General features: G+C 39.0%; 1 pseudogene; it reads right to left on the reverse strand.

Annotated features, from left to right (window-relative positions):
• Positions 1-21423: 21423 nt before the first annotated feature.
• LOC118675722 lies at positions 21424-41646 on the reverse strand (annotated as a pseudogene).
• Positions 41647-72089: the final 30443 nt, after the last annotated feature.

The following is a 72089-nucleotide window of genomic DNA, read 5'->3' on the forward strand; positions in this document are numbered from 1 at the left end:
CCCTTACCCCCACCCTCCCCCACCTTCCCTCTGAGGTTTGACAGTCTGATCGATGCTTCTCTGTCTTTGGATCTGTTTTTGTTCATGAGTTTATGTTGTTCATTGTTTTCCATAAATGAGATCATGTGATATTTATCTTTCTATGACTGGCTTATTTCGCTTAGTATAATGCTCTCCAGTTCCATCCATGCTGTTGCAAATGGTAAGAATTCCTTCTTTTTTACTGCAGCATAGTATTCCATTGTGTAGATGTACCAAAGTTTTTTTAATCCATTCATCTGCTGATGGGCACTTACGCTGTTTCCAAGTCTTAGCTATGGTAAATTGTGCTGCTATGAACATGGGGGTACATATATCCTTTCTGATTGGGGTTTCTAGTTACTTGGGATATATTCCTAGAAGTGGGGTCACTGGGTCAAATGGGAGTGCCATTTTTAACTTTTTGAGGAAACTCCATACTGTCTTCCATAGTGGCTGCACCAGTCTGCATTCCCACCAGCAGTGCATGAGGGTTCCTTTTTCTCTGCATCCTCTCCAGCACTTGTCATTTGTTGATTTGTTGATGATAGCCATTTTGACAGGTGTGAGATGGTACTTCATTGTTGTTTTGATTTGCATCTCTTGGATGATTAGTAATTTTGAGCATGTTTTCACATGTCTCTTGGCCTTCTTATGTCTTCTTTTGAAAAGCATCTATTTAAGTCTGTTGCCCATTTTTTGATTGGATTGTTTATCTTCCTTTTGTTAAGTTATATGAGTTCCCTATAAATGTTGGAGATTAAACCTTTATCAGTGGTAACATTGGCAAATATGTTTTCCCATGCAGTGGGCTTTCTTGTTGTTTTGTTGATGGTTTCTTTTCCTGTACAAAAGCTTTTTATTTTGATGTAGTCCCATTTATTTATTTTCTCTTTAGTTTCCACTGCCCTAGGAGCTGTATCAGTGAAGAAATTGCTTTAGCATATGTCTGAGATTTTGCTGCTTGTGGATTCCTCTAACATTTTTATGGTTTCCTATCTTACATTTAAGTCCTTTATCCTTTTTGAGTTTATTTTTGTGTATGGTGTAAGCTGCTGGTCTAGTTTCATTTTTTTGCATGTATCTGTTTAATTTTCCCATCACCATTTATTGAAGAGACTGTCTTGACTCCATTGTATGTTCTTGCCTTCTTTGTCGAATATTAATTCTGCAAAGTGGTTTGAGTCAATTTCGGGGCTCTCTATTCTATTCTATATGCCTGTTCTTGTGCCAGTACCAGGCAGTTTTGAGAGCAGTGGCTTTGTAATACAGCTTCATATCTGGTATTGAGATCCCACCTACTTTGTTCTTTCTCAGGTTTGCTCTAGCTATTTGGGGTCTTTTTTTATTCCAGATGAATTTTTGGAGAGTTCATTTTAGGTCTGTGAAATATGCCATTGATATTTTAATGGGGAGTGCATTGAATTTATAGATTGCTTTGGGTAGTATGGACATTTTAATGATATTGATTCTACCAATACATGAACACGGTATATTCTTCCATATGTTTATGTTTTCCTCTATCACTTTTTTTTGGTGTCCTGTAGTTTCCTGAGTACAGGTCTTCTACTTCCTTAGTTAAGTTTATTCCTAAGTATCTGAATTTTTTTTGGTATGATGGTGAATGGGATTGCTTTTTTAGTCTCTCTTTCTGTAAGTTCACTATTTGTGTATAGAAATGCCATAGATTGATACACCTTCCTTCCTCCCTACATTGGTCCATGTGGAAGAACATCCACACATCATACAGCCTGCCTTTTTTTTTTTTTGCACCAGTTAAAGCACAAGCCTCTCTTCCCTCTTTCCTATTTCTGGGAGCAATGTGCTACCAGTTCGGCCTTGTTGAGGGAAGAGGCAAGAGAAGATAAAAATTTGTTTATAGCACTTTTTTAAAAATAAAAAAGGAAAACCTTTTATGTAGGTTTGCTCAGAAGATTCCACCTTACACCCAGTATACTATTTTATCTTGTGTTAGGATAATACATTAAAAGAAAAATACCTAAATTACTTGAGTAAACTTATATATAGTACTAATATTATTGGTAGTATCTGCTCTTTAGCCTGATGTGATTTAGTCATTATTGTAATGTTGTTTTAGTCCTTTATACTTTTTGAAACTCATCTTCATTTTTCCTTGCAAAAAAGTGTATACAAAATAAACCTTGAAAGGACAATGTATATAAGTAGGATGAAACTACTTACAAAATACAATGAAATTGAAAAAAAAATAAAGCAGTTGTCTGTTTAAGATAAGTGCATTTAACTATATTTAAGATAATGAAATTGACTAAATTGCATTATTCTACAACAATATATGTCAATAAATATTCAATATATATAAAATTATTGTGCAATAACACATATCTAATATGTACATATACTCTAATAATAGATATACAACAAAATATAAACATACAATTAAAATTAAATTTACAATTTTATCATCAGAAACTTCAGTGAATGTTCTAGTAAAGTATTTCAGCAGGCTGGGAAAACCCAGTGTGTGTGTGTGTGTGTGTATGTGTGTGTGTGTGTGTGTATTTTTCTAGGTTGTATAAATAGTTATAAAATGCAAAGTACATTAATAATATAGACAGAGCAATGAAGTCCTTGGTTGATAGACATATCAACTCATGGATTATTAATTTCCAAATATATATTGAGAATTAGAACTTGAAATCATCAGATTTGTATGGAACCACAAAAGATCCAGCATAACCAAAGCAATCCTGAAAAAAAAAAAGAACAATGCTGGAGGTATCACACTACCTGACTTCAGAATATACTACAGAGCTATGATAATCAAAACAACATGGTATTGGCAGAGAAACAGATACACAGATCAATGGAACAGAATAGAGAGCCCATCTAAAAATCCACACATATATGGACAGATAATATTCATCAAAGGAGCCAGAAATGCACATTGGAGTAAAGATAGTCTCTTCAATAAATGGTGCTGGAAAAACTGGAAAGCCACATGCAAATGAATGAAACTGGGTTGCAGTTTGTCCCCATGTACAAAAATTAATTCAAAATGGATCAAAGACTTAAACATAAGACCCAAAACTATAAGTCACATAGAAAAAAATATAGGTACCAAACCTATGAACCTTGGTGATAAAGAACATTTTATGGACTTGACCCCAAAGGCAAAGGTGGTAAAGCCAAAAATAAATGAATGGGACTATATCAAACTGAAGAGCTCCTACACAGCAAAAGAAACAGACAACAAAACAAACAGGCAGCCCACTAGATGGGAGATGATATTTTCAAACAGTAGCTCTGACAAAGCTTTAATTTCCAAAATTTATAAAGATCTCATAAAAAACTCAACACCAAACAAATAAACAATCCAATCAAAAAGTGGGAAGAGGACCTGAAAATATACCTCTCCCAAGAAGACATACAAACAGCCAATAGATATATTAAAAGATGTTCTACCTCACTGGCAATCAGGGAAATGCAAATTAAAACTACAATGAGATACCACCTTACACCAGTTAGAGTGGCCATTATCAACAAGATAAGCAACAGTAAGTGTTGGAGAGGTTGTGGAAAAAGGGAACCCTCATTTACTGCTGGTGGGAATGTAGACTGGTACAACCACTATGGAAAGCAGTTTGGCGATGCCTCAAAAAATTAAAAATAGAGCTACCGTATGACCCAACACCCCACTCCTAGGTATAGATCCAAAAGAGTTGAAATCACGTATACACAAAGATATGTGCACCCCTATGTTCATTGCAGCATTATTCATAGTGGTCAAGAGTTGGAAACAGCTAAAGTGACCTATGATAGAGGGCTGGATAAAGAAGATATGATATATATACACAGTGGAGTACTACACGCCCATAAGAAAGGATGAAATAGCGTCATTTACAACAACATGGATGGACCTTGAGAACATTATGTGAAGTGAAATAAGTCAAACAGAAAAAGCTAAGAACTATATGATTTAACTCATATGTGGAATATAAAACTGAAACCTATGAACACAAACAGCAGTGTGGTGGTTGCCAGAGGGAGAGGTGTTGGGGGAAGGGATCCTAATATGAGGTGACAGGAGGAGATTTGACTTTGGGTGGTGGGCACATGGTCCTATATACAGATTTTGTAAATTAGTAATCCACACATGAAACCTATACATTCATGTTGACTAATGTCACTCCAATAAAATTAAATAAATAAACTAATTGATTAAAAAATGTATATTGAGGAATGTCCTTAACACATATTGCATAGAAATTTAATAAAACTTACTTTGGGTAAGAATCTACTTATTTTCCTCATATTCATCAATTAGTCAATGAATTTGCTCATTTTCTTTCATTTGTACACAAATAGGATCTATTCCATGCACTGCAATGTAGATGTAGAGATACAGACAAAAGAAGTGACTTCATGAAGCTGATATTCTAGTGGGAGACATAATCAGTAAACAAATTAACAAGCATTAATACTTTCAGTCAGTATATTTTGATCAAGAAAAACAAAGCAGGGTGAATAAGTAGAACATAAGGAAGGAGTTTACTTTTTTCGGAAGGACGTCATGGAAAGTCTATGTGAGGGAGTAATATTTGAGCAATGACCTGAATAAAGAGAGAGAGCAAGCCAGGGACGTACTGGAAGAAAAGAGTTCAAGATAGAGGCTGGAATGGAACAAATAATGACAGAGTGATTGAGAGGTAAATTCATAGAGATAAGCAGTAATCAAATCACAGGGGACCTGTAGGCCACGCTACAGATTTTGGAATTTATTCTGATTATGATGGAAAGCCATTAGAGAATTTTGAGTAGGAGAATGATATAATTCTGCTTACATTTTGAAATTGTCAATCTGGTAGCACAGGGGGAACAGAAGGCAGGGGGATAAACATAAATATAAGGAAATGAGTTATGAAGCTAGTAAAGTAATTCAGACAAGTGATATGAAAGGCTTGAGCCAAGTTGGAATTGATGAGTAATGGAAAATGGTAATACTGGCAGAAATTGTTCATGATCTGGATGTGGGTATGAGGAAAAGAGAGGAAATAAAAGGCGAACCCTGTGTTTTTGCCTTGAGCACCTGAGTGAATGTCAAGACTATTTGCCAAGATAAGAAAAATTAGGGGAATAGCAGTTAAGGGAGAGAATAAGAAATTCTGATTTGGATAGGTTATGTGCCATGTGAGTATTAGATTTCCAAGTGGAGATGTTAAGTAGACAGCTGGAAATATGATTTGAGAATTAAATGTGAGATTCAGGCTAAAGGTATAAATTTGGGAATCATAAGCATATAGATGATTTTTAAAGCTATTGGACTGGATGAGATCACCAAAGGAGGAAGTCTGGGTAGGGAAAAGGTCCAAGAGCTGAGCTTGGAGGTACTGCAACATTTAACAGTCAGATATAGCAATGAGGACCAAGAAGACCAACAAGTATAAGGGAAAGGAGATGGATTGTCCTGAACCTGAGGTTGGCAAACTAAAGCTCTTATGGCAAATCGAGGCTATTTGTTTTGTATGTCTCTCAAGCAGAGTGCGTTTTACATTTTTAAATGATTGAAAAATCATTGAAAGAAGAATACTGTTGTGTGACACATGAAATTGTATATAATTCATATTTCAGTATCGATGAATAAAGTTTTGTTGGAACACAGCCATACTTGTTCATTTACCTATTGTCTAAGGCTGCTTTTATGCTAAAACAACAGAGTTGTGTTGTTGCAACAGAAACTGTACAGTCCATAAAACCTAACATATTTTCTGTGTGGCTTTTTATAAAGTATTCCAGTCCTTCTCTTAGTGATTAAGAGAAGGATATGCTTCAATAAGAAGGAGGTGATCAAATGTATTGAATTCTGCTAGAAGGTCAAGTTAAAAGGGGGTAGAATTTTTTTTAATTTTTTTTATTGATTAAGTTATTACATATGTGTCCTAATCCCCCATTTCCCCCCACTCATGCCCTCACCCAAAGAGGGTAGAATTGATCCCCAATTTTGGCAAGATAGAGTTACTTGATGGCCATGTCAAGAATGGGTTCAGTAGACTGGTGGGGAAAAAGCCTAATTGAAGTGGATTGATGAGAGAATGGAAATACAGCATGTAAAAACAGAAAAGTAACAAAGCAAAACAAAACAATAACTAACACTCTTTCAAGGATTTTCTGATAGAAATCAAGAAAAATGTTGTAGTAAATAGAAGGACACAGATTCAGGAAAGATATACTACAATATAATATATATTCTTTATATTACAGCCTGTTCTTTATATTATAGCCTTTTACTCTATTATTATAAAAATCTATTATAGAAGGAAAATGTGTCTTGAAAAATATATAAAAAACTTGTGGAAATCCAGATAATTGTCCAAGTTTATTGTGATATGTATTACAGATATCTAAAAATATTAGCTAAAGCATAAACAAAACAAAAAAATTGTGGTTGCAATTAAATTGCAGATCTTCTTTATATTGTTAAATAATAAATTTTATATAAAATTATCTTGGGGGAAATTTTCATTGACCTAGAAATTACCTTTTAATTATTGTTTTATGGATATATTCATATTGATACAGGTAGAGAACCGCGCATATGTGATATATGGTTACATATATTTTCTCTGTTATCATCACAAACGAGGCATGGTAAATCTTATCCAATTAAATAAAGGGTAATTGTCAAGCATAGAGAAAAACAAATGCCACTTACAAAATTAAATTTGTTGGGGCAACATTGGTTAATAACATTATATAAATTTCAGGTGTACAACTTTATACTACAACATCTGTGTATTATATTGTGTACTCAACCCTTCTTCCCCCAAAGCTTAGTGTTCATTTTTATTTATTATGGAACTTTCTTGCCAATAGTAAAATTGTTTCACTTCATTTATTCATAAATCATAGACAAGGTAGTGGAATATGGATTTATGCATATGAGCTCTCACTCCTGAGGATCAATGGAAAGAAAAGGAACATAATCATTCAGATACAAGCACAGGTATAGGAATTCTGCCCAAGAACTTGCAAAGGCTTTAATAATAACAAATACCCAGTATTCTTGGAATTTTACTAGGAGTCTAATAAGAAGTGAAGTCATGAAGTTGGACCTCTACGATGTATAGAGATATCTAGACTTTAAATACCGCCTTTGGGGATTGAAGCTGTCAGAGGAGATCAAGCACTGTCTAATGAAGAAAAAAATTTCTACTAAAGCTGTCAGATTAAGTATTTAGGAATAATTGTCTCTTCCACAATAACTTGAGCCAAAAAAAGAGTTAGCAGAAGTAGGCAATATAAAGAAGTTAAATGTAAAATGAAATTGGCTTATAGCAACTAGAACTTTTTCATTATCACCAAATATTTATTGAATAGCTACTTGAATAAGTCACATGGGTTACAAAACATGAAATTGCACTGACCTTTTGTAGGTGATGTGACAACCCAGTTAGGCTGCTAACATTCTGAAATTTGTTGACACAAAGAATCAAGGCCCATACTAAAGGCCAAAAGACAACGATCGTATATCTTGTTGTGAGGGTAAACCTTGAATACAGGCTCCGGTACTTATACCTATTTTTCTCAGTGTAGTATTCTTCTCTATTCTCTGGGAAGAGTAACACCACTCTTCTTCACATGTAAGATTCAAGGTGAGGCTGCGCTTAGTGAACTGTGCTCTTTCTTATCACCCTCCAACTCATAGGGCAGTGAATTTAACTCAGTTATAACAGTGACTGAGAGAGTTAGAGTCTTCCTGGGATTTCATATGTAAAAGTTGGGTGAGAGAAATCTCTCCTTCTCTGGGTTATAATTTAGGATGATATAATGTTGGAGTTACTTCTGATCATACACCACCCATCATCTCTCATGTTGGAAGCTGCCTGAAGTAAGACAAAACAATCAAACCCCAGAAAGTAGCCAGGAGAAGGGAGTGAAAGATTAGAGAGCATCACTTCAGTCCTTGGACCTATACTACCTTCCCAATGCTCCTCCCACTCCCCCTCCTTTTTTTTTTTTTTTTGTAAGCTAGTTTGGGTTGATTTCTGACTAACATATAGGCAGCGAGCCATTATAGCTTACTAGTAACTGCAATTATCATGAGTAATACCGAAATAAAAAGAGGTAGCATACTACAATTTGATATTGTGTATGATCCTATAAAAGCTACATATAACTTTCTCCAAAAAGAAAATGTTCTGTCTTAAGACCTGAAAGGAATTTTTAAAATATCTATTTTTAAATGCTTTATTATTTAAATGAGTGAAGTCACAGAGGACAAGAATACATCCTATTACCAAACAGCAAGTCACTGGAAGACCTGAAACCCAAGTCTTTCGCTTATTGTTTAAGGACCTTTCTCCTTTACTGCTGTGCCAGTGATGAATGTCAGCGTTGTCTGGGAAACTTGGTATTGCAGTCTACAGTTATGTCTGGATAAAATAAATCACTATGACAATAAATTCAATATCTAGATTACAGAAAGGAAAAACCAGAAAATCCTTTTTGAGTGGACTTGTCTCATAAATACAGGACAACAGGAGGGTAAGGAAAAAGTGGTTTGATAGAAAGAATACCACCTTGGACATAAATATTTGTCAGTTGTAAAACAATGATGTTAACTTTTTTGGGGGCATTTAGCTCATCATTAGTCCTATTGTTTCTATTAACAGCTACAATGACAAACAGACAATGTTATCCATAAAATGTTCTGCCAGTTTTTGGATCACTGAATCTCAGTATCCTTCAGTCAGTCCAATTAAGGGAGAGGGAGTTCCTTAATAAGACTGATCCAGTATAACACATTTATTAAGGTAATTTGAAAACTCACTTTGGTTCTCTGGAGATAGTTGAAACATGAGAGATGTAATGCAAAAATTGATCATACACAGTGGGAAAGTGATCATGGTGATTAAAATATTTGCACAGCAAACACTGAAAATGTTATAATAAATTTTAATAACCATTGAATGGTGCTTAGTTAGAAATGTTTTGTTTTTTATCAGAAGTCAAATAACTCCTCATATGAGACTTAGAAACTTCTTGTCAGATTGATTATTGAAAAAATAGACTTGGGAATCAGCTAGAAAAGAGCATGACTTCAACTCTTAATGACATCTTATCCTTTTTAAAAACATGGTCACCAGCTATTCCCTCCCTGACTCAGGCAGAGGCTCAACTACCTAAGTGAGCCATAGCAAGGATGGCAGGGATAGGCAGCTGGAGTAAGAACATTAGTGCCTCTTGGGCTGTGTCTACCCAGAAGAGAAGAGAACATGGCATGGGAAAGAATGATGTTTAAAAAAACTTCAAATAAAAGGAGTCTGGGTAGGATATAGGAAGGAGAGAGACAAGTTGCGAGAGAGTAATTAGCTAAAAGGAATTTTACTATTTTGAAATATGGAACGTACTTTTGAGGCCTGCCATACTACGCTCTTTATTTAATTTATCAAGTCCTATCTTCTCTTATAAATACCTCTTAAATCTGTTCACTTCTTTTCACCACATCTACAATCACAAAATCCATTTTACCAACATACCATCTCTCTTGCCTGATGGCTACTGAAGCCTTGCGGCTAGCTTTCCTGCTTCAATTCCTACTGCCCTACAATCTGGTATTTGCTGCAACTGCCTTGTCCAGGTTCTCAAGAGCCAATTGTGTGCATCACTCCACCTTCAGTAACATTGGTAGCTTGAAATTGGCCATGATGGCAATAATTACACCACAGAAATGGGAATGTGCTATAAATCAGGAATTGTTCAAATATATTTTCCAGATAGCTAATTGCAAATATTTACTGGCATACCACTGCCTAAAATTCACTCTCTGTATAGATGCAAAAGTGATATTTTTAAAAACATAAATTATATCACATCATTCTCCTGCTTTAAAGTATACAGTGAGATCTTGTAAAATCCAAATTACTTCCTGGATCCTCTCAACATGAGGTATTCTGACCTCTATACCATCTCACTCATTATAATCAGTCACCACCCTTGTCTGCTTTCCATCCCTCCAACATACCAAGTTCATGGCCTTAGCATGCTGGGGCTGCTCTTCTGGATCTTTGTGTAACAGTCATTCTTGTCATTCAAGTCTCAATTACCTTTTCAGGGAGGTTTTTTGTCACCACTTATGAATCTATTATAACCCTGAAAAGGAGAAACCATGTCCATCAATAGTAGTGAGAGGCTTGTGGTCTGAAGCTCAGAAAATACCTCTCAATTTCTTGGAGAAAGATCTAAAGATAGCTCCAGAACTTAAATCTTGTGTTATTGATTCTTCAAACTTGTAGGTTGTAGAGGCTGAAATGATCTATGCCCTGAAAATTATGCTGTTTTGTTTCCTGAAACAGTATTTTTAAAGACCTTTCTTTTAGTTTTGAATTAAGAGGTGAGATCTCAAAAAACTACAAGCTTGTCTTACAATGGTATTTATTAATTTTAAGTGTTTATAATGTCTATAAGATTTCCTAACATTCATGCCACTTTGTTTTGAATGATTTTGTCAAAAGCTAAAAATGAAATACACAGTAGCTTTGGAATGTAAACACATGAATAAACCTATAAACCATCAAGATATACAGAGTACACCAGCATCTGGGAGCTCTCAGCCCTCACCCCTTACGTTGGCCACTTTTGAGCCTGTACTGCTAACCCTTTCATGCACTGCTCACTCACTGTTTCTCTGTTAGGTGTGTGCCCTTCTGACTTTCTATTCCAGCTGAGTCCACCCTCTGCTGCCCCTTGACACCTTCACATAGAAAAATAAATAAATCGCACACCCTCAGGGTACTCACTGCTCCTCTTGCTCACTATCCAAGGATGGTACTGCACCCACCAATGATGGATGTACTCAATACTTCTTTGCTTCCACCAATTTTAATATGGAATGCTTTTGGCATTGAAACCCTTGGACCACAGAATTTATATTGTTACTAATATAATTTTCATTGTTTAGAAATTACAAAATAGAAGAAGTACCTATTTTGGCACAGATTGGCCAATCATTAGTTTAAAGACCTGCAGAAAGTACTAAACTTTTGTAGGCTTTTCTGAAACTTTCCATGATATAGACTGAGTTTTTAAATTGGGATGCAGACCAGAGTTGGCCAGGCTTTAGTATATAAGGCATCTTTTTTGTATATCTGTTCACTTATTCCTCCCTAGTCCCATGCTTTTGAAATAAAAGTCATGACTAGAGGCTTACATTGCTTAATCTTTAAAAATTGGTGCTCAGAGCTCAATGTTTGGGACTCAGTACTCAATACTCATGCAAACAGACATTGCCTACCAGGGCAATTTTAGGATTTTTGAAGTTCACTTATCCATGATACTCATTTCCTTTATCTCTATGATTAAAGATAGCAAGAATTGTAAATGCTTAGTATTAACTATAATGCCAGTTTATTGTTCTAAGTGCTTTGCATGGGTTTATAATTTTATCTTTCCAACAAATCTGTGAGGTAGTTACTGTTGTTACCATATATAGGTGGGAAACCCCCAAACCATGAAGTTTAAGTAACTTGCTCAAGATCACACAGCTGGAAAAGGGGATAGTCAGTATTTGAACCCATGGTCACGATATAGAGCCACTGCTCACTCTGCTAATTTCCAGTCAATCCTGCCTCTCAAAAGTTGGGCATGGTTCTAGTGAGAAATGGAGAGGGCAATTGTAGATACCTGTATTTCTGCACTCTTATAGTCTGGATATAAGGGAAGTTGCGTGTGCTCGCAGGAATCAAGAACACAGTGGGAAAAACATTTGACTGAGATTAAAAGGAGCTAGAGTCTACTACTGATGTATCTTGTAACTTTCATCCTGACATGTAAAATTAGAGAATAAGTTATTTACCTGTGAAGTGAGAGGGTTGGCCTGGAGCTGCAGTGTTCAATCTCTGCTCCTATCCACCTAGGGTTTTTGGTTGTTGTTGTTTTTGTTAATCCTCACCTGAGGATATCTTTCCATTGATTTTTCGGGAAAGTGGAAGAGAGAGGGAAAGACAGAGAGAATCATTAATGTGAGAGAAACACATCGATTGGTTGCCTCCTGCACGAGCCCCAACCAGGCCCTGGGCCAGGGAGGAGCCTGCAACCAAGTTATATGTCCTTGGCCAGAATAGAACCTGGGACCCTTTGGTTTGCAGTCCAACTCTCTGTCTACTGAGCCAAACCACTAGGGCCACGTTGGGGTTTTCCAGAGGTATAGTAGCATCAGTTTCTGGGGTAAGGGAATGCCAAGGATGCAGAGTTCTTTCTTGGCACTGAAAAGCGCCCCTTCTTTTTGCCTTCTGCCATGTTTTACCTTATTGAGTTGGTTTTAAATAGTCTGGAAGAAAGCAGAATTCAATTTTGAAGCCACTTTCTTCATTTCATTCTTTCTAGCCTTACTTTTTTTTACTTATAGGCCTAGGACACAAAGGTAATAATCTTACCACCTAACAGAGAGAGCTAAGGATGGCTTCAAAATAACATTCATTTTTATGGACTTTTGGAGAGAGACAGCATCCTTGCTTTCTTGTTCAAAGTATTTAATTCTAATGATGAAATTTTAAGCCAAGTAGGATGGGTAGGTATATTCATAGTATCCAAGAAAGTACCTTTCAAATTATAGCACATAAATGGCCACTCATTCAATATGTGCATGTTCCAAATGTGTGCACACACACACAAGCTTGTACACACTTTCAATATCAGTAATAATCTTCAGCTAAATATTTTGTTACCTATTATTCACTAGAGCAGCGGTTCTCAACCTGTGGGTCACGGCCCCTTTGGCGGTCGAACGACAATTTCACAGGGGTCACCTAAGACCATCCTGCATATCAGATATTTACATTATGATTCATAACAGTAGCAACATTACAGTTATGAAGTAGCAACGAATAATTTTATGGTTGGGTCACAACATGAGGAACTGTATTTAAAGGGCCAGAAGGTTGAGAACCACTGCACTAGAGGCTGGAGGAACGAAATTCATGCAAGGGGCTTGGCCCCCGCCACCACAGGCTTTGTTTGGAAGGACATCCAGTCTAATTAGCATATTATGCTTTTATTATTATAGATAGTAATGGGGACATGCACACACATACACACAGACACATTTTTTTCCTAATAGCTCATTGTAATCTCACTGCCCCCTTTCTGTAATACTGAGCAGGTGTACCCACTGTTGGTTGAGGTGCAGTGCATTTGGGTAATTACCCTAAGCTCTAACACAAAAGTCAATCAATTATACAACAGATATGTATTAAGAACTCAGTGCTCTAGAGGTCATGGGGGTTTTCAGAGAAACACAAGACACATGTCTTCTAGGGTCTTAACACACATGAAACATTAGCAGACAGCATATAATTAAGTGTTAAATTGTCTGGCAGAGGCTGTTAAAGGTAGTGCGAATTTCAGAGAAGAGGAAGAGAAATGAGAACTAGTCAAGTCAAATATGTCTTTGGAGGTGATGAAACATGAACTGTGACTTTAAGGGTGGGTGTCATTTCATTTGGCAGAAGGAAGAAGATGAAGGGAAACCCCTGTTCTGGAGACTCTATCACAGTAACTTTCATGAATTGATATGCATCAAAGGGTATAATTTCAGGGCAACCATCACATCTGAAAAATCTTACTTTTAAGTATAAAATTACATTACATTTACTTTTTAAAAAAATATAAATATTGAGGGGGATTGTAATACATTAAGATAGGTTATCTTAGCTAAATATAGTTAAGACTAGAGGCCTGGTGCACAAAAATTTGTGCACTTGGGGCGGGGGGTCCCTCAGCCTGGCCTATGACCTCTTGCAGTCTGGGACCCTTTGGAGGATGTCCACCTGCTGGCTTAGGCCAGCTCCCTGGGGGATCAGGCCCAAGCTGGCAGTCAGACATCCATCTGGCAGCCTGGCAGCCCTTGGGGGATGTCCAATTACCAGAAGGGAGCAGACCTAAGCTGCAGTCGAACATCCTTAGTGCTGCTGAGGAGGCAAGAGAGGCTCCCACCACCACTGCTGTGCTGGCAGCCATCAGCCTGGCTTGTGGCTGGGCAGAGCTCCCCCTGTGGGAGCTCACTGACCACCAGGGGACAACTCCTGCATTGAGCATCTGCCCCCTGGTGGTCAGTGTGTGTCATAGTGACCAGTCATCCCCAGTCGTTCTGCTGTTAGGCTCAATTTGCATATTATGCTTTTATTATATAGGATAGAGGCCTGGTGCACGGGTGGGGGCAGGGTGGTTTGCCCTGAAGGGTGTCCCGGATCAGGGTGGGCGTCCTGCTGGGGTGTCTGGCCAGCCTGGGTGAGGGACTGATGGTTGTTTGCAGCTGTTCACACCCCCTTCAGGGTGGAGGTCCCCACTGGGGTGCCTGGCCAGTCTGGGTGAGGGGCTGATGGCTGTTTGCAGGCTGGTCAAGCCCCCTCCCCCCCCAGTGGGGACCCTCACCCCATGGAGGTTTGGCCAGCCTGGGTGAGGGCCTGATGGCTGTTTTCAGGCTGGCCACACCCCCTTTAGGGTGGGGGGTCCCCACTGGGGTGCCTGGCCATTCTGGGTGAGGGGCTCAGGGCCGTTTTTAGGCTGGCCAAGCTCTCTGGTGATGGAAGCTCCCAGCCTCTCCTTTTTTCTTTCTTGTTTTTTTTATTCTGGGATTTATTTACCTTCTATAATTGAAACTTTGTAGCCTTGAGTAGAGCTCAGAGCCAGCCAGGGCGGGCTGGAAGCTTGGCTTCCTCCATCACCAGGGGCAACCCAAGCCTCCTGCTCACTCTAGCTCCGTGGCCACAGCCAGCTGAAAGCAGGTATCTGGGGTTTATTTATCTTCTATAATTGAAACTTTGTTGCCTTGAGTGGAGCTCAGAGCTGGCCACAGCAGGCAGGAAGCTTGCCTTCCTCCATCACTGGGGCAACCAAGCCCCCTGCTCACTCCAGCTCTGTGGCTGCCGGCCGCCATCTTGGTTGGGTTAATTTGCATATAGTCACTCTGATTGGCTGGTGGGCATGGCTTAAGGCATAGCAAAGGTATGGTCAATTTGCATGTTTGTCTTTTATTAGTGTAGATTATCTCTTTCCACTAAATATTGAATTGTAGAATAACAAAGACTTGGTGTTACATGTCTCAGTGTCTCCTATATAAAGCCCCATGAAGAGATTTGTTCTTATGGACTCAGCCTCAGTGACTACAAACACTTGGTTCCCTTAGATAAACTCTTTTTGAGAAGGGGTAAACATATGCATATATGATCAGTTTAGTAGCAGTAGAAACTTTGGCCTGCATTTCTCCCTTCTAACATACCCGTAAGCCTTGACCTTCTGTGTGTATATATAACCTAAGCATCCTCTTACTCATTTCTAGGTTAACCATCTTATGGTATATGGAAATAAAGGGAAAATTGGTTGCATTATTTCTCTGGATCATCCAAATGTTAGTTACTTCTCAGCATCATGCCCCCTACTCATGGCAAAGACTTTTAGTTGCCTCCTATTTGTTTCCTTTTATTCTCCAGTCATAAAGCCTTTGATTTTTAGCTAGTACCTGTCTATCTTTAATAAAGACCACTTTTTCAGACATCCTTAATGCAGGTATGCTCATGGGACTAAATCTTAAACAATGGAATATAAGCAGAAGTAGTGCATGCAATTTATGGATAAGTATTCCTAAAGGAAGTGGCATACCCTTCTTTATTGCTTCCTTCTTCCTGTTAGAATATAGATAGAGTAGCAGGATTCTAGCAACCATCATGGACAAATTAGATGATGTTGGGAATGTAGGTCACCTATGGAGAGCAATAGAAAATAGTACCTTTCTCAAAAGATGAATGTATAGAATAAGAAAAAGGTATAAAATGTATTTAGACAGTGATTGTCACATAAAATTACCCAATATATCTTGATTTTGGTTAGATTGAGTCCTGACTTCTTTGGAAGGACTGTGTGTGTGTGTGTGTGTGTGTGTGTGTGTGTGTGTGTGTGTGTTCCATCACTTATCTATTTGATATCAAAATATATAACATAAGGCTGCAACTTGCACTCAAAAGGAATCAGGCTTGGAAAGACCATATCCACTGGACTATGCCAATATCCAACCTAGGTTGTCATGGTAGAGCTTCTGTGACATTCTTACTAGATTGGCTAACTCAGATTTGGAAAAAAAAAAAAAGTGCTACAGAGGAATAGAAGGTGGATCTTGAGAGAGCCCAATCTCTAGAAGACACTGGGAGAGCTATGTTAAACTTTGAGTAACAAAGACCCAAAATAACACAAAGCATGAAAAAGACAATCATTTCTTTCTCATTCATTTGATGGTTAATGTAGCCAGTTTTTAAAACCTAATGAGATTTTTGGACAAGCTGCTTTCTTTCTCCTTGGTCCCAAGGGAAGTTGAAGTAGGGGTGTCTTCTTTGTAATTAAGTACCTTTTCTTGGGTTTGCATTAATTTTTAAAATCATTTTCTACTTTTGAAAACATTCTTTTCTAAGTCTCCTTAGAACATTGGTAGACTAAGGGGAGGTTAACAATAAAAATAGAACTGAGAAACTGTAAGATTTAATGGGTGAGATGGCAGGAAGAAACCTCTCTGAAAACTGAAGTCATAATACTGAAAAATGAGACTGGCTAGAGTACCCTGAGGGTAGCATGAGGGCACTGGCCTATGTGTCAGAAGACCTGAGACAGGGAGGGGACCAGGGCCTTCAGGTAAACTCTGCCAGTCTCACTATCGCTTCACTATTGGGCTGTTGATTTGTTAGATTTTTTTCCCCTGCATTAATGAGCATTACCACAATACAACATCTCTGACAGGTTTTTTTTTTAGCACTTACTGTGTGCCAGAATGATACAGATGTGCAGATACAGCCCAAAAGAAAATATTTTTTTTCTAATCCTCTATCACGAAGGCCAGTTCATTTACTTAGACTTAAGAAGAAACAGTAATGAATCCTTTAACAAGGTTTCTCTTCAAAATCAATGTGCAGTGTGGGAGTGCTAGTGAGCATTTAAAGACTGAGAAGAATCATAAAAGGAGGAAGAGAAAGCATAAACTTGAAGCAGGTTTATCAGCTGATAGAAATCATTGTGTTTACTTACTCCCTTATGAAGAATAAGACACGTCAATCTTATTCTTCTATGCTCAGCAAAGTCTTGAGACATAAAATGTGTTTCCTGATTTTATTCTTCATAAAATAAAATGGAAACTAAGCATAGTCTGAAAGGGAAATGAAAGGGAAAAGAATTTGTAGATGAAGATAGAGGAGGAATCTGCAATCCCCAAATGACGTGGCTTAGTGAAGGTGGCCTAGTTCAATTCTATGCTGTTCATACATATTCAAAACTCTTCTTTTTGGTATCCACTGGCCTCCTTTGTATTAGGTAAAGGTGTCAGAAACCAACTTATGCTAGATTACAGAAGAAAAAGGGAGGGTTATTATAAGAAAACAGGGATAATACATGGAAATGAAGGGCAAGAATGAAGTTGAGCTTCATGAAAAACCTGGAAGCAGGAAATGAAAGCCATCAGTCAAAGCAGAGCTCTGTATCTTGACTGCTCCTCTCTGTGCTGGTGGTCTGGCCTCTCCCTGTCCACCACATGGCTGAATAGACAACACCATGGCTCACACATGTCTGTTACAGTTCTGTGCACTTGTGGGTGGCTGCTTCATTGGCCAAATTTGGAATCTCAGGAGAGAGAAATTGAGTAGTTTGAATCAATATCCACCTTTGTCTCAAATAGAACTTCCATGGGACCATCTCATAAAATTCATGGGGGTTATTCTCAGAGAAGTGATTTAGTTCATGGTCTAAGCAGGCATAAGGTAAACTACTGTGTTTATTTCATGCTCAGCACCTAAAAAAACTGCTCAAGATCTTGTATGTTGTTCTGAAACAAAATTGTAAGTAAAAATAAAAAAAGAGATTTTTTTCATTCACTCTTTGTATTAACTTCAAATATCATCTTGCAAATCCTGCTATTCTAAGTCAGCATAAACTACCAGTGAGTTTCTATTAATTTAGTATATTTGTTTTTGAGAGTAAATTCTGAACTGCCTGATCTCTCCATGTTTTGTGGGTTTCACTCTAGGTAAGTTTAAAGCAAATGAATAACTGAGGATAAATTATTTATTTCATAGGTGATTTTAAGCAGTAGAGCCTGTGATGGGTGTCCTTATAACTCATCATCAATACCCAGGAATATATGTAGGTTCTCCCATAGCAATTTCCTTATCAACAAGCAACTTCTCAGACCACATTGAATAAAAAAAAAGAAAACTGGAAGACAGCATCTAATCATCTTGTGAGTGTATTTACAGGAAGGATACAATGATCACCCATATTTGCAGAATATAAATCTTGCAGAAGAATTCCTCAGCAGTTTTTGGATTACCAGGGCTTGGATTGCCTCTGTGCTGAAGACTCAGAGTTGGTCTCTATTGAGATTAGTTCAAAACGAAGAAAGCAATTGCAGAACCAGTACTTGCATATCTGCTCACACCATCTGAGTCTTCTAGAATCTGGAAGAATGGCACTCTGTTTAAAGAGAATATGGTTGTTTTTGAAATATTGCTTTTGAATTTTTTTGTTTGTTTTGTATTCAGTTAATTTCTAATAAAAATGCACATGAAGTATTAAAGGTTACACTGGTAAAATAGGATTATACTAGATCTCAGCCTAGTGAATTACAGTAAAAATTCTAGACTGACAAGACATAAGGCAAAGAAAAGATAAAAATTAACTCAAGGGTAATTTCAGTAACAGTGTGGTGATGAGGTCAGGAATGATTCAAAAGTTATTGCTTAGGGTGTGTGGTGGGTGGGTGGAGGGATATATATATTTTTCTGAATTTAAATGGCAAATAAAAATAGAAGTTTTTTCTTATCTCTACACTAGAGGCCCAGTGCACAAATTCCTGATTGGGTGGGGTCTGGCTGGCCTGGCTCCAATTGGGATGGATCAGGGCTGAGCCTGTCGGGAGGAGGAGATGGTAGGAGGTTGGCCGGCTGGCCCCACCCACTAATGGGGTGGGGGAGGATGATCAGGGGTGGAGCCAGCTTGGGGAAGGGGCCCTGGGAGGTTGGCCAATTTGCTGGCTACAGTGGGCATTGTAGCAACTGGTTGTTCTGGTCTTCATAGCCTTCCAGTAACTGGTTTTTTATATACATAGATTGTCTTAAAATGATATTTTGACAATCCTGCTATCTGAGTCAGAGTAACCAAACAAGATGCTTTTATTTATTTGATATATTCTCTTTGATGACTACATTTATGATATGAAATTGTTATATTTTATTCAAATTTTTGTGTGAGGTATTCTAAAATCTTTATCTTTCTTCTGAGACTGGGAGAGAGCTCTTAATTTTCTTTTAAAAATGACTAACCTAATTTCATATGTGTTCAGAATCTCCTTTTATTTTGAAATTTCTCTGACAACATTTTCCACTCTCTTTCTCTCTCTGTTTCCCTCTACATATGTCTCTTTCCTTCTTTCAACTCATGCACTGTTAGGAAGCTTGTAAAGCTCAAATGAACAAATGTCTCGCTTTAAATGCAATGAAGAATTTCTTTCTTTCTCAGCTTTATTCATATGCACATCCTGTCACTGGTGAATGATTTCATCATATTAGTTACCTCCAAAACTTACAATAATCTTACACCCAAATTTGTTGTTGGCTTAGCTGTGGTCCCTGGAATGGAAATGGTTAGTGTTCTAATTCCAGATATTGATTGGCCATATGTTACTTTGGGAACAGCAGCTGACTTGTTTCCTTTAGCAAAATAATGAGAAAATTACTGACCGCCTCTCAAGAGAGATTTGGCAAATAGGGAATTACAAAGTGCTTTGCATTAGAAATACTAAATATTCTTCGCAGCACTTTTATTTTTCTTGGCGTAGCAGAGTTCATTTGTGGACTGTTTTATGAGAAGACTTCAGGATATCTGACTTTGCTTGTATTGTAACAAACATCTTGCTACACTCAAGAGGACCTGACTAAAAGAGAGATCTAGAACTACAAAAATGCCCTGGCAGAGCCTGACTGTGTGCCCATTAATGAGACATTAAGAGCTCCATGCCATATTTTCCAGATGGATTCACTTTAATACCTGCAACTTAGCCAATGTGAATCCTTGCCTACTCACTTTCAGACAGCCTCCTAGTTGGGTCATTACTGGCAAGATAGAAAATACTGTAATTGAGATGGGATGGGACTCTCAGCTCAGTGAAGGGAATCTCAATGCTGCTGGCAGTGTGGCAGTCCCACACAACCGGGGTGCTCCAGTATTGGCAAACACTTTAAAGATAAAATAAATGGGGGATCAAGAAACATTTCATTTGTCACTCTCTCAGCAGCCCAAGGCAGAGCTCTGTTTCACCAGCCATGTTTTAAAATGGAAGCACGAGTTTCAATCGCATTTGTCTTCCTGACAGGTCAGGTGGTGTAAGATTCCAGAGGACAGCTGCTTCTCTCTAGTGCATCTTCACAGCCATTTCTCATAGCTTAAGGTTTCCAAGTACACTGGGTGTTTGTTTTGGTAAAATATTTAATTGCACTAGATCTAAGACCTGCAAGGATCCACCGGGCAGGTCTTAGAAGAAATCATTCTAAAGAGACAGTTGTCTACCTTTTTGTAAAACACACACAAACACATACAGAGAGAGAGAGAAAGAAAGAGGGAGAGGGAGAGGGAGAGGGAGAGGGAGAGGGAGAGGGAGAGGGAGAGGGAGAGGGAGAGGGAGAGGGAGAGGGAGAGGGAGAGGGAGAGGGAGAGAGAGAGAATTGCCATATGCCTCAAAGTCTAGTGAAGGGTATAGCTGTCCATATTCAAATCTTCTCCACCCTCGCTCTCACACCATAAGTTATAGCCTCAGTTCTAAGACTAGGTAAATGTTTTGGGCAAGTCATCTTCTCTGTGGAGATGATGTGGAAAACCCTGTTAATAAAATAAAATTACAAATTTTCTCTTCTGATCCACACTGGTCTCAGATATGTCTGAGATTTGATTAAAATTTATGCATTGTACATGTCTGTATAGGTTGTGAGATTGATTATACTTGATAACTGTAGAAGTTGGATGATAGGTACATGGGGTTCATTATGTTATTCTCTGTGTATTTGAAGTATTCTATAAAAAAGTTTTTAAAATATAATAATAAATAAAAAAAACCTATTCTGCCTACTACTCAGCAGAATTATAGGCAAGAATAAAGGAGGTCATATGTAAATGTGTTTTACTATTGTAAAACACAAGAACAAGTACATGACAAACAACGTATCTTCAGAATGCACACATTATACTCATCTTGTGTAGTAATTTAAAAATATAGCTGTAGAGTTCCACAGGCCTATGGAATCCACATAATGGTGGTGTATCCTGGAGGTCCATTTCTTTCCATGCTGCATTGTCTTTAGTTAAGTACAAGGACCCTTCCAATCATAACACCTACAGCTCATATCACCCACTGCTCTATTTGGTTGCCAGCCTTTTGTCCCTCTCTCTGCAGCAATGGTGAGATGGGTACTCTTTCCACAGGGAGAACAAATCCATCATCTGTTGCCCTTAACAATAACAAAAATGTTGGAGAGCTGGGTGGAAAAGCTGTTACCACTGGCATCTTTCACATGAACTATGTCAAAATAACCAGCGTGTCTTTCTGTAGGTGATCACACCAGTTATTCCCAGGTTAGCACCTCCAGTCACCATACTCAGGTTACCATTGTCCAATGTGATGAAATAAGTAATTTTGCAAGGTGAATGGTAACATTCACCTTGATAAAGGGCTCAGGGTAGTGGATGGTACAAGCATCATGGGTCACCAGATGAGGGATTCCTTTTGTGCTCACCAAGATTTTTTTCATTTTGCATAACTTATACTTGGCCTCTTCAGGTATCATCCGATGAACAGCAAAGTGATCCTTGGTGTCATAGATCAGACGGAAATTCTCTCCAGGCTTGCCTTTGCTGATATTATCCATAAAGTCAGCAAGGTAGGTTATATTGATCTTGACCTTGCCATCAACCCTTTTAAAAAACATTTAGATGCTTTATTATTTAAAGTATTACACATGTCTCTTTTTTCCTCAATTGACCTCTGCCTGGCCACTCCACCCCCCAGCACGTGCCCTTACCCCCCCCCCCCACACACACACACACTGTCTGTGTCCATTGGTTTTGCTTATATGCATGCATACAAGTCCTTTGGTTGATCTCTTACCTACCTAACCTGCTCCACCCCCTCCACCTTCCCCTGCCTTCCCTCTGAGTCTATTTGATGCTTCTGTGTCTCTGGATCTACTTTTGTTCATTATGTTCCACAAATAAGTGAGATCATGTGATACTTATCTTTCTCCGACTGGCTTATTTCACTTAGCATAATGCTTTCCATGTCCATCCATAGGCTGTTGCGAATGGTAAGAGTTCTTTCTTTTTTACAGCAGCGTAGTATTCCATTGTGTAGATGTATCACTGTTTTTTAATCCACTCACCTGCTAATGGGCACTTAGGCTGTTTCCAAATTTTAGCTATTGCATATTGTGCTGCTATGAACATAGGGGTTCATATATCCTTTCTGATTGGTGTTTCTGATATCTTTGGAAATATTCCTAGAAGTGGGATTACTGGGTCAAATGGGAGTTCCATTTTTAATTTTTGAGAAAATTCCATACTGTTTCCACAGTGGTTGCACCTGGCTGCATTCCCACCAGCAATGCACGAGGGTTTCTTTTCCCCCTGTATCCTCGTCAGCACTTGTCCTTTGTTGATGATAGCCATTCTGACAGGTGTGAGATGGTACCTCATTGTCATTTTGATTCGCATCTCTTGGATGATTAGTGACCTTGAGCATTTTTTCAAATGTCTCTTGGCCTTCTGTATGTCCACGTTTGAAAAGTTTCTATTTATGTCCTTTGCCCATATTTTGGTTGGATTGTTTATCTTCTTTTTGTTAAGTTGTATGAGTTCCCTATAAATTTTGGAGATTAAACCCTTATTGGATGTAACATTGGCAAAAAAAGTGTTTGAATTATAAAGACTGGTTGTGGGTACTGATCATGTTTCTATCAGTCTAATTGTTGGCTCTATTGTTGTTTTGTTGATGGTTTCTTTTGCTGTGCAGAAGCTTTTTATTTTGATGTAGTATCATTTGTTTATTTTCTCCTTAGTTTCCATTGTCCTAGGAGTTGTATCGGTAAAGATATTGCTATGACATATGTCTGATATTTTGCTGCCTATGGATTCCTCTAAGATTTTTATGGTTTCCCATCTTACGTTTAAGTCCTTTATCCATTTTGAGTTTATTTTTTTGTATGCTGTAAGTTGGTGGTCTAGTTTCAATCTTAATAAACTGCTGTATGCAGATTTTCTTTACTTCCTCTCTTGTTAGGGCATACAAGTCCTTGTTGATATAGGTCTTTTGAGTAGATGGATAAATTGCTTGGAGGGGGGTTGAGAACTAGCTTCCTATAAATCCTGAAGCCTCTATTCTAACCCCTCCACCACCAACAGTCTGTTATTTGAACTCTTGATTCCTAACTGTTGCGTAAGACTCAAGTTCACACTATCTGCCTTGGCCACACTTGGTTAGCAAACCTTAAGGAGGATGTGGGCATTACATGCTGGACCTTCTTACTTGTATATCAAAATATTTGGCCTGGGTCTTTTCGTCACATGATTCTGTGTAGATTGCAGTCTGCTCAACTCTATCTTTTGCCCAGACACTGCCTAGGAACCCCCTATGTCATGATGGTCAACCCTTTGAGCTCGGCGTGTCAGCATTTTGAAAAACCCTAATTTAACTCTGGTGCCATGTCACATATAGGAATTTTTTGATATTTGAAACCATAGTAAAACAAAGATTTATATTTTTGATATTTATTTTATATATTTAAATGCCATTTAACAAAGAAAAATCAACCAAAGAAATGAGTTCAAGTGTCACCCCTGACACGCATGTCATAGGTGCGCCATCACTGCCCTAGGTTAATTCACTCAGTCCTCAATTATTTGTTGAACACCTTTTATGTGATAGCACTCCTCTAGGTGCTAGTAAATAATGCAGTTCAAATTCATTCTCTCATGGAATTTGCACTGTAGATTTTTTTATTTTTATTTATTTTTTGCCAAGTAAGTGAATAATATAACTTCAGATAGTGCTAAGTGCCAAGGAAGAAATAAACTGGGGGAAGAAGGGTTTTGAGTTAGAGTTATCAGGGAAGATCTCTCTGAGAAAGAAATATTTAAACAGAGACCTAAGAGGAGAAGGAGAAGTGGTAGAAAGAATTGGTGGAAGAGGTGAGATAGTAAATAGAAAGGCCCTGTGGCTGGAATGAATTTATGTTTAAGTAATAACAAGGAGGTCTCTGTGGCTGTGTTATAATGGTCAAAGGTCAAAGTGACAAAAGACTGGAGAGATGGCCAGTGGCTAGATCCTATAAAGCTCTGTAGGACATGATAAAATGTTTGGATTATAAAGACTGGTTGTGGGTACTGATCATGTTTCTATCAGTCTAATTAGGTGTTGCCATGTCACCTGAGACCAGATAATCCTACAGAAACTGTGGCTCATACCAGGGTTCCCTAGAGCACTCAAAGGAAAGGCATTCATAAATGTAAGTTTCTATTTCCCATAATTACTGCTCATGAAAATTAGACTGGCTGGTGTGGCTCATGGTTGAGCGTCAACCCATGAACCATGAATTTACCATTCAATTCCCAGATAGGGTAAATGCCAGGTTTTGGGCTCAATCCCCACTAGGGGGCATGCAGGTGGCAGTGATCGAAGATTCTCTCTCATCATTGATGTTTCTATCTCTCTCTCCCCCTCCTTCTCCCTTCCTCTCTGAAATAAATTTAAATTTTTTTAAAAAAATATAGAAAACCTGCTTCTTCCCATTCTCTGTCATCATGGACTACCTTTCAGGAAGCAAAATTCTTAAAACTGCCAGTGAAGCACCTTCACCCCCAATTTACAGTTCTGTAGTTACCAAATTTTGCCACTAGATGGTGGCTGTATAGCAGTACTGTGCAACGAGTTTTCTATTTGACAAAGGAATCAAAGAATGAATTAATGCATGAAAGACACTAACAAAATATATGTGCATTTAAAATTCCTTTGTTTGAAAAGATCAGCAAAGGAAAAAGAGCTAGGAAAGGCATCACACCCTGCAGCCTGCTTTTTGTTCAGTTTCATTTTTCCTTGGTAGGATTTTGGCCTCTTTGAGGATGGTCTTGTAACATAGAATACTTATATGTATTAGTCTGAAACTCCAAGGTCATGGCTATGACTATGGAACAGATTCCTTCTACTCATCATTCATCCTACTCCTCAGTTGGGGTTCCCTGGAATTTTTTCTTTTTGCCCTCATATATTATCTCAACCATGAAGTATTTATGCTAATGATACTCCAATTAATGTTTTTAGTTGGTATTCTCCAGACCTGTAATTCCAAGTGCTGTTAGACAGCAGGTAGATGGCATTGGGTACTTCAAACTCAATAAGCTTAAACCAAACTGTTAATCTTTGCTCTTTACTACTTCTTCTCTTAAAATATTTTTCTTTCCATCTCAGTCAATGATATTCCAACTCAATCATTTGTCTTGGAGGAAAAGCTCTGAGTTATTTATTTCCACCTACTGCTCACTCCCCTCATTCACTTTGCCTTGAGGTACTGCTGATTTTACCTCTGAAAGATCTTGTTTTTGAATTTATTAATTAATTACTATTTTTATATTTTTGTTAATCCTTACCCAAGGATTTTTTCCATTAATTTTTAGGGAGAATAGAAGAGGAGAGGGAAAGACAGAGAGAAACACATCAGTTGCTTGCCTTCTGCATGTGCCCCGACCAGGGCTTGAGCCAGAAAGAGCCTGCAACCAAGGTACGTACCTTTGACCAGAATAGAACCTGGGACTCTTTGGTGTACAGGCTGATGCTCTATCCACTGAGGCACATTTGAATTTATTACTTTTTATTTTCTCACATTAATCATTTCCATTCATCTAATAAATTATTAACTGAAGTCTGTTTCCATTTTGCAGTCCATTGTCTACAGTCTTCAGAAGAATATTACCAAAACTCAGGTTTGTATGCATCACTTTCTTGCTTTAAATTCTCTGCCCAGAGAATAAAAGTCCAAACCCCATATTCTACTCTCCAACACCTTCAAAGTCACCCACCTTCCCAGCCTCTTTCTGGCCTCTCTCTACAGCACAGCCATGTTGTATGCTTGGAGTCCCTGAGCTATGGCCTTTTATGCCTAAAACTCTTGGCACACGCTTCTTATCCTAGAGCTCCTCTCTCCTCCCCTTTTGGATTCCAATTTTCCATCTTCCCCTCAAAGGTCTGGTAAAGCTTATTCCTTCCACAAAACTCTAGAAATAATCAGTGTCCTTCTTAGTGCTCCCATTGATCCTGGTACCCACATCCACCACTAGTATAACATTTGCCTAGTGCCACCATATTATTCATATGCCTGCACCCTGTGACTGAACTGGGGTTTTCTTTCCAGCAGAAAGTGTCTTTTTCCATCTTTGTGTCTCCAGAAACTTACATTTATCTCAGAAAGTCTTCAGTGCTCATTAGTTTTAATGAATGGGCAAATGAACAAATTCTTATTCCCTTCACATGTTTTCCAGTAGACAGGAAAGGCCTTTATTTATTTTTTTTCTTCCACTTGTACTCATGAATATTTACACATGAGAAAGGAAACAAAAGGATATCTGAAGATACTATCTTCTAGACACAGAAAGAAGGCCATCCTAGAGATAGGAAGCTCTATTTAGGAACTGGAGGAGGATGGGAGCAGTGGCCACAGTTGGAGTCATCAAAGCCCAAGATCTAGAAGGGGCCCACAAGTGCCACACTTGCAGTCTCCCCTCCTTCTTGCACACATGATGGTGGCACTGATGGAGGATGAACCTTGTGAATCAGTTGACTGGGAACCTGACTGTATTGTTCATCTCTCTCTTCTCAGTGATTGGCACTCTGTCTGGCATAGAGCAGGTGCCTAGTAAGTGACCGTTTATTTTCTTATGAGCAGACTGCCGTATTGTGTTAACAGGATATCTAGAACTGTTCATAACATTTGGGGTAAAAGGTGCAAATATGAGTGACTATTGAGGTGTCTTTGATAACTTGGGAGGAGCTCATAGGCAGACTTTGCTTCATTAGATAGTTTAAATGTCTTTGGATAGAAATTTGTGCATTGCATGCCTGCCTTCATTTGAAATATATTGCTCAATCTGGATGCTCACTGAGTTTCTTCATTGGTTCAAGTGAAAGGAACAGAAAAGTAAAAGATTAGAATTTCTCTCTCTTTATTGCTGGAAAAAAAATTCTGCCTTTAGTCATACAGATATATTTATTTGATGAGATACTAGAAGTGCATGGGTTTCATTCATATTTAAATTTTATTAAAACAAATTTAAATTTCTTTAATGCTGATGGACATGCTTTTATGGGGCTCAAATATTTCTTAAACCATGTGACCTGTGTCTGCTATTCAAAGATTCCTGTTGTGATGATACTTTTTGGACAGGAAGTGATCTGAACCATATTAGTGTCCCCCTCCTCCCCCCCCCCCCCCTTGTGACTTCTGGAAGAGTGTAGTCATATTACCATCAGAAACTCTCTGTCTAGCTGTGCTTCTTTGCAAACTATCTCAGAATGTCAGTATAAGAATAATAATCACATATTTGTATAAAGCTTTATAATATATACTTTCACCCATTTTTTCCTCATAATAATAAACTAAGCAGTACTGATGGGCCTACTTTACAGATGAGGATACTGAGGCCTAAAGATATTTTTAAGCCCAATTCATACCAATAATATGGACTGGAATTAGGTTCAGATCTTAATTTTCAGATTCTCCATGTCTTTTTACCTATACCATTTGCTCAATTGTGCTAATATTAGTTCATTAGAAAAGGAGTAAAGGTGGCTTTTGGGTGAGAGCTGGTTTTATTTAACACATCTGGAAATGGCATCCTAAAACAATATATCTGCTAATAACCTTTTCCTTATTCATGAAATAGAGAAGCCCTTATAATTATCAGCCGGTGTCTGCTCTGTGACAACGACACACATGGGCCAGGGCCCCTGACAATGAGCACATGGGCACGGATGTTACTATTCTTGGGAAGAGCATTAATAATTAGATATTACTTGGGGGAAAAGGGCAATACTTCATCAAAAGACAAAGTGCTAGCTTTGATATCTCTGTGCAGTTGCCGGAACACTCCTAGTGCCTGCTTCTGATCTGAAGATTAGTTGGCAGCTTTGCCCTTTTTCTTGTGAAATATCTGTTCTTATGGGAAACCAGTACCAACACATATTGAGAATTTTTATGTCTTATTAAAGGTTGTTCACTGATATTTGTAGTTTCCTGTGGCCCCGACCACATTATTATCCACACATTCTAAATTTACTTAGAGAAAATAATGTTATGAAAAAGAGTTCTTCAAAATCACAAGGGATTACACTATGGGTTGAACATCTTTGTCATTGAAAAAGTCTCTTATGACTCACTTTTTTATTGCTTTGAAGAGGTTTGGAATGGACCTTCACTCAGAGCTGGAATTTTAAGAGGAAAGTTTTAATGTCACCACTGCAATATTTCCAGACAGGACTGGGCATGGCTCAGTCAGCAACAGAAGATTGAAAAACAGGAGGGGAAGCTCTTATTTGGGGCAGGCAGAGGGATGTATATTATTGTAGGTACTCAACACTGTCTGATCTTGAAAAATAACAAAAACAAAATCCACAATACTGCATGTATTCTGTGATTACACCTTCCAGATGAGGAAATCAGTTAGCACTGGGTGATATAAAAGATGTAGAGCAACCATGTCAAACTCACGGCCTACAAGCTGCATGCCTCGTTTATTTGGTCCGTGTTAGCCTCTGAGTTTGACATGCTTGATGTAGAGGGAGGCACTGGTGGACTAAGAATATCCACAGGTCCTGCAGAGTTGAGTAGCTTTCAGGAAGTTGAAGGCAGTGAGTCAGGGAGGTCTGCTTGGAGATTTCTATTCAGGGATCAGGCTTTCATCCAAAGGGCACAGCAGACTTTAGACTAGAGCCTGGAATGTATGCAGATTTTAAGGTAAGGATTTGGTGCTGGATCAAGGGTTGAAGCTTAGATATCAGCACTGGGCCAAAAGGTGGAGCTTAATTCTTGGGAATAAGGCATAAGTCCATTTATCACCAGGGCAGACAGACAAGTGGAAAGAAAATAGAGTAAGATCCTTTCATTCCTTTTACTCTGAGATCTTGCTCAGGTCAGGGAATCCCCCCTAACCTCCACCTTTTCTTCTATTACACAACAATGATAACAGATTCCGCTTCAACATTGTGAGAAGCCCATGAGTTATATATTTGGAAGAGCTTTGAGTATTATAAAATACCAAATAGTTATGGTTCATAAGTTCATTATATGATTAGCAAGCATTTATCTTCCAAGTACTGCACCTGTTATGATCAATAATGCTGTTATTTTATAAACAGCATCAGAATGCCTTCCTGGTGCCATTTTTGCCAACGATGATCTTTTTTTACATTTCCTCCCTGCCTGTGATTTGGAATCTTCATCCAGCCTTATTTCCTGTGGCCACGCTGAGTCCACGCCTCTTTCTATCCTCTTTATCCTTTCAGATGCCCACTTCCTGCATACACACTCTCATGCCGTCATGGGTCAGTCCTAGACTCTCTGTCTAGGAGTTGCTGAAGAAGGTGCCTCACCTAGTGTAGAAACTTTGCTCCTACATGGAGCTTAATGAGAGTTATTGGGGAGGCAGTTGCCAGCCCCTCATCCGCTTCAGTGTGTGTGTGGTGGTGGTGGTGGGGGTGGGGGGTGGGGGGTGGGGATGGATTTAGAAGATTGAGAAGCAAATGCCTAGTGCTTAGAGAAAGAAGGGACCCCAGGTCAGAGAGAGTTTGAGGAGATTCTTGCAGCACAGGCATAATCTGAACTACAAGGCAATACAAGGGAAGAAACAGAATGACCTCATTCAGAGAGAGGATTCTTTTTTTTTTACAGAGAGGAAGGAAGAAGGAGAAGGATAGTTAGAAACATCGATGAGAGAGAAACATCGATTCAGCTGCCTCCTGCACACCCCCTACTGGGGATGTGCCCGCAACCGAGGTGCATGCCCTTGACCGGAATCGAATCTGGGACCTTTCAGTCCACAGGCCGACGCTCTATCCACTGACCCAAACCGGTCAGGGCATGAGCAAGGATTCTTATGCAGAAACAATAGCTCTCCAAACAGAGAGGACACACATTAAGAGGAAAGCTTTCTAGCCTGAACTCAAAGATCTGCAGGGGAGCTGTAATCACTGACCAGGAACTTCCATCTTCTCCTACCAAAGGTTATCTTTGCATAGAGAGAACACAGGCAAGGGGTGACCAGCAAAGAGGTGAACAGACCACCAAGGGGTGCCACTCCAGACGGAGGTAAAGCAGACCTGAGGAGCAGCGCAAAGAGCTTCCTTAGGGACCAACCCCAGGGGACACTTCTAAGACACTTAAAGGCACAGGAACATCGTGGGCTTTTTGGACATTTCAGTTTTGATGTTTGTTGGTTACTTTTCCTTCTTTAAAGTAGGTTTTTTCTTCTTTCTGGAAGTGTACTTGCAAGGTTAGCTTGGTTTGTGCTGATTTGACTATCCAAAGAGGTTTTCCTGGGTCTTTGAATGTGGGCTTGAGCCAAGAGAAATACAACAAGCTAAAGTACCAACCTAGGTTTTTATTGTTACTGTTTTGTTTTTCCTTTCCCCCCCTAATCCCTGCTCTGACTCTAGGCTTGTATGTATTAATCAGTAATCTGGTTCTGTATATCATAAATCAAGCAAAAATGTTGATTGTCAATAGTTATTAATTGTTATGTTAAGTGTTACCAGGAACTTTTTTAAAAAAGCATAAAGACAGATCTCTGCCATTGAAATAAGTGACAAACAAAGCATAATTTATAAAAAATAAAAAGGCAATATAGACCTTTACATAATTGAAAAGTCCCATTTCATCTCTTTCCTGCCCTTATTTGTATCTTGTTTGAATTTCCTGTCACACATACACACACAGATTCACTCAGGCAAGTTCCAGTAATTACAGACATAGTAAAATGATAAAACTCTAAGAGGCTAGCTTCAATATTAATATATCTCTCATAAGGTAGTGAATAATTAATTTTAAAATTAGTAAGACAGACTCACAGTGCCAGATGAGAAAAGGAGAGGGTGACTATTGGGCTGAAATACTTTAGGACCATTTTATAGAAGAGGAAGAGTTTAAACTGGGGCATAAATAATGGATAGAATTTGGTTAGGAGGAAAGAAGTGAGGACAACATGATCAAATGTGTGGAGAGAAAGGTCCAATAGAGGGATAAATAGATAAGGAGTTGCAGAATGGAGAAGATTAATGCCTGGAAATGAAATGGAAAGAGTGTAAGGCATGCCTTTAGAGTGTCTTAATGCCAGTTTGGGAATTGAGATATGACTCTTTGGACAAAAACAGAGATTTATGAATGAGAGCCCCTTATTGCCAGCTTAAAGATAACTTTTCCTAAACATGTGAGTGTATGTGCATGTTCGCAGACACAGATATACATGTTGATCACTGTGGTGGCAACTCCACACCAGCCACCCATACCCATGTTGAAAAGTATTAGAATAGTTATTTTTCATTTACAAAGTGATCTAGAGCCATCTTAAAAGGTGATGGACAGATGTTGACCAAGTGTGTTGAGAAGGTCACAGACATCCCTAATGCTAGCACATCCTAGTCAGAAATATGATATGTTGTTTCATGTAATACCTGGGGGAAAAATCATGCCCACATTTACAAAAGTTTTTTCAAATGTTAATATAATTTTGAAGATGAACATACTTCACAGGATAATTCCAGTTTGATGAGTTTTGTAAGCTCTAAAAGAAACTACTTAACCTAGTTAATAATTAATACTTTATTATGAGGAAGGCTCTAACTTGTCCCACCTCCAATATTATTACATGAATTACATATTATTACAATATATTTCATGTTCCATTTATTTAATTAAAAATACTGTCTTGTTTTATGATTATTAAATTACCTTGGGCTATGGATATTAGCTGGACAGCTAATTCTATGATATTAGAATTCAACACTGATTTGAGTTATATCTATGATCAAAAATAAAGTCTAGCCCTGGCTGGGTGGCTCAGTTGTTCGAGTGTCATTCCATACACCAAAAGGTTAGGGGTTAAATCACTGGTCAGGTGCATATTCGAAACATCTGATTGATGTTTCTCTCTCACATTGATGTTTCTCTCTCTCTCCCATCCTCTCTCTCTCTAAAATAAATAAAAACTCTAGATGTGTGCCCTTACAGTATCCTATATAATAAAATCCTAAATGTCCGGTCATCCAGTTGACCGTTAAACCAAAGTGTAATATGCTAATGATACTCTAAGGTTGCTCAACCGCTCGCTATGACATGCACTGACCACTAGGGTGCAGACACTCCGACCGGTAGGTTAGCTTGCTGCTGGTTTCCAGCCAATCGGGACTGAGTGAGATGGGCCAGACATGCCCTGGAGCCCTTCTGCAGTCCCTCCTCGGCTGGCCAGCCTCCTGGTTCCCTCGCCGGCCCCAATCGTGCACCGATGGGATCCCTCAGCCTGGCCTGCACCCTCTTGTAATCCGGAACCCCTCAGGGGATTTTGGAGAGCTGGTTTCGGCTTGACTTTAGAATGACTATGATGCACACTGACCACCAGCGGCAGATGCTCAATGCAGGAGCTGCCCCCTGGTGGTCACTGCGCTTCCACAGGGGGAGCGGCACTGAGCCAGAAGCTGGGCTCACAGCTGGCGAGCACAGTGGTGGTGGTGGAACCTCTCCCGCCTCTGCTGCAGTGGGATCCTCTCCCGCCTTCACGGCAGCACTAAGGATGTCCGACTGATGGCTTAGTCAGACATCCCCCAAGTACTCCTGGACTGCGAGAGAGCTCAGGCCAGGCTAAGGGACCCCCCTCAAGTGCAGGAATTTCGTGCACTAGGCCTCTAGTACATTTATAACATGTCATTTACAGATAAATCTTTAAGGTTAATTGAATGACATGCTCTTTTGTAGCTTTTTACTAGTAAACACAGAAGGATGGATTTTGCTTTCTTCTGTTTGGAAAGCCATTTTGTAACTTTTTCATTCCCTTGCAGGACATATGACTGCCTGTCTATGGTTCTCAGTCACTCACTAATATTTTTTCCAGTGGATTAAATGTAAAAGGCCACATCCTTAGAGGCAGTGTGACTCAAAAAAGCCAAGCAAAAATCCAAGGCTACTTCTGCTCCTGGGTTCCTATGATTGCAGGTAAACTGTGAAACCCACTTGACAATCTCAGTGATTCCAGCTGTGAAAAATTGATTATAGGGCACCTGAGTCGGTTTGTTTCCCTAGTACTTTTTGAAACTTGACCTTCACACATTCTTTTTATATTGGCTCATTCTTTCAACACCATTATTTAATGGAATTTATTTATCTGCTATTTTGAAAGTTCATACTTATATTTGTATATGGGCCTCCCCCCCCCCTCTCTCTGGGGTGAGGGTTTCTTTACCTCAGACCACCTCCTTATCTCTTCTCAAGGCTTGATTCCTCTGCTTGGGGGACTCAGAAGGGACCTGAGACCAAGGGAAAATGTCTCTTCACTGAACTACCCATGGCTGTTGGTTGCTTTGTTTTCCTGCCAAAGGGCCATCAACATCCTCTTTTCAGCACCTGTGTCAGTCAGAGTCTCAGCAGAAAAGAGATGTCACACTCAGAGAAAAACAGATTTGGGTGAGGAGCTATAAGTTTCCATAGCATATAGTAAATACATTTTAAAACTTTAAATCAGTAGTGCAGATGACTGCTTATATAAAATAACCTGGAGAAGAAACAGTCACCTAAGAAACAAGTTGTACAAGATTCTAAATGAAACTAAATGCCAGTTTCGAGAGGGATTGTGATCTTTTACCTGCTAATATTCCCAAGAGAGGATTAACAAACAAAAAATGAACAAATAAAAGAAGGTGGTTTTTTATAGCATCCATGGATGCCACAAGAAACTTCTGGGGTTTGGGATTAGTTCAGTGTTTGAGAGGCTAAAGGCTTCCTTTCATCATTCATACCTTTCTCATTCTCCAGAATTCTACATACTTTTGGGAAAGAAATTACTGGGGAGTACACAAGATTATGAACAATGTGGCTTCAAATTTCACTTGAATAAAATTTCTCAAAGTCTCACCCATTGTCATATTAATGTTAAGAAACACTGGCAATTTACAAATCAGTAATAACAATAGACTGGAGTTAGGAGACCTTAGTTTTAGTCTTGGCTTTGCCATGACTTGAGTGGTTAACCTGGGACAAATGTTTCATGTCTCAGTTTCCATCTATTTGCCATTTAAGGTCACGATGTTCTCGATATGAATTAACAATTCACTAATACAGAGTTAGGGGAACAAATTCAGCCGCATTGCTTCTCCCATTTATACCTTTAATGATTTTCTTTAATTCATTCTAGCAGAATATTTTTTTGCCTTATAATATGACAGGCAAGACAGTCCAAGCGGGCAAGGTAGTGTGTGGGCCTATCCTTTATGTAAACGTAAGGTTCCTGGAAAACTGGGTCACAGGAGTTGATGACTGGTATAGATCTCATAGTTTACTGTAGCCAAATTTTAAGATTCAAATAAAGAACAAGTCTCAGAGAGATGAAGTGATTAGTTTAAGATCAGATGCTGGGAAATTCAAAAGTAGTGTCTTAGTGCATTTGGACTGCTGTAACAAAATACCGCAGACTGGGTGGCCTATAAACAACAGACATTTATTTCTCACAGTTGTGGAGGCTGGGAGTCTGAGATCAGGGTAAGGATCCTCTTCTGAGACTTCTTGTTGCAGCCTCACATGGTGGCAGGTGAGAGGAAGCTCTCTGGAGCCTCCTTTATACGAGCACTAATGACATTCTTGAGGACTCTGGCTTCATGACTTAATCATTGCCCTCCCTGTCCCAAACTTCCACCTTCTTTTTATTAAAAATACTAGATGCCTGTTGCATGAAGAGATTCATGCGATAGGCCTTCCCTTCCCTTGGCCGCTGGCACCAGTTTTCCTCTGGCACCCAGGACCCAGGCCTTCGCTCTGGCTGGGCTCCGGCCAGAGCCCCCCCTCTCCCCCCCAGCCATCAGGCTTCATGGCTCCGCTGATCCCGGGGAGGTGAGGCCTCGCGACTCTGCTGGTCCCAGGGCAGTGAGGCCTCGTGGTTCCGCTGATCCCGGGGCCATGAGGCCTCCCTGCTTGGCCAGCTTTGGGTATGTTTGGCTTCGCTCCACTGCTTGGAGCCTACGTATGCAAATTAACTGCCATCTTTGTTGGTGGTTAATTTGCATATCACCCTGATTAGCCAATAGGAAGTGTAGCGAAGGTACGGTCAATTACCCTTTTTGTCTTTTATTAGATAGGTATTTTTATTGTTTTCAGAGAGGAAGGGACAGGGGAAGAGAGATAGAAACATCAATAATGAGAGAGAATCATTGATCGGCTGCCTCCTGTATGCCCCCTATGAGGATCAAGCCTGCAACCTGGGCATGTGCCCTTGATGGAAATTCAACCCAGAACCCTTCAGTCTACAGGCCGAAGTGCTATCCACTGAGCAAAACCAGCGGGACCAAACTCCCACCTTCTAATACTATCACATTGGACATTAGGATTTCAACTTAGAATTTAGAGGGCATACAAGCATTCATCTTCCAGCAGGTAGGAAAAAGAACCCATGCTTTTTGACTAGTAGTCTTGTGAGTTTATTTTACTATGTTGGCTTTCTTCTCTGCATTGAAAACATCTTCTGTAGTGCTAGTACACCGGAGCCAGGTGTGAAAGCAAGGAACACAAATCATAAGTGTGGTCACTTACCTGGCAGACAGATTTAGCAAAACTTGCTAAAATTATTCAATTTTGTACTATAAGTTCAGCTTTTTAGATTGTTATAATTATGGAGAGATAGAGTTAGTTAATTACAAAGTGACTCAAGCAGTTGCTGTTTAGATTTCATTAGTTGTGGCAAGAAGTGATAGACCTTTTAGAAAAATAAGATGCTCATCGTTACCATTTGCACAGAGAAATCAAAAGTATTGTCACTATTAACCTGGCCAGCATGGCTCAGTGGTTGAGCATTGACCTATGAACCAGGAGGTCATGGTTGGATTCCCAGTCGGGGCACATGCCCAGGTTGTGGGCTTGATCCCCAGTGTGGGGTGTGCAGGAGCCAGCTGATCAATAATTCTCTCATCATTGATGTTTCTATCTCTATTTTCTTCTCCGTTCCTGTCTGAAATCAATAAAAATATATTTTAAAAAGGTATTGTAATAATTCAAAACATGAAAAACTTATAAATTCTTAGACTACATAAAATGTTTTAAATATTATTTATAAGTTGGCAGTAACAAAAAGTTCAGTGTTTCTTTATAAAACTATAGATTATTTGCTTCTTCTATAGGGAGCTTCTATACATATACCAACATTGCATGATTACAAATTTTTAGATATAAAGAAAAATGCTGCAAAGCCAACATCACAATTATGTTGTAAAACTATGTCTCTCTTACTACTCTCAAATGATTGTAAATGTTTAATTGCAGCTTATACAAAATGACTCGGTGTTGAAAGCAGCATGTAATCAAACTGCTTCCCCTCTTGTAATGCACAGTGGTGCACAAATAACAGATCCTCTGAGAATAAAGTTGGTCTTGGAATCTGGCCACACTAGTGTTGGGTTGGAGCAGTGATAGATGAAATGGAGGATGCAGGAGAATAGTTTAAAATATACTGTATATTTGTGTGTGAGTGGGGGTGGGTGGGTGGGTAGGGTTGAGAAGGAGTGCCAGGACTTGAGCCAACATAAAAGGAGGACTACATTTCCCCCCACTCCAATTTTAAGATTCTGTAACCTGGAAATGGAGGAGCTGCCCCTCACTTTGGCTATTGACAACTATAGACTCTGTGCTACTGGGTAAAGGGTCAAGTCAGGATGAAAAAGAATGTTTCCCAGGCAAGCCAAGGGTTGTCACCGTGACTGGAGGGAAATAAATAGTAGCAGCCTTCCCTTTTGAGCACATACTCTGTGTCCAGCGCTATGAGATAAGGTTGTTTATTATTCCTGACAAACGAATGGAGATGTTATTATTTCCCACTTTCTTAGAAAGTCGGAAAAATTTGAGGTTAAATAAATTGTCCACGCCTACAAAAATGTGCGTAAGTAAGCTCGGCTGCTATCGTAGGTCTGTATGGTTCAAGTGCTCATGCTTTTTTCTCTATACTGGGTACTCCATGGGTTGAGATCTAGAATATGTTATTAAGATACTAATTGTTTTTACTCAGTAATTTTCTGAAACTGGGGGTGTCACTGGAATATAATCTTTTATAACGACTTCTCTGTCTCTTTTATATGGTACATTATAGTAAATAGCTCACCTGGAGTTCAGCCAGATTCACTATTGGGGTGGCTATAACTTACCCCCAAGACCAAAGACCTGGGTAACCTAAATATGGTCCTTTATGCACCTTAGAGAGAAAAATAATTTTCTTGTCCTTAGAGGCTTTAAAACTGCTTTTATGATGGAAGCCTTGAGTAACTTCCCATCTTCAGATCTATCGTGCAGAGTGAGAAATCCCTGGTTGTTCCTGCCGTGATGTGCACCTTCTAGGGGCTTCTGCAATCCTCAAACCTGATATCTTATCATCAGTCATCTTTCCTTCATCTACGCCTATGCATTTTCTAACAGGGATAGATGTACTAGTACTTTATCATGTGCTATTCAACATTTTTCAGCCATGCCTCATGGGATTCCTAATTAGAACTCTGTTCTTACTGCATAAAGCTAAGACAAAGTTACCCAGAAATCCCACACACTTGGTTAGCAAGATCACAGGTCATTTCTGTGTACTGACAGTGGTCAAACAAGCACGGGAAACCCACATATGACCCTGCCAATTAGGAAAAGAACATGTACACAGAAGATCAGTGGGATTTAGATAATGACTGAATAGCAAAAAAAAAAAAAATTAAGGTCTGTTAAGAAATAGAAAAGAAAGAAGTTGATCTTGTCAAAAAGGAGCAAGATCTTGTTACTTAGAAAGAATTTGAGATGAAATAATACTAGTAATGTAGAGCTACTGAGAATAGGAGGCTATTCCCATTGCCCAACCTGCCATTTTATATTATTCTGTAATGGAACCACAGTTCAGGATATCTGGAGGCAGTGGGGCTAATGGAAAATCATGGATTTAGGTTCAGCTCTTGCATTTAACTTTGTAAAGCAAATGCCTTGCTTCTTTGAGCATCTATTTACATAACTGTAAAGCAGAGACAGTAACATCTGTCTTACTACTTCACGGGCATTTGTGATGATAAAGTGAGGTAATGTATGGAAAAGCACTTTGTTAATTTTAAGATAGTATTAGCAGGACCGGCTGCATGATTTGTGGGGTCCAATGCTAAATTAAAATGTGGGGCCTCTTGTTCAGGATCTATTAAAAATTTCAAGGCAGTGACCAAAAGACAGGGTTTTCCTAAACATGGGTCTCTGTGTGACTAAGTAGGCTGTATGCCCACAAGCCATCCTTGAGTATTAATAGTAGTGGAGGATGTACCGCTTGTTCCATTTCTTGTCCTACTGCTGCTATAAGCTTGAGATAGTGTTTACACTCATTGCCCTTGCAAGACCACATTGTCTTTCTGAGGCCCTGCTTGCTTGCATTTCCCCTTAGAAACAAGTACTTTGGCATGACACACATGGTTAGGAAGTTAGACTTCTTTAAACTAATATTGTTATCACTGCACCTCTGGTAGGGTAGGGGTTAAACAAACTTGATCCAGCCAGTATTCTCTAATGATAGTTAATCACTGTTAATGGTTAAGTCTTTCCATGGGGAACTGGGTTATGAGTTTTCACTCTGCTGCTTTTAGAACACAGCCTACTCTTCGGTCAGGGACTTCCTGTTCTTCTCTCCAACAGACCAGCTGCCACACTAGGAGAGAATGTAGTAGTTGCCTGAAAATTTTCAGTTCAGCTTTCTCTCCAAGGATATTTGAGCCCTCCATAGGGAAATCATTAGTTCTCCATTTGTAACCAGAGCTGCCAAGAGCACTAATAAAGTCTCTGGGAAGCTGTGGTATAGACACAGAAGGAGATAAACAAGAAATAGAAAAAAATCCAATAAGTTGATTCCTCAAGGGGATGGTACAAAATTGTTTACTATGACCTGGGTTTCTTTCTAGTCTAATTTTAAATATAATTTCATAAGCCTCTTCTAGGTGGGGAAGTTTTTTTCTTGCCATTGAGAAAAAAAATATTTATTTTAAAACTTTATTTCGCTGCATGAACTTATGTCCTTTTCAATGCTACTAATTGTGTCTTTTAATTAGTATTTTACATCCCAAGTATTTGCAGACTTCTTTGGTCCTTCTCAGTAACTGTGAAGACCAGCTGTACAAATTAGATATTTTTTTTCTTTCTCCATCAATCAATCCTGCCATAATTATAACCATTGCTCATCTTGGAACACTTTCCTAACTATCATCTGCTCTGTATTGCTGATCTGGTCCAAAGAGAATGAAAACTTTGTTGTTTTTTTTTTAGTTATAGAGATCTATGCATATCTCTAGATGGAAACTGCCCCTAAATAATTTTGGCCATTTTTTTCTGCCAAGTTTACTGATATAAAGAAGTATACTTAGTGGGTATACTTACCAGGCAGATTAGCTAGAAGAAACTGGTCAACAGTCCCAAAATCAGAAAGTTCAAATAAGAAAACCATGCATTTAATTTTACAATTAGGGAATCAATCTCATCAAACTTTGAATTTTCTTAGCTAAGTGCTAAGAGACAAACAAGATCTGTAGAGATGTCCTGCTTGTGTCTCACTTCAAGAAGAACTTACTTTAAAGTTGGGAACCATAGCACCTTTGGAAACTGCCGTGGCATTAGGATGAGGGTCACTGTTTCCAAAGTAGCTGTCAGCACCTCACTGAGCATGGTAGGAGTGCTGGGGCCTGGCCATTTCTGCCTATTGTGGGTCTCTTCTACTGGGCAGTCATTGCTCCAGAGCACCCTATGGAGTTGGCTTAGGCTTTGCCAGATCTGCATCACAGCCCACAGCCGGCAACTCACCTGGCCCATTCCTGCTTCCTTTCCTCTTTCCTCTCACAGGTGTCAGATATGTTGGGTGATCTGAAGACTTTCCCTATTCAACCTGCTTCTTTCCACTTTATCTCTCATGAGCATTATGCACATAATTCTGAAGAACAGACACAGAAGGGATCCTATGACTGATTCAGCATAGACTTCATTTAGCTACCTGCTGTGGTAAAAATCAATGTATTAATGACCACCTCCACCAGATCTGTGAGCTCCATTACCTCAAACTGACTTCTCTTACCATTTCCTGACTCAAAGAACCAAGGTGAAAGGCATAGGGTCTGGCTTCCTCAGCATTTGTGGAAGGGCCAGGTGATACCACCAGATGCAGGGAATTCATTCCCCATGGTGTGAATATTGACTATTCAGAGGGCAGAAGCTAGGAGGGAACAAGCAAATAAATCATTTTCTTATCCCTTTTCTCCAGACTGTTTGGAAACTCATTAGCCTTACATACTTCTCTAAAGTTATCCAGGGAGCCTGAGCAATTGATGGACCTTGCTACAACACTGTGGCCAGTTCAGTAATATACTCCCTTATAGTGCCTTTTCCTTTACCTTTGCTCTTCCTAATTAGGTGTTAGCACAAACCTTTGACTTTGTCTAGGGAAATTGGACTGAGACAGCATCATTGAATAGTTGCTATTATTGGTAATATTCCACCTACCTGAGACTCTTTGAGTCACTACTTTATTCATACAACCCTGCTATACAGCCCAGAAAAACGTCTCTGCTTATTATAAAAGAGCAAAATGCTCATAATATTTTAGGGTCATGCCAGCAGTTCTAGCAGCGAAGGTTTCAAAGACATCTGCTTATGACTACTACATGTTTCTCAGTCTGTTTAGACATGGAACATTGTACTGGGCTTAATAATTTGTATTAGTAGATTTTGATAGTAATTTTAATGATAGGTTTTCTATTCCATTCACATGTGTATATTAAGAATGGATAGTTTTCAATGCCCTAGCTCAGAATTGGAACATTTTCTGTGGACCTCTGGGATTCACAGGAGGTTATAGTTAATGAAGTGACATGACCAGAACAAAGCTTTATGAAGATTAACCTGGAGGTATATGGGATTTAGAAGGGAAGAGTAGAAATCACATGTGAAAGGCTGTGGACAATGGACATTAGTAGTAAAAGAGGTCCCTTTAGAGATGGGGAGGATCCTAAACAATTCTCTAACTTGGAAGTAAGTAAGCGGAGGGAAGCTGGAAGAATTTAGTGAGTGTACCCTAAGGAGTCATTGTAATAGTACAAATCTCCATACTTCATTCCTTAGTGGTGAGATGAAGACAACTTTGTATTTATTTGAAAATTTATTAAACACCTGCCATGAGACCACGCAAGGAAGTTTATATGTGCAATTACATTTAGCCCTCTTAACAATCTGTAAAGAATGCATTCTTACTTCCTCTCATAGATGAAGAAGGTTGTACTCCAAATGTGAAGTGCTCCATGTTGCACCCCTCCTCTTTGGCCAAGACAGAATTTAAACCAGAGATTTCTGACTCCAGTGCCTGGGCTGTCTATACTACAGTACACTGCCTGTCCCACACACTGTCCTGCATGGTTCAGGACCCAGTGTTTGATAGAGACACTAGAGGGCCATACAAGCCAGTCTGTAATCAAGCTGTCAGAGTTGGCTAAAGATTTTCTCCTACCTTGTTTTTATTCTTACAGATATTAGTAATGTCTACCTTTTTTCATGTCAAAAATAGGTTATTATCAAGAACCTTCATGAAGACTGACAACATGTTGAAGGATGTGTTTTCATGCTTTAGAATCAAGGTATCTGAACAACCCTGGTCTAAAATGTAAGGAGAAATTATTGCAACAACAATATGTAATTTCCAGATGTAAAGTTCATTCCTTATGATTCAAATTTGCTATCTTCTACTTTGGTGATTTTTTTTCTATGTTTATAGCAGAATCGTCTTCCCAGTTTTCTTATTGCAGCAACATAACTATTACTGTGCATGGCACTCACAGTATCTTTGCTCTAGCTGTCATGTGACTCTGTTGAACTGAGAAAATATTCTAAGAATGAGTAAAAGTGTTTATAGGGTTGCCAGTGCAGCTGCAGGGGAGTTGAAGTAATTTCCCATAGCATCATACTAAATGCTGTTTTTACTAAAGTAAACAAACAGTTAAAACAAGTAAACTGGGTTCTTTATTCTGTCAGAAAAATGACCATAATTCTATAACATACCATTTATAGGGAGGCAGATACTGGCATGTTATTCACAGTGTGCAGGAGCTCACACTTTCAAAAGAGTGAGGAGGAAATGCCTCTTGGGGCGGGAGCCAGATTCTCTCAGTCTTTGCTGGAACTCATTATAAGCTTTCCTCTTATTCTTGGCTCTAACAATTCACTACATTATTATTTAATCATATTACAGATTCAACTTATTCTAAGTAAACCATAAAGATAAGTTGAAAAACTGATTAGAGATGATACCTTACTTTGCTTAAATATTCACTGTACAATGACTTTAAAGAATTTTTTAAAAATATATTTTTATTGATATTTTACAATAAAAATCAATAAAAATATATTGAAGGGAGAGGGATAGAGAGTTAGAAACATGGAGGGAAGAGAAACATCGATCAGCTGCCTCCTGCACACCCCCCACTGGGGATGTGCCCGCAACCAAGGTACATGCCCTTGACCAGAATCAAACCTGGGACCCTTCAGTCCACAGGCCGACACTCTATCCACTTGAGCCAAACCGGTTAGGGTGACTTTAATGAATTTAATGAAAGAAGAATTTCCTTTGTAAAGACATCTGTTTTGATAAACACTCCTGGGACTGCTGGCCATCCTTGATGTACCGATGCTACATATATTAGGACTCGCGTCCAAAGCTGCAGGAGCCACTTGGGCAAGTACCAAACCCTGACACTCCTGACTTTGCTGGTGGATATGACATTGGATATTTGTCATCCCTACAAACCATTGTCCCCTTACAGAATTCAGGTGGCGCATCCTGTGTGCATGCATGCAGAGAGTATCTGTCTCTCCGCCTCATGGAACGTAGACATCCTGAGAGTAGAATCTATGAATGGTTTTGCTGACTGTGGTATCTCTAGAGGCTAGTTCAGTACCTGGCCCATGGAAGATATTCAATAGAAGTCTTTTAAATCCATGAGTTTATTTGTTTACTCATTTGGTCATTCATTAATTTATCTATATGTATTAAGTGCCTTCTAAAAGATAGTCACAGGTCTAGGCATTAGAGTTAAATTAAGTATTAAAATCAATGTGTGTATGTTTGTGTGTATAAATTTTCTACAGTTCCTGATGAATCTGGAACATTGGTCTCAAAGGAACATCTGGTAGTTTAAGTCACTTATGGAGCTATGGTCACCATTAGTTTGTGTGTGAGAGAGCCTTTCAGTGGTACCAGTACGGATAATCTTTAGATTGGAAGGTTAAGAGTATTCCTAGAATCTAATCTTAAAATATAAATTAATAATTTTTTAAAAATAACATTTAAAGTTGTACATAGATATTTTAAGTCTAATAGTAGCAGGGTAAGCTAGCAATGTATGATTCTCTGAAGAGAGTCCCAGGTATGATACTAAAAATAAAGGGATGCAGAAGCCAGTGGTGGGCACACAGGACCTGTAAAAGGTATTTGAGGGGATCTGGGAAGAGCATCGACAGTTCCTCTACACAAGGTTATTATCACAGACATGGTATGGCATGGGGTGAGGAAAAAAATGGACTTATCTCTATTATTAGGATATGGGCCCAGAGAAGTTTTATTTCGTTCTCTAATGGCATATAGTTTTAGTTTTATTCAGATGCCCCCAAAAGAAATATTTGCTGGAATAAACTGCTAGAACTCAACTGATTTATAAAATAGAGGCTGTTTGCCTTCTGTTTTATAAAATGAGGTCATTTGTAACATTTAAGATGTTCATAGTAGTTCTTAAATAACTGGGATAGTAAGAGCTCCCTTCTTTCTTTCTTGATATACCCACCTGGAGTTAGGAATTTATTGCCATACACAATGATGCTATAAATATATAAGACGAGGATTTCTCTTCTATACCTTGTTCTAATGGTGTTTGATGAAATTTACTTTTGCTCAGCAGGATCGAAATAACTAAACACTTTGATTTAGTAAAATATTTAGGCAGAGGATTGTTTGGTATAGGGAAATAAGCCCTCATCATACAGGGTGTGTATGCTGTGAGAATAGGGACATAATAGAAGTGTAAAACTGTCAACACAATGTTCATTGGAGCAGAAGCCACTGAGGTGACAATTAATGGTAAACAAACTGTGTGTTTAACTGGAAAAGGAGCATGCAATTTACTATTAACAAGATAAAAGCTATGCTTCCCTATTAAACTAAAGAATATTGTCAAATATGGAATTCCTTTTAAGTTTTCACTCCAGTGTTATTAATGGTCAACGCACCTGCCTGCTCTATTTATTAGGGACCATGTGCTTAGACATAATGTGTGAGAGAACAAAAGTGGCTGGCTCTGTCTGCTTCCCTAAGAAACTCACAGTATAGGCGAGGTCCGCCATTATAGAGAGCATAGACCTGTAAAAGAATAACAGCCCTCAGTTGTTTGGTGGGGCCCTGGTCTATGCTAGGCATTGCAAGATATATTTTTGCTTTCATGATCTAGTTTCATCATTACCTCAACACTGCAAAGTAAGAATTATTACTCTCATTTTTTAAATGAGAAACTGAGGCTCAGGGCAATTAAATAATTTGTTTATGATAAAATAACTTGTTAGTATTTCATTGAGGATTTAAATCTGAACCCAAGCTATCTTTTTACTAAATTGAGCTGCTCTTTTAAAGAATAGTGTCATAAAGTTTAAAATCCAAATTGATCCGACACTAGAACAAGCACACAAAGACTATCAGAAATGCCTTTTTAAAAAGCTGCATTTGACAAAAAAGATCAATGAAGGAGCAGTGTGTTGATTAGGGCCAACATTACAATATTGATAAGTAATATGGAGAGCAGACACTCTCAAATTTGTTTTTACCTTCTCTTTCAAAATAGAATTATCTTCAACTCATAGGAGGATAAAACAAGATGGGTTACAGGCAGGAGGATTCAAATCTATCGGGGTGAAGATATTATGAAGCAGCATCTAACGGGTCTAAATGAGCTCAGGTCTCCTACTAGAAGAAACATGCCTTTGAAGACTGACACAATCTCAGACAGATCAATGCTCCTGTTGAATTTTTTTCATAGCATCCTGTAAAACAGTGTATGTTATGATTCGTAAGTATATATTTATTTCTGTGGTTATGTCAGTGATTGCTTTTCCATCCCAGGTATGACACTAGAAACACAGCTCTATGTTGTGCTCTTTGCGGTGTTTCCCTTATGGCTGATAAAATGCCTGGGACATAGCTGGGCCTCAACACACCTTCAATGAACCAAGGAATTTACTGACTGCAGGTGACTTCTGAGGAGTCAGTAGGAACTGACACAGATGATGACACTGCTTTTGAAAAAGATGTTGATGACAAATGGACACCTTTGATAAGAAGTCACAAACTCGTAGCTCGCAGGACAAATAATACTGGCAAGAATGTATTGACTGTTCCAGAAGAAGTTATGGAATCTGAATACTTTTAGGGGACATATATTTTATAGTTTATCATAGTTTTTACCTCCCTCTTCTGTGTCCCCCAGCTTTATTCCCTGACTAATTTTTGGAAGCATTGTTGTTTAGAGTCCAACAGATCATTGACATTGACCCTATGCAAAATTCTAGAATACATCATTGCAATGATGGATGGCTTTTTAAATATTGGAGAGAAAAGAGTGATGTCTAAGACATACAAATTTCTAATTTCCAATTAATTCCTTTTTTTAAAAACAGTATTTAACAGTAACATGAAGTAAATTGGGGTATTGGGAAGTTAAAGGATTGTGACAGTGGTTTCAAACCGAATTTTCTAGCATCTTTTCAAATAACATGCTTGTATGGCCTTTTTTTTTCCATTTATTAATCTTAGTTGGTATTTTCAGACTTTTTGTTCTGGTAGTTGAGGATCTAGTACTCATAACAGAATCAGGATAACATTCATGATCTAAAATATTAAGTGATCTGGGTAATGGGTTTCTTTTTTTTATTTTTTTTTATTGTTTTTTTTTGCTTGAAGTATTACAAAGGGTATTACATATGTGTCCCCCCCCCCCCCCCGCCCCTTGACAATCCCCTGGCCTCCCCTACCCCTCAGTGTCTTATGTCCATGTAATGGGTTTCTTAAAACAGTGTGAGGATAGAAGTTACCCTGCCACAAAAAAAAAATGTTGTTAAAAATAAAACAGAACAAAACAAACCTCCTACATAACATATAGACATGTTTAAAAGTTCCTTTACACTTTCATGATTAATTGTTTACTCCTACTCAGTTTTACCATTCAATCTGTTTAAAAATAGTTATAGCATCTGGGGTTCCAAAGCAAAAGGATGTATAGTTCTTCATCTTTTGCCACACTCATTAAAAAATAGAATACAGCGGATAAGATATTAATGAGTGATCAGTGCATTTATGGTTTTATTTCTACCTTAGGATGAATTTGATGATGTTTTTGTTGGTTTGTGCAAAGACTTTGATTGACAGGAACTGGTCTATATGATCTTGAGAAAATCATGTCTCTCAACCTTTTCCTCCTGGAGAAAAAAGGAGTTAATAAATCATTGCTTATCTCAGGGTTGTTGTGAGGGTTATGAGGTTATATATAATATCTACCCTACCCCCAAATCCTTACTATATGCCAGCATTGTGCTAAACTCATCAACCGTTTTATGTCTAACACACAGTCAATCAAATATTAGTTGTGTAGTTTGCTGCCCCTCATGTTCCAGGCAAAATCAAATCTGTAAAACAAAAATTCTTCTAATTTTTAAAGAGCTAATTTTCCTAACTTTCAACGAGCTCATTTTTTTGTTGACACTATTACAGATGACCTCGTTTCCCTCCATTCCTTTGCCCACCTTCACCCAGCCCCCACCCCTGCTCTCTCTGGCCAGACACTGCATATATATTCTTTGGCTAATCCCTTCACCTTCTTTCATCCATTTCCCCCTCCCCCTTCCTATCCTCTCTATTTCATGCCTCTGGTTCTATTTTGTTCATTAGATTTCACATATAAGTGAAATAATATGGTACTTGTCTTTGTCTGGCTTGTTTCATTTAGCGTAATAATCTGCAGGTCCCTCCATGCTGTTGCAAAAGGAGCTCATTTCCTAAAAGTGAACCCAGCTTGTTGAATCTTTCTTCATCTGATACCACCTAAGTATGAAAGATGACAATTTCTTCTTTAGTTTCCTTGTCAGAGATCACTTACACCAATCATTTGTGAGTTCAGGATATGGTACTGATGGTTTTGTAGTGTCATGAGAAAGAGTTATATAATGTGTGGCACAAAATTTCATCTTTTTCCTGTCTACTTCATATTATGTCTTTCTCCTGCCCTCTTCTTTTTACTTTCTTTCTTCTTAATCTTCCTGGGAACTTCACATTGGTTGTTTTCTGTTATGCAAAACTAGTGATCCTTTTTTAAAGTTTTGTTGTCTGATATCCAGGCTCTTGAGATCCCATTTTCTGCAGCATCATTTTCCAAGGTAGTTTTCTTTTTAAAAAACAATCTTACAGCCGAACCGGTTTGGCTCAGTGAATAGAGCGTCGGCCTGCAGACTGAAGGGTCCCGGGTTCGATTCTGGTCAAGGGCATGTACCTTGGTTGTGGGCGCATCCCCAGTGGGGAGCATGCAAGAGGCAGCTGATTGATGTTTCTCTCTCATCGATGTTTCTAACTCTCTATCCCTCTCCCTTCCTCTCTGTAAAAAAACAATAAAATATATTTTAAAACAAACAAACAAACAAAAAAATCCTACATTTATCAATGTATTACATTCACATGGTTAAAAATCAATAGAACTAAAAGGTGTATTTTGAATAAAATATTGTTTCTTGTCCCATTCTTCCTCATTTTCAAGTCCTGTTCTCCTAATACATATCAAGTTCAGCTCTTTTACAGTTTTCTTTTATAATTGTCAACATCTTTATAAACGTTTATATTTGTATTGCTTTTTCTTAATTTATCAATCTCAGTGGTTTTAGACTTCCTGCTTTGCTAGTTCAGGATCTATCAGTCAATACAACCCCTTCCACACATCATATAACTCTTAACACATAATATACACATGTTCCCTCATACTATTCTCTCAATATAGTTTAGCACATTTATAATGAATTCAATACTCCATTTCCATGTTATTGAATAATTAAATATTATTTACTGCTGAGCCTAGTAGCATATTATGTTTCTTCCTTTCCAGATTTACTCTATTACTTTACTGAATTTATTATTCTGTTTGTATTTCTCTATTTTCCATTTCCCCCAATGGCTTTAATAAATCTGTCAAACATTTACTAATATTTTTTCATATGTTAAAATATGAGATAACAAATAAATTTATTAAAATCTTTTTCCCACTTGGAAGCCTCCTTCCTATCCCGCCATCACCCTTCTTCAGGCCCAGCTGGTTATACTGAAGGTCTCCTGAACAAATGTTAGACTTGGTTAGTGTTTGATCTTTATCTGGGATGCTACATAGGCTTCTTTCTTGGTTTACTCTTTTATTTTGCTGTTCGTCTTCTCTAAGAAAGGGTGCATGAGAGTTTATTTGAATCCTTATGTTTCCAAATGCCTATTCTCAAATTAGATTGATAATTTGACTACAATAGTATACATTTGTCATTTGATTAGAATAGTGGCCATTGAGAGTATCTCTCAAATAATTTCCCTTGTATTTTTATGATTCCCACCTTGCGAATTATGTCTTTTCAAGGTATAATTCAACTATTCCTTTCACCAACTTCATTTGCAGGTATGGTGCTGTGTTACTATTAAACAAATCAGTACAGATTTTCATTCAGAAGCAAGTAGCTTGAGTTTTGTAGGAGTTTACTATTTTTCTAGTGAAGGTTCAGGGGCATATGATTTTCAAGGGCAGTAGTGTCCTTAGTGCTGGAGCCAGGAGTAGTTACAGTGATTTCCAGTGCAAGGTTGGTGGAGGGTAAAATAAAAAAGTTTCCTCATCAAGCTGCTTCTGGACCTTGGCACTGGAAACCTGATCTTGAGCTGTTTTCTCTACCCCTTCCAATGATTCAATGAATTATCCACTATCTTTTAGAAATGTATTTTTCTTGGCCAACAGTGCGTATTCTCCTGTTTGCAACTAAGATTGATAGAGTTAATATGGAGATCTAGACTAAGAATAATTTTGGTTTTCTCAGAGGGAAGGTAGGGGAGGGTGGGGGTAAGGGGGAGAAATAAACCAAAGGACTTGCATGCATGCATATAAGGATAACCAAGGGACACAGACAACAGGGGGTTGAGGGCATGAGTGGCAGGGGGGGAGCAATGGGGGGATAAAGACACATATGTAAAACCTTAATCAATAAAGAAAGAAAGAAAGAAAAAACAACTTGAGAGGTTTTGCTTCCCTGTCATTGAATATCTAGTGTTGCTGATATCATGTGATACCTATCCTATATAATAAAAGCGTAGTATGCAAATTGTCCCCTCAACTGGGAGTTCCACTGGGAGTTTGACCAGGGGACAGGGCCAGCCAGGGCCAGCTGGAGAAAGGGAGGGAGGCCCCAGCCAGCAGTGGTGGCAGGCAGCTGTGGGAACAGAGGGAATACCTGGCCGGCAGCCGGCAGCCACTAGGGACCTTACCAGTGCATGAATTGCATACACTGGGCCTCTAGTCCTATATAATTAAAGGGTAATATGCAAACTGACCCTAACGGCAGAACAATTGGGAATGACTGGTCGCTATGACGCACACTGACCACCAGGGGGCAGACACTCAATGCAGGAGCTGCCCACTGATGATCAGTGCGCTCCCACAGAGGGAGCTCCACTCAGCCACAAGCTGGGCTGATAACTTTGAGTGCAGCAGTGGTGGCGGAAGCCTCTCCCACCTCCTCAGCAGTGCTAAGATTGTCTGACTGCAGCTTAGCCCTGCTCCCAGGCTGCTAGAGGGATGTCCGCCTGCCAGCTTAGGCCTGCTCCCCAGGGGATCAGGCCTAAGCTGGCAGGTGGACATCCCCCAAAGGGACTCAGACTGAGAGAGGGCACATACTGGGCTGAGCGCCCCCCCCCCCGCCCCCCCGTCCCCTGAGTGCATGAATTTTCATGCACCAGGCCTCTAGTTATTTCATGAGGGTCTTGTCTACACTAATAAAAGACACAGATGCTAATTGACCATATCTTTGCTACGCCCATCCAATGCCCACAAGCCAATCAGAGAGACTATATGAAAATTAACCCAACCAAGATGGTGGCCAGCAGCTGCTGAGCTGAAGCAAGCAAAAGGCTTGGTTGCCCTGGCAATGGAGGAAGCCACCTGCCCGGGCCAGCTGTGGCCTCTGCAAAAGGCAACAAAGTTTCAATTATAAAAGATAAATAAATCCCAGATACTTGCTTCCAGCCAGCCTACACTGGGAGCTTGGGTGGCTGGGGGATGTGGCAAGCCTGCAAACAGCCATCAGCCCCTCACCCAGGCTGACCAGGCACCCAGCGGGGACCCCCACCCTGAAGGGGTTGTGGTCAGCCTGCAGGAAGCCATTAGCCCCTCACCCAGGCTGGCCACACTCTCATGAGATGGGGGTCCTTGCTAGGGGGCATGGCCAGCCTGAAAACAGCCATCAACCCCTCACCTGGACTGTCTGGGAGCCCCAGTGGGGACCTGCACCCTGAAGGAGCTGTGGCCAGCCTGCAAAAAGCCATCAGTCCCTCACCCAGGCTGGCCAGGCACCCCAGGGGGGACCCCCACCCTGAAGGGGCTGTGGCCTGAATGCAAATAGCAATCAGCCCCTCACCCAGGTCTGGGACACCCTTCAGGGTGGAAACCACAGGCTTTAATCCCTGCGGGTTATAGGCATGGGAAGCCGGCCCCCATCCATGCACAGGTGTATATCCTATATCATAAAAGGATAATATGCAAATTGACCCTAACAGCAGAGCGACTGGGAATCACTGGTCACTATGACACACTCTGACCACCAGGGGAGCAGATGCTTAATGCAGAAGCTGCCCCCTGGTGGTCAGTGTGCACCCAAAGGGGAGCTCTGCTCAACCACAAGCCAGGCTGACGGCTGACGGCTGCCAGTACAGCGGTGGTGGTGGGAGCCTCTCCCCCCTCCATAGCAGTGCTAAGGATGTCCAACTGCAGCTAAGCCTGCTCCCCGATGGCAAGTGGACATCCCCCGAGGGCTCCCGGGCTGCCAGAGGGATGTCTGACTGCCAGCTTAGGCCCAATCCCCCGGGGAGCGGGCCTAAGCCGGCAGGTGTTCATTCTCTGAGGCATCTCAGACTGTGAGAGGGCACAGGCAGGGCTGAGGGACCCTCCCGAGTACACAAATTTTTGTTCACCAGGCCTCTAGTTTGTATATAAGTTTTCAGAATCTTCCTTTAACTTTTGATGACATTTCTAGTGATGTTTCTTATTTATTGTTCTGGGTATTCTTGTGGACTCTCTTTCTGGAAGATTACTTATTTCAGTTCAGGGAAACCTAATATTTCTTTCATAGTTTCTATATTCAGGTTTTCTGGAACTCTTATTAGATGTTGGACAGCAGGATGCAATGCTCTCACTTTCTTGTTGTCATGTTTTCCTATATTCTATCTTGTTTTATATTTTAGTCTATTTTCTTGGGTTTCTCAACTTCAACTTCCATCCTGCTTTTGATTTAAAAAATCAGTTATATCTTTAATTTTTAGGAGCTCTTCTATTTTAAACTCTGGAACTGTTCCTTTTGATTGCATCAGTTTCTCATTTTATAGACAGAATAAAATCTCTTTGAACATCTTATATATTTCAAAGATTTTCTTCTTCATTACCTTGTATTATTTTTGTTTGTTTGTTTCTGTTTGTTTTGATCTTTTACTTTGGAGATTTTTCTCAAGTGGTAAACATTGGCTTTCCATTTATATTTAAAAATGTGTCATTAGACTTTTGATCAGAACTGTTTAAACAAAAACCCTCTAGTTTTCGCCTGATGTTCTGAGAGTCCAGTAGTTCAGTATATGGATTTATAAAAAATTCCCTGCTCATCAGTGCCATGAATCACCGATTTCTCCATGTGTCTGTTGTTCCCTATTAGGAGCCTTACTGGCTCTATTTTTCCAGAAGAAAAATTATATCCCATCCCTCACACAGCTTAGGTTCAGAATAAGTTGCCTGACTGTACCAGGTAGAAAAGGGAACCTGGAGGGAAAGCCTTCATGTCTTCACTTACTACAAGTGTAGATCTTTAAACGTTTCTCTGAGTTCACCCCAACTCTTCCATGTTTTAGTAAAGGTGATTGATTTCAAAGCCTGAGCTTCCAGGTGTTTTGTTAGATGAATTGGCTAGCTTCTTTTTTGGTTCCCTTTGACACTGATGTAGGCTTTAACTTCCTGTATTCTGTCTGATAAGTCAGTCACCACTTCTCCATCTCTTTCATCTCTCAAATATTTGTTGAAATAATTTCTTTCACTCTTCCACCACCATTTTAAATACAGCTCCATAAAAACCTTTGCCATTGCTGCCACCACTGGGGCTGCCGTGACTCAGACTGTACCCAGCACCCCACTGACAGCCCTGCCACCATGGAGGACATAAGCCAACACAGCAATATAGAGAACTCACAGAGGAATCCAAGGTCAATGTGAGCAGGAATCATCAGGATGACAGTAAAATGTTTATTGGAGGCTTGAGCTGGGCTACAAGCAAGAAAGATCTGACTGAATATTTGTCTCGATTTGAGGAAGTTATAGATGCACAATTGAAACAGGCCCAATCACCAGATCAAAAGGATTTGGTTAGATTTGTGCTTTTCAAAGATGCTTCTAGTATTGATAAGGTTTTAGAACTTAAAGGACACAAACTGGATGGCAAATTGCTAGACCCCAAAGGGGCCAAAGCTTTAAAAGAAAAAGAACATCCCCCCCAAAAAAATGTGGGTTTTTTTTTTCTGGGTGGATTGAGCCCAGATACTTCTGAAGAACAAATTAAACAATATTTTGGAGCCTTTGGGGCAATTGAAAATATTGAACTTCCCATGAGTACAAAAACAAATGAAAGAAGATATTTTTCTTCTTTCACATACACAAATGAAGAGCCAGTAAAGAAATTGTTAGAAAGCACATATCAAATTGGTTCTGGGAAGTGAGGGATCAATGTTGCCCATCCAAAAGAAGTATATAGATAGCAAGAGCAACAACAAAAAGGAGCAGAGGTAAGAGGTACTGCAACTGGTAGATGAAGTGGTACTAGGGGTCGTGGCCTAAGTCAGAGCCAAAACTGAAAGCAAAGACTTAATAGCTATTATTATTAAGGATATGGAATTACAGTAGTGTCACTGGTGTTTATCAAAACTTTAGTGGCTATGATGACTATGATTTTACTGGGTGTAACTATGTGAACTATGGATATGGACAGGGATATGCAGACTACAGTGACCAATACAGCATTTACTGCAAGGCATCTTGGGGGTGGGTGGCAATCACCAAACAATTATCAGCCATCTTAAAGTAAGACATGGGAGAAAACAGGAGAAGACTGCTAACCTAACCAATCTTGCAGTACAACACTGAACATTGGTTTTCTATGAACCTAGGATGATTATTTTGTGAAAGATTTTCTAGTGTGAAAGACACAATTGTGTTCAACTGTATATAGCCACCAATTAGTTTTCTGTTTTACTTTTCTTTCACTGTTTCTTTTTCCCCTCTATCATTCTCTATGTTATGGGTTAATAAAATTCTAATTTCTCAACTGTCATTCTAGTGTAATTTCAAAAGCATTAAAGGCAAAAATAATGTGGTAAGTCTATATGTAATCAAATAATCTCAATTTTTTCAAGTGATGACAAACTTTTCAATGAAGACTTTTGGTGTCAACTATTAAAATAATGAAATAATAAACTCATCATTATGAAGGCAGTATAGTGTCTCTTTGACACTTAATAGAATGAGATTTAGAGGGTTTAATTAACTTGTCCAGAATATTATCCACTTAAGTGATAGAGACATATTCAAGTCCAGACCAGTCTGATTCTGAAGGCCACACTGTAACTATTAAACATGACTTAGTACATCGAATAACTGACACATAAGTTTCTCAGTGATGAGAATTATTGGCAATATGAACCCACAAATATAGTATTCAGTGTTTTAGATGTTATTTCCAGAGTAAGTGCAGTAATAGGGTCATCCTTATATACAGCATCTAGAATAATTTAGAATTGACAGTAATAGGTAATATAATTAACATTGTAAACAATTATTTTGGTATGTAGAATAATATCCCTACTCACAAAGATGTTCACATCCTAATCCCTAAAAACTGAGTGTGTTAGTTTACATAGCAAGATGAAATTGAATTTGCCAATCAACTGATCTTGAGAAATCTGAATGAACCAAATGTAATCACATGGGTCTTTATAAGTGGAAGAGGGAGAGAGAAGAGAAAGGATCAGATGTATGTCAGCATGAGAAGGACTTACCTTAATGATGCTGGCTTTGAAAATGAAGGAATGGGGCCATGAGCCAAAGAATGAGGGTAGTCTCTGGAAGCTGGAAAAGGCAAGCACACTGTTTCTCCTATAGAATCTCCAGAAGAAATGCAGTCCTAACAACACTCTGAGTTTCCAAATGAGACTAATTTCAGATTTCTGATCGCCAGAACTATAAGATAATAATGATTTTTTTAAAGCCACTAAATTTATGGTAATGTGTTTACAACAGCTTCATCTAATCTGATATTAATTCCTTTTAGTGTATTCTTCATTTCAAATAGTATATTCTTCATTTTTGATTTGTTGTTTTTGTGTTTTCTATGTCCTTTTTTATGTTTACACAAGAAGATCTTTGTTTAAGTTCTCACTGGGTTCATCTATTCTTCACCTAAGTTCATTGAGCATTCTTATAATTATTGGTTTGAACCCTATATCTGATAGACTGCTTGCCTCCATTTCATTTAGTTGTTTTCTGGAGATTTCTCCTGTTCTTTCATTTGGGACATGTTTCTTTGTCTTCCCATTTTGGCTGCCTCACTGTGTTTGTTTCTATATATTAGATAGATCTGCTTTGTTTCCCAGTCTTGACAGGGTGGTCTTATGTAGTAGGTTTCCTGTGGGACCCAGCGGTGCAGTCTTTCCAGTCACCTGAGCTAGGTGTCTAGCTCAGGAGTCTCCCTTGTGAGGGTATATGAGCCCTCCTGTTGCAGTTGAGCCTTGATTGCTCCTGGCTTGCCAGTGGATAAAATTGACCCGCAGGCAGGCTGACTTTGAGCATTGGCCACAACTATGGTGTATAAGCTACCCCATGGAGTGGGATTTTCCCAGTGGGGTGCTTGCTTAGACTTCCCTTTGGGTGTGCTGCTTGTGGAGCAAATTGGGTGGTGCTCTAATGTGATCTGAAATTGGCTACCCAGTGTATTGGTGCTGGGGCCTCTTGGGAGAGAATTCAGGTGCAGGTCAATGTCAGATGTAGCCTATGACCAGCTCAGGGCTACCTGTGTGGTGGCCCACTCAGAATGTGGAGTCAGCAGAGGCACTCGGGTCCTCAGGGATAGCCTGTGTTTACAGCAGCAATCATAAATGAACACAATTATTAAAGAAAATAAATGTATATGTGCATTTGTGTGTGTGCAGGTATGTAGCTTACCAGAAGAAAAGATGGTGAATGCTTACTTGGGAAAATTGGGCAAAAGGATGTATGTTATTAAATTAGTAACTCCCGAGGTGAAAGGCAGCTTGGGGAGAAAGGAGTAATTAGTGCTGCAACGGTGTCACTCACTGGTCAAGGATAGGAGTGAAGTCATTACATCTTGGACACATAGGACAGTGACTCTTCTTGCCCCAAGGAGTCTAAAATGCCCTAACTTTTCTACAGTATGCAGAGAGTATAGATAGAGCTTGTGACAGGACACCTGGGAGAGAGAGAACTGATGAACTCGGGAAATAAACCAATGCCAAACCTAGTGAAATGGGAGATTGAGGAGGAGGTGGTTTACTCTGCATAGAAGAGGAAAAAATCTCCATAGTATCATCTCATAAGCACTCTTCCTAAAATAGGCTCTTATGTATTTCAGGCCTCAGGGCTGGCAGCCAGGTGGGAGGCCATCCCAGGTAGCACCAGAGGAAAGTGAGACAGGAAAGTGAAGGAAGCCAATACTCCAATGAGAAGATGCTCACAATAGTGAAGCAGGGTTCAGTCTTGCTGGGTACCTCTGTGAGTCAGTACAGGACACACCTCTCAGTTGTCCCCTTTAGGAGTGAATGGGCTGTCATATTTATTCACCAACTTCTCTTTGTCAGGGGTTCAGGGCTGCTTTCAGGATATCACTTTTGCGCCACCTCAGGACACCCTTATGCATGGGTTGAGCATTCCCTGGAAAGTAGGTAAAGCCCTCAGTGAAGAGCCACATGTACCTGAAGTAAGAACCCTCAACAGGTATGGGAATAGTAGATGCTAAGGACCTGTGTTCTGCTCTCCTACCAATCATAGCAGAGACAGCATGACACACATGGCACAAGAATCTGTGAGATATCTGGATTGCATGAACCAGATCTAGAAGAAAAATCAGACTGGTCACAACAGAAACATTTTTTTCACATGCTGATTAATAGTCACTAATTTCTGGAGAAGATGGAAGAGGAATTTGCATTAAAAACTGCTCATGTAGACATTGGGGAGCATGCTTGTGTTAACTATATAGGAATCTAGATGTAGAGATATAGCTATGCGGACTCAAACTCAAGTATCACAGCCCATATTGTAGGTGCCTAAAGGAGAAAAACAAGATAAAAAGCACCAAGTGTACATCCCAGCAATGTTTATTATGTTACGCATGTGTTCCACATTGCATTTTACTTTTCTTTTCTAAAAACACACACGCACAAAATCAAACCCCCAGTAGGCACTGTTTCCCAAAGTATGCAAATTATAGGTGCACAATATGTGTTGAAAATGCAGGTCAAGTAATTGTTTGTACCTGTCTTCCTTCCCTGAAGGTAGAGCAGTTGGGAGTATCATCTTAGTGCACTAAGAACTGCCATTTAAAGTAATAGTAGTCTCAGTCTATACCAGTTCACAGCAGGCTTAACTAACTCTGGCAGATGCAATGGCTCAGAAATGAACAATGTAAAAATAAGTCAAAAAAACTAACATTTGGACATAACTTGTATATGAAGACTGTAGTCAATTATATAACAAGATCTGGGAAAATGCAGATGAAAAACTTTATGCATGTTATATTCACTGATCTCTTAAGAAAGGAGCATTAAAAAGAATAGTCAAAATAGGAGCTCTAGCTTTGGAACCAGATGAGGGTTCAAATGCTCTTATTCTTATGCTTATTAGCTTTGACATAGACCAAATTAGTTGAGTCTCAATTCTTTTACTTTTCATATTAAGACATAAAATTTCTTTATTGTAGACTTTAAATTGAATGTTCATCCTCATTTTTCCTATTCAGTCCTGGGCTTTCTCAGCGTAAAAAGAGTATTTGCTTTATTGTGATCAAGTCCAAGATGGTTTACTGATGCTCCCTTGAGTTCTAGGCAGTTTACTAGCTACTGGTGATACCAAAAAGTGGAACATAGATTCTGTCTTTGAGGAATGCAAAATATGGTGGAAGTGGACATAATAAATCATCTTAGCACATTGTAGTCTGCTACAGTAGAAGTACACACAAAATATTAGAGATGCTCAGCTAATGGGATAGTTGATCTGCAAGGGAAATAGAAGGGAAAAGAGGAGGCCAAAGAAGGGAAATAGTATTTGAGCTATGCCTTGAAGAATAAGATTCTTTAATTTAAAAGGGAAAAGAGAAGGAATACTCTAAGCAGAAAAACCACCTTAAGAATTGTGTTTAAAGTATCTTTATATGCAGCAGCCTAAACAATCTATGGGGAAAAGGGCTGTTAAAGCCTTTGGGAAGGTTACCTCCACAAACTATCCCCTGAAACACTGTATAGAAAGCAACAATTTTCATAACTGTTATAATGATAACTTGCATGATCTTTTGTGCTGAATGTCATTTTGAATTAATGTGTACTATTCAGATAGGTGCACCAATTCAGAAGCACAACTTCAAACAAGTTTAACCATCTAGAATTAGCCAGAGAACAGAAAATAGTGAACAATTTGTAGAAAGCCTCTGAGCAAGGACAAAACTACTTCAGATTATATGGGCTTAATTTTAAATTTATTTTTTTTTTCTTCTTTTTTTTTTTTATTGCTTAAAGTATTACAAAGGGTATTACATATGTGTCCATTTTATCCCCCCGCCCTAGACAGTCCCCTAGCCTCCCCTATCCCCCAATGTCTTATGTCCACTGGTTATGCTTATATGCATGCATACAAGTCCTTTAGTTGATCTCTTACCCCCCTACCTCCTGCCCCGCAACCCTCCCCGGCCTTCCTGCTGCAGTTTGACAATCTGTTTGAGGCAGCTCTGCCTCTGTATCTATTATTGTTCAAAAGTTTATAATGGTCTCTATTATCCATGAATGAGTGAGATCATGTGGTATTTTTCCTTCATTGACTGGCTTATTTCACTTAGCATAATGCTCTCCAGTTCCATCCATGACATTGCAAATGGTAAGAGTTCCTTCCTTTTTAGAGCAGCATAGTATTCCATCGTGTAGATGTACCACAGTTTTCTGATCCATTCATCTACTGATGGGCACTTAGGCTGTTTCCAGATCTTAGCTATGGTGAATTGTGCTGCTATGAACATAGGGGTGCATATATCCTTTCTGATTGGTGTTTCTGGTTTCTTGGGATATATTCCTAGAAGTGGGATCACAGGGTCAAATGGGAGTTCCATTTTCAGTTTTTTAAGGAAACTCCATACTGTCTTCCATAGTGGCTGCACCAGTCTGCATTCCCACCAGCAGTGCACAAGTGTTCCTTTTTCTCCACATCCTCTCCAGCACTTGTCGTTTGTTGATTTGTTGATGATAGCCAGTCTGACAGGTGTGAGATGGTACCTCATTGTTGTTTTGATTTGCATCTCTCAGATGATTAGTGACTTTGAGCATGTTTTCATATGTCTCTTGGCTTTCTGAATGTCCTCTTTTGAAAGGTGTCTATTTAGGTCCTTTGCCCATTTTTTGATTGGATTGTTTATCTTCCTTTTGTTAAGTTGTATGAGTTCCCTATAAATTTTGGAGATTAGGCCCTTATCAGATATGACATTGGCAAATATGTTTTCCCACACAGTGGGTTTTCTCGTTGTTTTGTTGATGGTTTCTTTTGCTGTGCAGAAGCTTTTTATTTTGAAGTAGTCCCATTTGTTCATTTTCTCTTTCGTTTCAAGTGCCCTAGGAGCTGTATCAGTGAAGAAATTGCTTCGGCATATGTCTGAGATTTTGTTGCCTTTGGATTCTTCTAGAATTTTTATGGTTTCCTGTCGTACATTTAAGTCCTTTATCCATTTTGAGTTTATTTTTGTGTATGGTGTAAGTTGGTGGTCTAGTTTCATTTTCTTGCATATATCTGTCCAATTTTCCCAACACCATTTATTGAAGAGACTATCTTGGCTCCATTGTATGTTCTTGCCTCCTTTGTCAAATATTAATTGAGCATATTGGTTCGGGCCGATTTCTGGGCTCTCTATTCTATTCCATTGATCTATATGCCTATTCTTGTGCCAGTACCAGGCAGTTTTGAGAACAGTGGCTTTGTAATACATCTTGATATCTGGTATTGAGATCCCACCTACTTTGGTCTTTTTCAGGATTGCTGAAGCTATTCGGGGTCTTTTTTTATTCCAGATGAATTTTTGGAGAGTTCGTTCTAGATCTCTGAAGTATGCCGTTGGTATTTTAATGGGAAGTGCGTTGAATTTATAGATTGCTTTGGGTAGTATGGACATTTTAATGATGTTGATTCTACCAATCCATGAACACGGTATGTTCTTCCATCTGTTTATGTCTTCCTCTATATCTTTTTTCAACGTCCTGTAGTTTTCTGAGTAGAGGTCTTTTACCTCTTTAGTTAAGTTTATTCCTAGGTAGCTTAATTTTTTTGGTGCGATGGTAAACGGGATTGTTTTTATAATCTCTCTTTCTGAAAGTTCACTATTGGTGTATAGAAATGCCTCGGATTTCTTGGGGTTAATTTTGTATCCTGCTACATTGCCAAATTCATGTATTAAGTCCAGTAGCTTTTTGATGGAGTCTCTAGGGTTTTGTATGTATAATATCATGTCGTCTGCAAATAAGGACAGTTTTACTTCCTCTTTTCCAATTTGGATGCCTTTTATTTCTTCTTCTTGCCGAATTGCAATGGCTAACACTTCCAGTACTATGTTGAACAGGAGTGGTGAGAGGGGGCATCCCTGTCTTGTTCCTGTTCTTAGGGGAAATGGTGTTAGTTTTTGTCCATTGAGTATGATGTTGGCTGTGGGCCTGTCATATATGGCTTTTATTATGTTGAGGTATGATCCTTCTACTCCCACCTTGCTGAGAGCTTTTATCAAAAATGGGTGTTGGATTTTGTCAAATGCTTTTTCTGCATCAATTGATATGACCATGTGGTTTTTTTCTTTCAATTTGTTTATGTGATGTATCACGTTTATTGATTTGCGGATATTGTACCATCCTTGCATCCCTGGGATAAATCCTACTTGGTCATGGTGTATGATCTTTCTGATGTACTGCTGGATCCGATTTGCTAAGATTTTGTTGAGGATTTTGGCATCTATGTTCATGAGGGATATTGGCCTGTAATTCTCTTTCATTGTGTTGTCTTTACCTGGTTTTGGTATTAGGGTGAGGCTGGCTTCATAGAATGAGCTTGGAAGTGTTCCTTCCTCTTGAATTTTTTGTAGTAGTCTGAGGAGGATAGGTTTTAGTTCTTCCTTGAATGTTTGGTAAAACTCCCCTGTGAAGCCGTCTGGTCCTGGGCTTTTGTTTGCTGGAAGCTTTTTGATGACTGCTTCAATTTCTTCCATAGTTATTGGCCTGTTGAGATTTTTAGATTCTTCCTGATTGAGTTTTGGAATGTTGTATTTTTCTAGGAATTTGTCCATTTCCTCCAGGTTGTCTAGTTTGTTGGAGTAGAGCTGTCCATAGTATTTTTTAACAATCATTTGTATTTCTGTGGGGTCTGTTGTTATTTCGCCTCTATCGTTTCTGATTTTGCTTATTTGGGTCCTCTCTCTTTGCTTCTTGGTGAGTCTGGCTAGAGGTTTGTCAATCTTGTTTATCCTTTCAAAGAACCAGCTCTTGGTTTCATTGATTTTCTGTATTGTTTTTTTGGTCTCTATGTCATTTATTTCTGCTCTAATCTTTATTATCTCCTTCCTTCTGCTCACTCTGGGGTTTTCTTGTTGCTCTCTTTCTAATTCTTTGAGTTGTAGATTAAATTTATTTTTAAATTACAGAAAATATATCAGCAATTGTCAATATATAAGGATTTAGAATAAAAAGTAGATGTTGAGATTTTTGTCTGAGTATGACACACATTTTATGCTGTGCTTCCTCCTAAAATTCCAATAAAAGGACAATAAGGTGATTTTTTTTTTAAAGGCATAAGTCCACAATGGCAAGGAAAACCATAGAGATGACAACATAGTAGATGTATAAAAGCAGACAGAAGAAAGTAGAACCTTAACTGGGTAGGAGTTAAAGACCATAGCAAAACAATTTGGGCCACATGGAGACATGAGGTATCTGAAGCTGCCAGTGCTAGAAGGACTGAAAAGCCGGAGGATTATTATTGGAAAGGCCATTAAAAAAACAAAAAACAAAAACAACCTCCATATTTCCTCCTTTAGACCAACTGTCAGGTACCCTGCTCCCTTCCTCTGAATAAAGGCCACCTCCGGAGAGGTGGAGTTAGTGAGATTCTGAGTGTAGGACTTGAGGCATGGAAATTTCAGAGTAGGGGGAGGAAGGTGTGAATGTGTAGTAGGAGGAGAATCCAAGGACTGCTGCATGTTGGTTTTTTTTTTTTTTTTAAGCCTTTAAGAATTGCTTGATTATTTTAACAACATAAATAACTTTGTAAAAAAAATTAAAAAGGAAGTCTTCTCGCTGAAGGACTTGTTGATTCAGACTCTCTCAGATCTTTGCATGGATTTATTTTATTATGAGTACATATGAATATTACAGTGTAATAAAATGTTACTTCAGTATTCTGGATAGAAGGGAAGAATTTGTATGATGAAGAGATACATGAAGCATTTTTTCTCATTATTTTATTTACTAGATCTTTTAAAATCAAAATAAGCAAAATTCTATTTTACACACTATTCTGATTTCAGGTGATGTGTTAGAATTGGAACTAGTGATTTGATTTGATTTTTATTTTTTAACTATGTTTTTATTTCAGAGAGAGAGGAAAAAAAATCAATGATGGGAGAAAATCATCAATTGGCTGCCTCCTGCACACCCCCAACTGGGGATCAAGTTGGCAATCAGGGCATGTGCCCTGATCAGGAATCAAACTGTGACCTCCCCCTCAATAGGTCAAAGCTCAACAACTGAGCCATATGGGCTGGGCAGAACTAGAAATTTTAAAGGTTTCATCTTATCTCTGTTTCAACCTCCTGCGAATAATTCCATAACTTTTGCTTAGATTTTCTGTCACATGTTTATAAGATTTGCATCTTGTTCAGTGAAACACATAACATTGATATAGTGTCTAAAGTGAGCTGAGCCATGAGCAGATCTTTCAGTGCAAACAGTGGCATCTTAACTTGGTGCCTCCGAGGCCTCATTTTCGTATTATTAAAGTGTTCCTTACTCCCAAGGTGAACTTGACATCTTGAAGGTATGACTAAAAATAATCTGATAATTTTCTTAATAGAATATTTTTACTTTTTGTTCTTTTCAAAGTATTCACCTGAGAAAATTAGATACTAAATAGCTCATCATGTTATTTTAGAGTTCTTCCTTTGAATTCCTTTGAATTCCTTTGCCTGGGAATAGACCAAGATCGTTTGGCATTAAGTCCAGTGAATAAGGTAAGTAGGAAAGTTAATAAGTTCCATTTAGGGAAATGAAATTGAAGAGGTGAAAAAAAGAAATGCCACTGAGTTTTGTGTGTGACTGCGGAGCAATTCTAGCTGCTGCACGTTTTTTCTGTGGGTGTCTATTTCAAAATAGATGATCTATTGTGTTCCTTACTCCTAAGGTGAACTTGACATATTGAAGGCATGACTAAAAATAATCTGATATTTTTCTTAATTGAAAATTTTTACTGTTTGTAAAAATTGTCAGATAAAATAGGTAATGGACACACACTCTCACGACTTACACTTATTGGTCACATGAACTCTTTTTAAATTTTATTTATTGATTTGAGAGAGAGAGAGAGAGACTGAAAGAGAGAGAGAAGGAGAGATCGCTTTGTTGTTCCACTTATTTAAGCATCCATAGGTTGTTTTTTGTATGTGCCAACCAAGGATCAAACCTGCAACTTTGATGTATTGGGATGATGCTCTAACCAACTGAGCTAGCCAGCCAGGGTCTGTTCAGATATATTTTTATTCAATGTTTTATTCTTTCTTTGTATGTGTAGCTGCATCCACAACAGCTTCATTTTTCTTAATTTGTCAACTCCCATGAGGTCATTATTCTGTAAACTTAGTGAAGTATCATAATCAATCAGGGAATTAAAATACTGTTTTGTTGTAGATGATGAATTTAATAAGGCAGAGAATGTGCCTGTTTTTGGGGACTGCCAGAGTTTGTAAAGGGTAGAAAGCAAAAGCAACACATCTTTAGCCTTTGGGCAAGAGCACAGTTAGAGTCCTGAGCATGAATCCAGGGAGTGGTGAGAGGGCAGGTTAGTTGAAGAGAGATTCATTAAATCATGGGATGTGAGCCTTTCAGATTGTTTAGACAAATTCCCTCATTTTTGGAGGAATAAACAGAGGCCCAGGAGGTATTTTCCTAATACAAAAGGAAGACCAGTACTCAAATTCCAGGATTTGGAGCTTAAGGGTTGCAGCCTTCTTTTATTTCTTTATGGTCTCTTTCCCTACTCCACGCTGCAGGCTATTTTTGAAGTAGTAGTTTGTCTTTTATGCTTTCTTGCTTAAAATCTCATTCCTCTTTTTCCTCCATCTTTTTTCTTCAAGTCTCTGGCTGAAAATTTCCCCTCACATTTCTTCCCTCTCAACTTGAAGTTCTTTTATATAAAAGGGGGAAGATTTTGAAAGTTTCTGATCTAAGCTGGCATAATGTTATGGGATGAAAAAAAAAAAGCTAAGAGGAATTTGCCTCCAACCTGTAACAGTAGAAATACTGTCAGTGACATTTCTAGCAACTTCTTTTTTTTTTTTTTTTTTTTTTGTTTGTTTGTTTGTTTGTTTTTTAGAGGTCTCCCTAGCTTCTTGGTAATAGAATTGTGCTAAAAATATTAAAAGGTAAATAATTAGTTCCTTTCTCCTCTACTATTAGGAGGATTTATTAATGCTATTTGGATCATGGTTTTTTATTGTCTGATTAGAGTAATGAATGGAGAAGACAGCTGAAGGGAGTTTAGCAAACTTAATTTACATTCTGGGTCTACACCTAGACTTGGAAGAAAAGAAAAGGCCCAGATGACTGGAAGAAGGCAGCAAGAGAGAGGACATGGAGTGGTGAAACTAAGAAAGTTTGGAGGAATTTTGAGTCTGGGTGAGAAGAGTTTTAACAGCTGCTTAAAACCGGAGTAGAATATGGGGAGAAGGACTTTTAAGAATTTTTTTGGTGTGTGAATCATTAAATACAATTCTTCCTATTTTTGCTCTCCAAGGGACTTTAGTATAGCTTTCCAAGTCTTTGAGGAGCTAGATTTTTGTTTATTGGGTATAACACTATTCTAACATAGGTTTCAATGTTGGAGCTAGAAAATCCAATTTCATTTGGAAAATAGCAACTGTTTTTGCTGCCTTCCCTTTCTCCCACAATGCCTGCCCAAATCATTCACAATCTGTATTAGTAGGAAAAATGGCTCTGTGGCAGGAACCAAAAGTATGAGATGGGGTGTAAATTTAATTAATGTTTATAAACAGCTGAGAGGAGGAAATGGTGACTAACATGCTAAGTGCTTTTATTGTCTTCTCTATTTTTGAAACATTATATAATGATGATTAACTGTGGCAAATGAAATCTGCAGTTGACTCTTTTTTTTAAAAAAATATATTTTATTGATTTTTTACAGAGAGGAAGGGAGAGGCATAGAGAGTGAGAAACATGGATGAGGGAGAAACATCAATGAGTCGCCTCCTGCACACCCCCTACTGGGGATGTGCCCGCAACCAAGGTACATGGCCTTGACCAGAATGGAACCCGGGACCCTTCAGCCCCGGGCTGACGCTCTATCCACTGAGCCAAACCGGTTAGGGCTGCAGTTGACTCTTGAACAGCATGAATTTGAACTGCATGGGGCCACTTTATTTTTTCAATAAATACTGTGAATGTATTTTCTCTTCCTTATGATTTTCTTAATATTTCTTTTCTTTATCTTTATTGTAAGAATACAGTATATAATGCATACAACATACAAAATATGTGTTAACTGTTTATGTTATTGGTGAGGCTTACAGTCAATAATAGGCTACTAGTAGTGAAGTTTTGGGGGAGTTAAAAAGTTAAGTGTAGATTTTTGACTGCATGGCAGTGGGGAGTTGGCCCCCCTAACCCTGGCGTTGTTCAAGGATCAACTGTATGGGCTTGTTGGCTGCTTAACAAGTATAGACCCTAACATATGAGGTTAAATTTTCCAATAGTACTTTAAAGACACTGTCATTAGTAGTTTCTCCAATAATCTGTCTAGTTTATCTATGACATGGGTGAGAACAAGTTCTGAATACACTTGTTATACAACTTTTGTAAGTATTTGGGGCAGCATTGGAGATATATAAAGAAGACCTTTCACTCTGTTGGTGTTCCTTTTTCCCACCATAACTCCAACCCCTTACTATCTCTTGGTCTGGAGTGTGACACTAATCTAGATGACTGTTTGTTTCATTGCATTCTCTTTTTTTTCAGCATAATAAAAACAGAAGTGGCAGGATATTAGAGACAAAATGGATAGTGCTTAAAATATTACAGTTTAACTTCTCATTTATCAATGTAATTGAAAGTTACTAGCAGGGTGTGCTGTGCCAGTGTTTCTATAAGGGCGTGAGTAATCTATTTATGCAGCATAATTCATAATTCTGAGGTTCTAATGAGGACTGCTTAATTCAGGTTTTAATCAGACCTGACAAACCATCATTGAAGTTGGCAATGCACTTGTTCCTAGGTGCCATTTTCATGCTAGTTCAACATAGCTTAGGATCATCTCCCCCTCTGCATGTTTCTTTCAGGCTTTTACTACTATAACAACAAAAACAAACAACAGAAATACTGCTTTCCCTCAACACCACAACGCCAAATGTTTTTGGTTTTTAGTTTTGGACTACTCAGTGCCATTAGTAGCAGCTGTTTTTATTTATTATTTTGTAATATTTGAAATATTGAAGAAGAAAAACTTGATTTTATTTTAACAAAAAGCTATCATGTTTTACAAAATATATGCATTCCTCAAACAGGATGCTCCACATCTTGCTCTTATCCAATAATCCACTTGAATCAGGCAAGATCCATCTGCTATTGACTGATGGGGAGGATTTCACCAGTTAGGATGCACTTAGAAGCTCCAGAGCCTGAAAGCTGACATCTCACTTAAAAAATCAAACTTAATCTCTTTCTAGAAAGGGTACACAATTGATGGGCCATAAATTCATCAAAAAGGAATGGTGATTTAATGTATGGATTTTAATATTGGAAAATGAATGTCAGGGTCTGTGATCTTCACTATTTATTTTTATTACTTACTTATTTATTTTTTTAAATCTTTATTGTTGAGAGTCTTACAGATGTACCCCTCTTTCTTCCTATTGTCCCCCACCACCAGGTTACTGCCCCACCCCAGGCCTTCACCACCATATTGTCTGTGACCATGGGTAATGCATATATGCATATAAGATCTTTGGTTTATCTCTTCCTGCTCCATCCACCTCCCCGCCTTCCCTCTGAAGTTCATCAGTCTGTTTCATATTTCCATGTCTCTGATTCTATTTTATTTATCAGTTTATTTTGTTCATTAGATTACTTTTTCATTTATTTTGATTTTTAGATTCAGTTGTTGATAGATATGTATTTATTGCTACTTTATTATTCATATTTTTAATCTTTTCCCCCCTTCTTTCTCTTTTTAAAGAATACCCTTAAACATTTCATGTAATACTGGTTTGGTGATGATGAACTCCTTTAGCTTTTTCTTGTTTGTAAAGTTCTTTATGTCCTTCAATTCTAAATGATAGCTTTGCTGCGTAGAGTAATCTTGGTTGTAGGTCCTTGCTATTCATCACTTTGAGTATTTTTTTTCCCATCCCCTTCTAGCCTACAATCAGCTGATAGTTGTGTGGGTGCTCCCTTATAGGTAACTAACTGCTTTTCTCTTGCTGCTTTAAAGATTCTCTCTTTGTTTGTACACTTTGGCATTTTAATTATGATGTGTCTTGGTGTGGGCCTCTTGGGTTCCTCTTGTTTGGGACTCTCTGTGCTTCTTGGACTTGTAATTCTATTTCTTTCAACAGGTAGGGGAAGTTTTCTGTCACTATTTCTTCAAAAAGGTTTTCAATATCTCGCTCTCTCTCATCTCCTTCTGGCACCCCCGTAATGTGAATGTTGGTATGCTTGAAGTTGTCCACGAGGCTCCTTACACTATCTTCATGTTTTTGGATTCTTTTTCCTTTTTGCATTTCTGATTGGGTGTTTTTTGCTTCCTCATATTCCAAATCATTGACTTGATTCTCATAATCCTGTACTCTACTGTTGAATCCCTGTAAACTATTCTTTATTTCAGTTAGTGTATGCTTAATTTCTGACTGGTCATTTTTCATGTCCTTGAAGCTCTCATTAAGATCCTTGAGTAACCTTATAACTATTGTTTTGAACTCTGTATCCAGTAATTTGCTTGCTCCCATTTCTTTTATTTATAACATGTTTCTTTTTCTCCACATTTTGGCTGCTTCCCTATGTTTTTTCCATGTATTAGGTAGGCCTGCTATGTATTCTGAAACTGGTAGAGTGGCCTGTGTATTTGGTATCCTGTAGGGCCCAGTGGTTCAGTCTCCCCAGTTATCTGAGCTGGGCATTCTAGGTGTGCCCCTGTGTGGGCTGTGTGCACAGCCTTGTTGTAGTTGAGCCTTGATTGCTGTTGGAGTCACTGGGAGGAATTGACCTCCAGGCCAATTGGCTGTGAGGACTAGCTGTGTCTACAGTGGAAGAGATGCTATACAGAAGACACCCTCATGGAGCAAACTTGCTTCAGTGGGGCTTTGGTGAGTCTGCCCCTTGAGTGTGCCCCTTGTAATCTGGTATTGTATGAAGCTGTCCACTGGGTGCACTGGCTCTGGGGCCTCCAAGGAAGTGCAAAGTCAGCAATTTCCTGGGGCCACCAGTCAGGACCTACAGAGATATCTGCAGATGGCTGCTACTTGTGTTGGGCTAGGAAGTGTTCAGGAGAGGCCACACTGTGAAGCAAGGCAGGGTGGTGGTAGTGCTGGGTCTTGGGCCTTTACTGATAAGTTTGGGGAATGCTGAATTCAGCTACTACTTGTTTAAAAGATTTTAGAAAAGTCTGAAGTCTGAGCCAGGACAGGTCATTTATATGGAAAAGACTTTTCAAACAGCTTGAGTGGGGTTGCATATTGTGTGGGGTAGGGTCTCAGGGAATCACCAGGGTGGAGTGAAGAGTTGGGCCACCCTGATGGAAACTCAGATATGGCTTCCAGTCAGCTCTGGGGTGTGGGGAGGTCCCAGCACAGGAACAATGACCCCTGGGAGCACCTCTGTCTTCAAGAATGCCACACCTGCGTTTTTGCCCTGATGCCAGATGGTCCAGTTCCTCCCCGTATATTCCTAGATTCCCCCAAATCCACCACCCAGTGCTGGAGCTCAGAGGAAGTGAGACCATTTAAATTCATGTTGGGACCCTTTAAGAGGAACACCTGGGGCTCCTGCAGCCTCTGTGTAATTTAGTCACAATCCCCACTGGTTTTACAGCCCATAGTTTTGTTGACTTCTCTTCCCAGCTCTGGAACTCTGGGTTGGGGATCTGAAGTGCAACTGGGACCCCCTTCATCTAGGGATAGGCCTTGGAGATACCCTCCCAATTAAAAACACACCACATGTCGGTGTCAGACCAGCCCATTTGTGCCTCTACCCCTTCTATCAGTCTCAATGTGCTTTCTTCTTTGCTTCTCTAGTTGTAGGACCTACATTCAGCCAGATTTCAGGCACTGCTGAATAATGTTTATTTTGTATTTTAGTTGTAATTTTGATGTGGTTGTGGGAAGTGGTGAGTTCCAGGGTTTACCTATGCTGCCATCTTGATTCCCTACGGTAAAGATATTTAATCAGTTAGCTCCATTCCCTAGACTAGGAGTATGACCCCAAAAAAGAACAAAGTATATCCTGGTCACTTAAATTTCTCCCTAAAAACAGCTGCATAATCATATTCAGGCTTTTAATTTCCAAATCCCTTTAACATCTATTATTTCATTTTTCTTCACAATAAATCTTTGAAGCAGGTAATGCACATTATAATATCCTGTTTTATAGATAAACAAAATCAGAGAGCATATTTTTTTTTTACCCAAATCGATATAGTTGGCATTAAGCATCAGCTCTAAGACTTGTGACCTTTCCACTGCCACACAGCAACTCATTGACACTAGGGGAACCCAGCCTTTGATGGAATTCTTGTACTTAGAAATTATATTCACCTTGACTTTGGAAATAAGATTTTTTATGTAGGCTGTTTGCAATTCTTTGGAAGGTTATATACATAAGACAACTCTCAAAGCTTTATTTGTAACTAGAGGCTCAGTGCATGGATTCATGCACATTGAAAGAAAATTAATTAGAAGATGACTGGTGGGACAGGACTGAGTGGGATGGGCTGGACATGCCCTGCAGCCAGCCTCTCTCGGTCCCTCCCCTGCTAGCTGCACTTGGAGTGGTGCTGGGACTCGAAGGCCATCTGTAGAATGAGTGGGATTCCCTCTAGCAGGTGGGGTCCCTCGGCCTGGCCTGCAGGGATTAGGCCAAAACCAACAGTCTGACATCCCCCAAGGGGTCCTGAAGTGCCGGAGGGCACTCTGCAAAGTTGCTGTCGATTGGCAGCTCCTACATTGAGCATCTGTCCCTTGCTGGTCAACACATGTCATAACTACTGGCTGGTTGGCTGGTCGCTTAGCCTTTTATATATGTAGATTACAAGCCATCTTATATTTATCAAGCTTATATTTCATTATAGACAATCAAATGCAAACACTTTTGATCTATGGGGACACTACATCCTAACTGTGGCTATCAAACACACTACTCTAAAATCAGATGTCGCTACCTTCAAGCATTTCGGCCTATCTCCAGTTTCATTCTTTTGCTCTATGTCCAGAAATATTTAGCTGGGAGGAATATAGGGGATTATTCAGAAACATAATTATTTAAAGTAAAAGAAACTGAGCACCAGTGAGGTTAGTTATTTTATTTAAGGGCAATTAACTAGTCACTACCAGAATTAGATTTAAGTCAATAATCATTACCTCTGTGGATACATTTAAAGGACTATTGACAAAAGTTCTGCTCTAGGCAATATTGAGGGTCATTTTATTCAGAATGGGGGCAGGGAACTCTTCTGGATGGATTTGCTCCTTAAGCATTGGAGGAATAAGAATCAGAACCAGCTGGGGACTAAGCCAGTCTACAGCCTTATCTTCTCCATCTGGCATGTCTTTACCTACTTAACAGCATCATATGGAAAAACTCTGGTGGCTTTTTAAAGGGAAAGTTGCCTTCATTTTTATCAAGGTAACAGGTAGGATCTTAATAACTTGGCTTCTAGCCTATCAATGTTGGACATGGGAGAAAATGTATAATAGGTCCTGAAGTGGTTTTGAATAGTATATGGAGGGGTAGGCTGGGCACACTGAGGGCAGACAGTCTCAAAATTTGGAGCAGTCCCCAATGATTAGCTGATTTTTCCTGGTAATAGCCATCATTGTCATGCCTTTGGGAATGCTGAAACAGGGAGGGGATAGTAAAGTGTTCAAATCAGATAAGGCATGTAAAACTGCTTCAAGAGAGTAGGTTAAGCACATGATCTTTTCTAACTTGTCTCTTTTAAACCCCTGTGAAATTAAAGACTGATTTTTTTAATCCATAAATATTTTGGAAATCATAAAAGAAGCACCAGCATAAAAGAACACATTTTGAAGAATTTCTGGGAGAAATCTGATTTGCAGAAAAAGGAGACTAGAAATAAATTCGCCTTAAACTGGCATAGAAAATAATTGCCAGAAAGGAAATTTTGGAGAAACTTCAAGGTCAGAGTTAAGTGTACAGATCAGAAATGGGCACTAATGCCATCATTAGGTTAATTAATTGAAGTATATCTTCTTTCCCTAAATTCTTCAAGCCTTGTCTCCCCCCTGCTCCACCCCTTGCACTTTATGGAGCCTCTAGATTTAGAATTTGCTCCAGGAAGAGAATTATGCTAAGTGAAATAAGCCAGTCAGAGAAAAACAAGTACCATATGATTTCACTCATATGTTGAACCTAATGAACAAAATGAACTAGAAAGCAAAATAGAGACAGACTCATAGATAGAGAGTAGGTTGATAGCTGTGGGGGAAAGAGAGTTAGGTGGCTTGGTTGGGGATGTGAAGGGATTGATCAAAAAAGGAAAAAAAAAAGAGAGAGAGAAAAAAAGAATTTACTCCAGGATGACAGTGAACAGACTGATGGCTGCCAGAAAGGAGAGATGGTTGGGGTCTAGGTAAAAA

This window comes from Myotis myotis, unplaced genomic scaffold, assembly GCF_014108235.1.
Source record: "Myotis myotis isolate mMyoMyo1 unplaced genomic scaffold, mMyoMyo1.p scaffold_m19_p_2, whole genome shotgun sequence".
Lineage (NCBI taxonomy): Eukaryota > Metazoa > Chordata > Mammalia > Chiroptera > Vespertilionidae > Myotis > Myotis myotis.